The 60,948-nt window shown below is 36.5% G+C and overlaps 5 protein-coding genes, 1 non-coding gene and 3 pseudogenes across 6 annotated transcripts; 5 read left to right on the top strand and 4 right to left on the bottom strand.

Moving 5' to 3' along the window:
* Window positions 1-226: 226 nt before the first annotated feature.
* On the top strand, window positions 227-9,889 carry LOC110731386. Its single transcript, XM_021911244.1, has 3 exons — window positions 227-1,156; window positions 2,135-2,476; window positions 9,078-9,889. Exons 1-3 carry the CDS (start codon window positions 679-681, stop codon window positions 9,599-9,601), a joined length of 1,344 nt encoding a protein of 447 aa, XP_021766936.1. The 5' UTR covers window positions 227-678; the 3' UTR covers window positions 9,602-9,889.
* Window positions 9,890-16,945: 7,056 nt separating this feature from the next.
* Window positions 16,946-21,437, bottom strand: LOC110731384 (annotated as a pseudogene).
* A 37-nt stretch (window positions 21,438-21,474) lies between these two features.
* On the bottom strand, window positions 21,475-25,894 carry LOC110731385 (cysteine-rich PDZ-binding protein-like). The gene is made up of 4 exons (XM_021911242.1): window positions 25,687-25,894; window positions 25,392-25,509; window positions 21,893-21,984; window positions 21,475-21,750 (listed from the first exon to the last, which is right to left on the bottom strand). The coding sequence occupies exons 1-4, from the start codon at window positions 25,700-25,702 to the stop codon at window positions 21,686-21,688; spliced, it is 291 nt and encodes a 96-aa protein (XP_021766934.1). The 5' UTR covers window positions 25,703-25,894; the 3' UTR covers window positions 21,475-21,685.
* A 6,739-nt stretch (window positions 25,895-32,633) lies between these two features.
* Window positions 32,634-34,585, bottom strand: LOC110731383 (probable xyloglucan endotransglucosylase/hydrolase protein 8). The gene is made up of 4 exons (XM_021911241.1): window positions 34,269-34,585; window positions 33,994-34,094; window positions 33,665-33,867; window positions 32,634-33,199 (listed from the first exon to the last, which is right to left on the bottom strand). The coding sequence occupies exons 1-4, from the start codon at window positions 34,462-34,464 to the stop codon at window positions 32,797-32,799; spliced, it is 903 nt and encodes a 300-aa protein (XP_021766933.1). The 5' UTR covers window positions 34,465-34,585; the 3' UTR covers window positions 32,634-32,796.
* A 3,282-nt stretch (window positions 34,586-37,867) lies between these two features.
* On the top strand, window positions 37,868-37,947 carry TRNAL-UAG. Its single transcript has one exon. It is a non-coding gene; the product is annotated as a tRNA-Leu (tRNA).
* Window positions 37,948-39,464: 1,517 nt separating this feature from the next.
* LOC110731167 (pentatricopeptide repeat-containing protein At4g21170-like) lies at window positions 39,465-40,784 on the top strand. The gene has a single exon (XM_021910998.1). It carries the CDS (start codon window positions 39,465-39,467, stop codon window positions 40,782-40,784), a length of 1,320 nt encoding a protein of 439 aa, XP_021766690.1.
* Window positions 40,785-46,504: 5,720 nt separating this feature from the next.
* LOC110731381 (probable dolichyl-diphosphooligosaccharide--protein glycosyltransferase subunit 3B) lies at window positions 46,505-47,781 on the bottom strand. The gene has a single exon (XM_021911240.1). It carries the CDS (start codon window positions 47,664-47,666, stop codon window positions 46,644-46,646), a length of 1,023 nt encoding a protein of 340 aa, XP_021766932.1. The 5' UTR covers window positions 47,667-47,781; the 3' UTR covers window positions 46,505-46,643.
* A 10,009-nt stretch (window positions 47,782-57,790) lies between these two features.
* Window positions 57,791-58,863, top strand: LOC110731380 (annotated as a pseudogene).
* A 1,078-nt stretch (window positions 58,864-59,941) lies between these two features.
* Window positions 59,942-60,948, top strand: part of LOC110731116 — a 1,599-nt pseudogene continuing 592 nt past the window's right edge.

Below are 60,948 nucleotides of genomic sequence, written 5' to 3'. Positions count from 1 at the left end.
AAATATTTGATTCATTTCTCTTTGACACGCATGTAGATACTAATATTTTATCACTAATATCTTTAATTATCAATAAGTATAAATTCTAACAATTGAAAATTAATAATCTATTCATTGAGATGATTACAACAAGTACCCAAAAAAATATATTTTTTCTTATGTATAAAAATCACAAACATTAGTCAAAGTAGGACAAATAAATAGTGTAAAAAATTGAAATGGAGCAAGTATTTGAAAACGGAGGAAGTATTAGGCAAAATTGATATAAACCACTTTTTTTATCCAACGTTTTATTTTTTCATGTTTTTTTATTTACTAAACTACCTTTTAATAAGTACCTAAATTCTTGATTGCACCACCCTTATTTAAAATTTTGACGAAAAATATGTTAGAAAGAGTGAAATGGAGTTAATTTTGGATTACTCAAGTTCAATGTATCTCAAAATCAAATTGAATTGATAAATCCGTTACTTGTTATACAGTACTTATGTCTTCGGTCTTCTAATAAAAGTCCATTGTGGGATCCATCCACTACAATAAAATTATTCATGTAAATGAAAGTAAGGAACATTAATTTACTACGTACGAAGTATTTCTTTTGGTCGTCAATCCAACCTCTTATTTTTTTTAATCCATTTTTTAGTAATTCTTCTTCAACTGGAAACTTAGCTTCCAAGTATGGATCACCCACCAACTTCATTTTCCGGCCGCAGGCGCTCTTCCGTGATCGACCCCAACGCTCCTCTGCCGATAACATCGTCAGCTTCACCAACACCTCGGAGATCCTCCGCATGGGGTACTACTCCGACTCAATCTATCGCTCCTATGGCTTCCGACATCTCCAGCAGGAGAGCGTCAGAAGCCACTGAAGCTTCTTCTAATACAGCGTCGGGATATCCCGACGCTGCAAACATTGCAGGCCGAAAGGCTTCGGCCTGGGATGATGAAGATAGTACCGCTTCTATGAGCGGTACTACTCGAGGTTCGGTATCGGATATTGCTGGCCGCAGAGCTACGGCTTTGGATCGGCCACCTTGGGATGTGTTTTCCGGGGTTCCGCCGGGAAATGAGGGGTCCACCTGGGGTTGGATGTCTGAGATTTTTGCCATGACTTCTAGTACAGGAATACCTCTTAGTGGTGTCGGTCCTACTTCAGGTAACCAGTATTATTACTTAAATACGTATTATATTCTTTTATACTTCTTCTGTTTCTTTTATCACGCTTGTCAATGTAAAACTTTAACGATCAATAACTTAAATTTTTCATAAGTAAAAATTATAAAAGTTATATATTATGATAGTTCTTATTGAGACGAATCCAAAAAGATCATACAGGAATATATTTTTTCCTACATATTATTCACAAAAGATGGTCAAAGGAGAGATGGTGAATAATGTAAAAGTCAAAGCGGGTCAAGTAATAAAGAACAGATGAAGTATGTTTTATTGTTTTTCTTTTATTTCTTTTTATTTTTTTATGATAAAATGCGGAGAGGGTCCCCACTAGGAGGGGACGGATGATGATTAAACCCTATCACTTGGAGGGAGATAGAAGGACTTATCCCTCCATCCAACTCCTAATAATAAAGTAAATCAAAATGAGTCTGAATAATAAATCCAGTACCTTGCTTCAAATAAAAAAAAAATTAAAAAATATATTTATTTTTTTTTCCGAAAAATTGTAGTTGTGGCATGATAGGGAGTCAACAACATATTATGAGTTTTGATTCGTAGAGTGGTGGTATAAAGTTTTGGGACAGAAGTTTAAGTTTTTGGTTGAAATGTTTCTTTAACAATTTAAAAATTTAATAATGAATCATGAATATATAGGCTTTAGACTTTGTACGACTCAAATTAGCCCAAAATATGATGGGTTTAAACCATTCTTAACTCCTTACCTCATACCTAGATCTCGTGAACTAAATAATATCTTTGAAGGTTTGATAAACTGATCGTTTAGATGAACTATAACAATTAAATTTTAGAGATATATAGCTTAGACTTATAAAACATTGTGGGGAAATCCTACCTCTTAATAAGCTTAGACATTCATAGCATAGTAAAGAAAAGTTATCCATGTTTGATTTGCCACTCAACTCTCAGCTCATTCCTATTGTGTTCTCATCTTCTGCAGAGAGAATTCCAGTATATTATACTGGCAACATCAACTACATCTTCGAAACCCACAACGAGCAGAGTCTAGCTATTGCTAATGTTGAGGCTATAATGTACGCCTATGGAATTGATAAGGCCTGTGCTAAAGACATCTTGAGCAAAATTGACCCCCGTAAAAGTGGGATATTCAACGTTAACTCTCAAACCAAGCAAATTCTAGTCGCCTCAACCATCAACTTCACTCTGCCAAAGGAGCCACTTGGTAATCTTAGGCAAGCTAGCAAGTGCTTTCGCGAAAACTTGCTCTCACCACTCCATTTTGCTGCCTACATTTTCGACGTCTTGAAAGGAAGATATATAGGTGAGAAATACTACTACTTTCTGTCACGACTCACATATTCCCACCCCTCACTAGGGCCACTAGGCAGCAAGTTATAATCGTGGCCAGGGGGAATGCCCTTGGTGCATGGCTAGCATGGCCAGAACACCTTTCCCCCTATAGAGCTTTATTTAGCACCCTGCCATTTACTCTAGTGAACACGCCCATGACAGTAACACAATAATGGGCCATGGGCCGGGCTTAATGGACTCCAAATGAGCCCAAACTTGATGGCCCACCGTTTTTGGGCCCAATAAAGATGATGGTGCAGCCAGAATTCGAAGAAGAGGCCTAGAACTTTCCAGAATGCACGAAGAGGTTCGTGGAGCATCCGGAGGTCTCTAGAAGCCTCTAGGGACAACTTGTACATACTTAAGATGCTAGAACTTTGTAGATGGTTCTAGAACATTGTACATAAGCCTATGTAATCAGAAAGTGTATAGAGTTCTCTAGGACCTTCCATTTGAGGAGGTTAGGAAGCATCTAGATTAGAACACTCTAGAAAGGGATGGTGCCTATAAATAGGAAACCTCCCACCCATTCTTAGTAGGCACAAACACTTGTATTCTCTCAAGCATTTATAAACAACCTTCTTCCTTAAAGCTTTCTCATATATTCTCACTTGTGCTTTCCAAGCAACCCACACTTAACTAACAACATCAATATTTAGCTTTGCTAAGTAATTGGGAGCCTTGACTAGTAGTCTAACGGGTGGTGACTCTAGTAGGCCGCGTGCAAAAGACTAAGGGAAATAGTCAGCGCGTGACACGTGGTATCAGAGCAACGTCGATCGTAGGGGCGGTCTGTTGCGTTTGTGTGCTAGTTGTTGTTAGAAGATAAGTGCGGAAGTCAGGAGTATGGCACAAAAGGACGATGCCCATGCATCCGTTGTGGAAGAGGGAAACACCAGTAAGAAAGCTAGCCGTACCACCTTACTTGAGGAAAAGATGGTTAGTATGGTCCAGGCCATCTCGGAACAACGAGATAGCATTAATGACCTCAACGAACAGTACGATGATGTTGAGGCTAGGGTCAAGGGTCTTGAGTCGGGAACTGAAGAGGCGAAGGTAGAAACTCAATCCTTGGTCAGTCAAGTTGCTGGAGATATTAGGGCAGAGATGGCCCAACTGAAGGATCTCCTCATGTCCACCATTGATTCAGTGGAAAAGAGGATCGGCTCGATGGAAGAGAAGATCGAGTCCTTACACGCCGACGTGGTGTTGTGCAAGTCGGCAATGGCCGGGAGTGCCGCTGTTCGGGATGGACCTAGGTTGAAGGTCCCCGAACCGCCAAAGTACAACGGAAGGCGCGATGCTAAGGAGCTTGAGAACTTCCTGTGGAGCATCGAGAAGTACTTTGGCGCGATGCATTTGGACGACGATGCATCAAAAATCAACACCGCTACCATGTACTTGGGGGACGATGCCATCCTTTGGTGGAGAAGGCGCGAGACCGACATCAAGAAGGGTGTTGTCCAACTCAACACCTGGGACGAGTTCAAGAGCGACCTCAAGAAGCAATTCTATCCAGAAAACTCGGAAGAGGTAGCCATAAAGAAGCTGCGTGGGTTGACGCATACGGGGTCAGTCAAGGAGTACATCAAACAGTTCACTTCACTCATGCTAGAGGTGACCGAGATGCCGGAGAAGACTCAACTTCTCTATTTTATGGATGGTCTACAACGATGGGCTGAGCAAGAGTTGAAGCGCCGAAACGTCCAAACTCTCGCTGATGCCATCGCTGCTGCCGAGTCCTTGTACGAGTTCAAGCAAGAACCAAGGAAGGAGAGAGGCAACAAGAGCAGCGGCAACAAGGGGAAAGGTGGGGGAGCCAAGCCCACCGAACGAAGCCACAACGGTAGCAAATCGTCTGAGAAGAAGGACAAGGAGAAGTTCCACTCAGACCGAAAGTCAAAGCGCTTAGATTGCTTCCTATGCGGGGGTGATCACTGGGCTAGGGAGTGCCCACAAAAGAAGAAGCTCAATGCTATCATGGCTACATCACCTGGGGAATCGTCAGGGGACGAGGCACACATGGGGACGTTGCGCCTGTGCAACAGTGTGAAGGCCACGGTGGAGGAGCCCAAGGAGGACAAGGACCTGGCCAAGGTATGTACGCTACCCCGGGACAAAAAGCCATATCTTATGTTTGTTGAAGCCATAGTTGGGGGAAAGGCCTCAAAAGCATTAGTCGACACTGGTGCTACCCACAACTTTGTGACGCTCAAAGAAGCCACAAGGTTGGGCCTTAAGTTCACCAAGAAGAAGGGTTCTTTGAAAACGGTGAACACTATTCCAGCACCCATCCACGGTGTGGCTCGTGGGTCCCACTTCAGTTGAGTGAATGGGAGGGGGCAGTAGATTTCACAGTCGTCGACATGGATGATTTCAACTTGGTGCTAGGATTGGAGTTTATGGACTCAGTAAGGCCTTTCACATTCGAAGAAGATGGCTCGCTGACCATCAAGAGAGGACAAGGAACATGGTCAGTCCCCGTTGCTCGAGAGGGAGCCGAAGCCAAGATGTTGTCCGCAATACAACTCGACAGGGGCATCAAGAGGAAGCAGACAACCTTTTTGGCAACAATGGTTGAGGAGAAACCTGAGGTGCAACAAGAGATCCCCGTGGAGATTGTCAGGGTTCTCAAGGAGTTTGAAGATGTCATGCCGCCCGAGCTACCCAAGAAGCTTCCCCCTAGAAGGGAAGTAGATCATGAGATCAAGCTGGAGCCTGGGGCAAGGCCTCCAGCCATGGCACCTTACAGGATGGCCCCACCGGAGCTTGAGGAGCTACGGAAGCAGTTGAAGGAATTGCTCGATGCTGGTTTTATCCAACCATCTAAGGCACCATACGGGGCACCTGTTTTGTTCCAGCGCAAACATGATGGAAGCCTGCGCATGTGTATAGACTACCGGGCGTTGAACAAGATCACCGTGAAGAACAAATACCCTATTCCCCTTGTGGCAGATTTGTTCGATCGATTGGGGAACGCCAGGTACTTTTCTAAACTTGATCTGAGGTCGGGGTACTGGCAAGTACGCATCGCCGAAGGGGATGAGCAAAAAACGGCATGCGTAACTCGCTATGGGTCCTTTGAGTTCTTGGTAATGCCCTTCGGCCTTACCAACGCCCCGGCAACCTTTTGCACTTTGATGAATAAGATCTTCCAGCCTTTCTTGGATAAGTTTGTGGTCGTCTATTTAGACGACATTGTGGTGTACAGTAACACTTTGCAGGAACATGAGCAGCATCTGGCGCAAGTGTTCAAGGTTCTACGGGAGAACGAGCTATATGTCAAAAAGGAGAAATGCTCGTTTGCCCAAGATGAGGTGTCTTTTTTAGGACACCATATCAAGGCTGGCAAGATTATGATGGAGCATGACAAGGTGCGCTCCATTCAAGAATGGGGTGAGCCAAGGAATGTGTCCGAGCTACGGTCCTTCCTTGGCCTTGCCAACTACTATCGGCGGTTCATTCGAAGCTACTCGGCCAAGGCAGCACCTTTGACCGATTTGCTCAAGAAGAGGGCACAGTGGTGTTGGGACGAGAAGTGTCAAAGGGCATTCGATGGGTTGAAGAAGGCAGTCACGGAAGAACCCGTCCTAGCCTTGCCTGATTACTCAAAGCCATTCGAGCTGCATACGGATGCCTCCGATTATGCCATAGGTGGGGTCCTTATGCAAGAGGGGCATCCCATTGCCTACGAATCTCGCAAGCTAAACGATACGGAGAGGAGATATCCTGTCCATGACAAGGAGATGACGGCCATAATTCATTGCTTGCGGATATGGAGGCACTACCTGCTCGGGAGTCGGTTCACCATCTACACCGACAACGTTGCGACAAGCTACTTCCAAAATCAGAAGAAATTAAGCCCCAAGCAAGCTCGTTGGCAAGACTTCCTGGCCGAATTTGACTATGTCATGGTGTATAAGCCAGGCAAAGTAAACTTTGTCGCCGATGCTCTAAGCCGCAAGGCCACCTTTGCAGCTATTAGTCGCGCCACAAGCACCATCTTGGACAGAATCAAGGATGGTCTTACTCAAGATCCTATGGCTAAGGGGCTCCTGAACCTAGTCAAGGAACGCAAAACCCGAAGGTTTTGGATAGAGGATGGGATCCTCTATACTGCTGGGCGGCGACTATTCGTGCCTAAGTGGGATAATCTTAGGCGAGATATCATGAAAGAGTGCCATGACTCTAAGTGGGCTGGTCATCCTGGCGTCTTACGCACGTTAGCACTCTTGAAGGTGAATTACTATTGGCCATACATGGAGCAAGATGTGGAGGCCTATGTAAAGACTTGTCTTGTGTGCCAACAAGACAAGGTCGAACAACGCGTGCCGGCTGGGTTACTTGAGCCACTTCCTATACCTGAAGGGCCATGGGAGAGCGTATCAATGGATTTCATTTCAGCCCTACCCAAGTCAGATGGGTATGGCTCGATCATGGTGGTTGTCGATCGCTTTTCCAAATATGGCACGTTCATACCGGCACCAAGGGATTGCACAGCCGAGCAAGCAGCCCATCTATTCTTCAAGAACGTGGTAAAATATTGGGGCTTGCCTCGGAACATCATCAGTGATCGAGACCCAAGGTTCACAGCAAAATTTTGGATAGAATTGTTCAAGTTGCTTGGGTCCGGACTCCACTTCTCAACAAGCTTTCACCCCCAGACGGATGGGCAAACCGAAAGGGTGAATGCCTTGCTGGAGCTATATCTCAGGCACTATGTGAGTGCCAACCAGCGAGATTGGGCTAAGTACATGGATGTTGCCCAATTCTCCTTCAACCTGCAAAGATCCGAGGCTACGGGCAAAAGTGCCTTCGAAATAGTCATGGGACAGCAACCCTTGACTCCACAAGGGATCGCCTCGGGGTATACAGGGAGCAGCCCAGCTGCTTACAAGCTTGCACGAGGGTGGCACGAACAACTCGATTTATCCAAGGCTTACTTGGACAAGGCGGCCAAAAAGATGAAGAAGTGGGCTGACAAGCATAGGCGCCCAATGGAGTTCCAAGTAGGAGATTTGGTGATGGTGAAGCTGCTACCCCAACAATTCAAGGTCTTCCGACAAGTGCACAAGGGTCTTGTGCGAAAGTATGAGGGACCATTCCCCGTACTAAGGAAGGTTGGGAAAACATCATATAAGCTTGAGTTACCCCCAAGGTTGAAGATTCATCCGGTGTTCCACGTGAGCATGCTCAAGCCCTATCAAGCTGACCATGAAGATCCAACAAGGGGCGAGTCACAAAGGGCGCCCACGGCTGTGGTGGCATCCTTCGAGAGGGACATCGAGACAATTGAGGCCAAGAGGCTCATAAGGAAGAGAGGGGTTCCAAGCTACAACGAGTATCTTGTTCGTTGGAAGGGTCTCCCGGATAGTGAGGCAACGTGGGAAAAAGAAGGAGACCTATGGCAATTCCAAGACAAGATAGCTAAGTTCGAAGGGCGGCCTTGACGGGGACGTCAAGACTTGGGTGGGGGAGCATGTCACGACTCACATATTCCCACCCCTCACTAGGGCCACTAGGCAGCAAGTTATAATCGTGGCCAGGGGGAATGCCCTTGGTGCATGGCTAGCATGGCCAGAACACCTTTCCCCCTATAGAGCTTTATTTAGCACCCTGCCATTTACTCTAGTGAACACGCCCATGACAGTAACACAATAATGGGCCATGGGCCGGGCTTAATGGACTCCAAATGAGCCCAAACTTGATGGCCCACCGTTTTTGGGCCCAATAAAGATGATGGTGCAGCCAGAATTCGAAGAAGAGGCCTAGAACTTTCCAGAATGCACGAAGAGGTTCGTGGAGCATCCGGAGGTCTCTAGAAGCCTCTAGGGACAACTTGTACATACTTAAGATGCTAGAACTTTGTAGATGGTTCTAGAACATTGTACATAAGCCTATGTAATCAGAAAGTGTATAGAGTTCTCTAGGACCTTCCATTTGAGGAGGTTAGGAAGCATCTAGATTAGAACACTCTAGAAAGGGATGGTGCCTATAAATAGGAAACCTCCCACCCATTCTTAGTAGGCACAAACACTTGTATTCTCTCAAGCATTTATAAACAACCTTCTTCCTTAAAGCTTTCTCATATATTCTCACTTGTGCTTTCCAAGCAACCCACACTTAACTAACAACATCAATATTTAGCTTTGCTAAGTAATTGGGAGCCTTGACTAGTAGTCTAACGGGTGGTGACTCTAGTAGGCCGCGTGCAAAAGACTAAGGGAAATAGTCAGCGCGTGACATTTCGCTTCAAATTTCATTACACATTGAATATGTTATACTTGTATGTGAAACAAAGATATGACTAGTGAAGTTGCCTAGATACACTAGGCAAAAATAAATTACCTCATTTTGAGCAATTATAGTTTGTGAATGAGAATATATATAACGAGTTGTTTGGATCAAGTTTGTATCAAGTAACTTTGCATAAACTTTATGTTACCTTGAAGATAATTTTTCTTCACAAAATTTAACATTAACAAATGATTAGCTTTTTCTTTGGTCTTAGTTACTAGTTAGGCCAAGACTCATTAGGCTTGAATGACTAATTAGCGAAGCTATTATCACAGGAAATGATCCCCAATTCATGATCCTGGGAATATATAGCATATTTGGAGTTTTGGAGGGTTCGACGAAGCGTGAACTTACCACCAAAGATGTGGAGAAGTTTACAAGATTGTGGAAAGTAAATAATTCAGAAGAAGTACAAGACCTTATGAATATGATCAAAGATGATCGTAATGGCTCTATTTCTTGTTGGGACTTTTACAATTTATTGTGCCGTCGAAACATGTTTGGAAAGCAACGAATCGAAATGTTTGATACTCAAGGGCAGCAAAACACATCAATGTTCTTCCCTCTAATGGACAAAGACGAAGATGGATTCCTCTCCTCTATGGATCTGCGTAGTTTTGCCGCCATCTTTGGCCGATACCCATCAGATGAAGCGATTGACCGTGTGATTCGCAAGCTTGATATCGATGGTGATGGTAAGATCAGCTTGCAGGATTTTCGTGGGACAATGGGGCCTATATTAGATGGGATGGCATGGGAATTTTGGTTGGTTGCTATCTTGCTTACTTTTCAGCTGTAATTACTTTCTTTCACATGGGATGAAAGTTGAGAATAAGTTCTTTTCCCCAATATTGCATTTGTTAATAGGTTAATCGATCATGTGTTCGATATTAATCTTCTTGGAGAAGAAAAAACAGAGGATAAGACACATTTTATGGATTCCGATAATACTACCTTTGTTAATGATTATCTGCAACTTTAGGGTTTATTTGCGAGATATAAAAAAATTTCAAAGTTGTAGATAATCATTAACAGAAGTAGTATAATGATAAGTGTCATTTATGTCGCTATTTTTAAGAGTTTTCTAGTTATTTTTTCATAGTTTTTATATCTTTTTACTTGATTTTAATAACATTTTATTACATTTGTCATGATTGAGTGTGAAATGTCGTTATTGCTCAATTTTGGCTTTTCTTGCATATTTTAGTTGCTTATGGCATTAGATTAAACTTTATTGGTTTATTCTTATGTTTAGGAACACTTGGATAAGTTCATTGCTCAAGATTGAAGAAATATAAAACATAAAAGAACAAGTAATGAAGAAATGTGCACTTGATTTTCAATGATCGAACTTCAAACGCCTATATCTTTTGATCTACAAAACATTTTGGGGCAATTCCAATTGTAGATGAAAGCTTATCTTGAGAGCTTTCCAAAGACAGGTCATATGCCCAATTCCGTCGTAAAACGTGGGAGATATGCTCATTTGAAGCTGAGCGGTTTGCCCAGTCCGATAGGAGCGGGCGCGCATCCTATGTGGAGCGCCCGCTCTAAACTTTCTGGAACGATTCTGCCATATTTTGCTGCAGCTAGGAGCGCCCGTGCATGAAATTGGAGCGCCCGCTCCTCTGCACGCTGCTCGACTTTTTGCGGAGCTTCCTAGGCAATTTAGTAAGGGGTATAAATAGATTTTTTGCTCATTTTAAAAAAAAATCATATTTTCAGTAGTTTTAGGTTTTTAGAGAGAGAAACTCTCAAATTTTGGAGAGAGAAAGTGAGAGAAACAATGGTTTTCATGGATTTTGGATAATCAAAGGAGGAATTTGATGATTTGAAGATCTCCATTTTATATCAATGAGCATTTCTTACTCTCTTCTCTCTTTATGCTTTATTAATTGCTTTGTTAATCATGTTTGAGTAGATTTCCTTCTACTAGGTGTTGAGTGAAGCTTTGTTATGGTTAATTGAGTTATTTGAGATAAATTGATGATAATTGTGTGATTAAATTGATTGAATTGATGATGGCATGTTGTTTGTTTTAGATTGGATTGATCTCCCAAGATAGCAAACTTAATTGCATGTTAGTTCTAGTTTGACAAGGGATTGTGAATTAGAATTTATATATTTGATTGCATTTTGGGTAAATTTCTTCTATGCACCTAGTCAATGAGGGATCTAGGCTAGGAATTTGAGAGATTGCTCTTGATGGTAATTAATTCCCATTTTAATTCTTTCTTTGCATGATTGATTATCAAATCGATTCCCATTAACTTGTTAATTGTTCAAAGTGGATCTTTGCCCCTAGTAGACTTTGTAATATCTTGATCTTTATATGTGTGTTAGTGTAGTTGTAGTGTCCACTATCCATAAACCGACTTCGGCGTAGCTTAAGCATTAGATCGAGAACAATCCAACATTACCGTTCCTTGTGGTTCGACTCCGAACTTACCACTAGACTTGTTTAGGGGTTAGTTTTAGGATTTATAAATTTATTTGATTGAGTGTGGAATGTGCGACCGTTCTAACGCCCGTCAAAATGGCGCCGTTGCCGGGGAACGGTGTCAATGCTTGATTGTTTTTGATTGCTTGAGTCTAGGTCTTTGTGTATACTTTTCTTTTTATTTTATTTTTTTAATTTTTGCTTGTTTTTGTAAAAAAAAATGGCAAGTAACTCGTTTCCTCAATATGACAATGAGCCTTTTTGTGAATATTTCAATAGACTTGTGGGATATTTGGATTTTGATTGTTGTAGTCTTTGGGAGGCTTGTGAGATTTGTTATTTTGGTTTGAATGAGCAAACTAGGGATGAAGTTGAATGCATGCATAATGGTGAATTTAGAGCATTATCAATTGATGATGCTTGGGATTTTTATGTTTGGTTTGCTTGGGATGTCTATAATAAGGGTAATCATGATTCTATTATTGATATGAAATGTGTTGATACTTCTAATATTAGCATGAATTCCCATGATTTGTTACATGATCCATTAAGTGAACCTAAAACACATGATTTCAACTCTATTTCCTCTTTTGTTCATGATGATGAGGTACATGCTCAAGTTGATGCTAATGGTGTGTTTCAATATTCTTCATTATTTACCATGCCTTCTTGTGATGTGCTTCGTTCCCTTAATGATGAATCTCATGTGTTTGATTGTTCCCCCACTCCCCAATGTGATGTATATGCTCATGATCTTAATGTTGATTTTTCCAATCTTGGTTGTACTTCTTCTTCTCTTGTTGAGCCTCAACCTTCAACACCTTTTGAATCCCGTATTGCTACTTTTGAATCTCAAATTAGGTGCATTGAGATTGATAATGAGCTTGAGCCTAGTAAGGAAATGATTCTTAATTCTATGAGAGGTCAATTAGAGATAATGAAAAAGAATGAGGAGCGTCTTGAGGAGGGAAGGAGAAGAAAAGAAGAGTTAGAAAGCCAATTGTCACCCTTGATGCTTGTTTGTGAAAAATCCCAATTTAATGTGTGTGTTGAGGATGATGATGATGATTTTGAGCAACCAAGAGAGTGTGAGGATCCCATTGGTGAGCATATGAGTGATGGTGAAGGAGTTGAGAATGAAGAGAGTGTTGATTTTGAAAATCCTAACCCTCTTTCCCATCTTGATGAGTCTCAAGTGCATGATTGTGATCCTTTTATCCATGAGTATTTGGATTCATTTGAGGTTATGTCTAATGTGTTTATTGAGTGTCAAATGAAAACCCATAGCCTTTTGAGTGAGTTCATTAAGAATGCTTCATGGGAGAGAGATGATTTTGAAATGAATTTGCATCCATTCATGCATGGCTTTGAGATTTTAGGCTTTAAGGAAGTTGAGGGAGTTGTTGTTCATGATTGTAGTGAAGGGGATTATTTAGTTCCTCTTGGAAATTGGATGTTTGAGGGAGATCATGATCATGAGTGTTCTTCTTTTGAGGATTCTATGATTGATTTTCATGCTCAAATTGGTGATTTGAGGGATGGTGGTGAAGAAGAGACCATTTGTGAGACCATTGCTCCTATCCCCTTCTCTCATGTCCCTTTTTCTAGGAATTTCAACCATATCCCCTACACTCCTATATCCCTTCCTTCCTTTGTTAATGAGCCTATTGGGGAACCCCTTGCCTATGATGATTTTCATGTCCCTCATTCGTCTTCTATTGAGGAAAAGGGTGATTTTGCCACCCAAAAAGATTTTTGTGAAGAGAGTTTGCCTTTCTATTCTTCTTCTTATTTTCTTGAATTTTCTTTTGATTATTCTTCTTCTTGGCAACTCCCTCTTCACTTTCTTTTGCGTGCCCTAATCTTGGTGCATGCCCTTTTTATATCATTTACCTACTTGTTATCTTATGAGATGTGTAGTAGTGCATTTGACAAGCTCTTGCGATCGTTGCAATATTATTTACTAGAGCGGTCAAGCTTGGACCTTAAGCAAGCCTTTCTCGGGAAGTAACCCGTGTTTTATTGCTTTCATTTTTTTTTCTTTTTAGAATAGATTTTCTCTCATGGAAATGTTTGTGTGCCTTTTTCTAGGTACATAACTTGGTATACTTTGGTGCATTGGTTTGGATCAAGGATCAAGGAAGTTTGGCACCACAATTGCTAGCATATGGAAAACAAGATTCAATTCTTGAGAAAAGTGGCTTTGAAAAGTTCAATTGGGTCATTTGCGGGTATATACACCCACCTAAAATCCGGTAATATCTTTCCTTGCTCTTTCTCCATTAGTTGATACCTAAAGGGGCTTTGAAACAGGACATATGTTGGGTTGTTGGATTGATCTCCTTGTTTTCCCCTTCCATGGATTATTTGATTTATGATTGAGTGTAGTGTTTCATTCAAGCTTCGGGGAGTGTATTCCATCATGTTTGGTGGGATGTTGATTCATATATGCCATGCACATTTGTATATGTATTTTCATGTTCTTTATCTTGAAAATCACAAAAATATTTTTGTTTCTATCAAGGCAAATTTGCAATGTGTTTTCTTTTGTTCTTGCTTTGGACATAATACTTATGGACTTGTATTCTTGAATGTCTTTCTTCCTAAATTTTAGAGGTGTGCACAGTTTGAGAATGTGTTAGGTTGACTCTAGGATATGGTATGCTAAGGTAGTTGGCTAAGAAATTTGGGACCATGAATCTCTAGTTCACTTGCTTGTGGTAAGATGGAGTTTCTCTCTATAGTGGATATGAAATTAAGAGTTAGTTATTGCTATCCCTAGTGAGGTATAATTGTTCAAGCCTTCATCATATTTTGTTGAGCGGCATTTTTGGATCCTTGGCTATTGCATTCTCATATCTAGAACTTGACTTTTAGCTCCCAAGATCACAACCGAGCCACTTTAGGGGATGACAAAGACATTTATCTTTTTATAGGATTAATTTTCAATTTTTGGATTTGGTTTGCATTTGCCCCTCTTGCTAGTCCCTTTGACCCATATACATTCTTTTCTCTAGCCACATACAAGCCTTCAAGCGTTGGTTTCACTTTAATTTCTACCTTTAGTTTTGTGAAGCAATTTTGTTTTCGACCTTGTTTTATTGTTTATGGTGGAAGTTTAGAATTATGAGTTCATTTGCAAAGCAAGTATGTGTTGTATATAATTTTGTGCATAAAACCAAATGCATTTTGAGAAAAAGCCGTCCAAAGTTAAAAGAGGCAAGGACATTTAAAAAAAAAAACAAAAGCTTGGAAAAAGGAAATATTGAAAAAAAAAAAGTAAAGAAGAATGTAAAGCACAAAAAAAAAGGGTTTTGTTATTGTTGTTCTCCCTGTTTTTGTTATTTTGTATTAAATAAGCTTGGGGGAAAGTTATTTAATAAGCATACTTGGCACTTTTGTTTTGGAATCGTTTGGATCTTGTGGAAGAAGTTCCACCCGTGCTTCACATAGGTTTACCACCAATTTCAAGAGTTCTCCACACCTTTACTCTCCTAGTTTATATGTTAATACCTTGAAAGTCCTTTTGATCCTAGAGGGTTAAGTCATTCAATGATGGCGGGAAATAGGAATCAAGCCTATAGAGCGAGTTTGCATAGCCAAGATGTCGGGTAACCTTCTCAATGTTTTTAATTTCTTATTTATTTTCCGGTTCCTTCGTGGAATCATGAGAAGCTAACTTGAAAGTGGATTTGAAACTAGTAGAGAGAACGTGGTTTGATTGGTTGAAACAAAAGGTGGAATGTGTTTCCTTTAGTTCTCTATGTTTAGCATTTGTTATGTTTCAATCAACCTTGGACATCTTAGAACGTGCATACCTTTATTATTTTAGAAAGATTGACATTCATTAGTGTTTGTTCCATCATAAAAGTCCACTCTAGAACGCTTGTAACTTTTTTCTTACTTCGATTTATTTTATTTTATTTATTTATTGCCTTGCCTTGATTTTTGTCAAGAGTTATGGGTTAAACTCTTAGGACACCCTTACGAGAGCTTACTCGTCCTCTAGAGCAATCTAAGGGGTTTAAAGTGCTTGATGCATACGCTAAATGTATTCGTGATTCCTACGAAAGTGAGTTAGTGTATATTCTTCCCCTTCTAGTTTTCTTTGTTTGTATAAAATGCATCACATTCCCTTGTGTTTCTTTTGTTTTGCTCGAGGGCGAGCAAAAGTTAAGCTTGGGGGAATTTGATAAGTGTCATTTATGTCGCTATTTTTAAGAGTTTTCTAGTTATTTTTTCATAGTTTTTATATCTTTTTACTTGATTTTAATAACATTTTATTACATTTGTCATGATTGCGTGTGAAATGTCGTTATTGCTCAATTTTGGCTTTTCTTGCATATTTTAGTTGCTTATGGCATTAGATTAAACTTTATTGGTTTATTCTTATGTTTAGGAACACTTGGATAAGTTCATTGCTCAAGATTGAAGAAATATAAAACATAAAAGAACAAGTAATGAAGAAATGTGCACTTGATTTTCAATGATCGAACTTCAAACGCCTATATCTTTTGATCTACAAAACATTTTGGGGCAATTCCAATTGGAGATGAAAGCTTATCTTGAGAGCTTTCCAAAGACAGGTCATATGCCCAATTCCGTCGTAAAACGTGGGAGATATGCTCATTTGAAGCTGAGCGGTTTGCCCAGTCCGATAGGAGCGGGCGCGCATCCTATGAGGAGCGCCCGCTCTAAACTTTCTGGAACGATTCTGCCATATTTTGCTGCAGCTAGGAGCGCCCGTGCACGAAATTGGAGCGCCCGCTCCTCTGCACGCTGCTCGACTTTTTGCGGAGCTTCCTAGGCAATTTAGTAAGGGGTATAAATAGATTTTTTGCTCATTTTAAAAAAAAAATCATATTTTCAGTAGTTTTAGGTTTTTAGAGAGAGAAACTCTCAAATTTTGGAGAGAGAAAGTGAGAGAAACAATGGTTTTCATGGATTTTGGATAATCAAAGGAGGAATTTGATGATTTGAAGATCTCCATTTTATATCAATGAGCATTTCTTACTCTCTTCTCTCTTTATGCTTTATTAATTGCTTTGTTAATCATGTTTGAGTAGATTTCCTTCTACTAGGTGTTGAGTGAAGCTTTGTTATGGTTAATTGAGTTATTTGAGATAAATTGATGATAATTGTGTGATTAAATTGATTGAATTGATGATAGCATGTTGTTTGTTTTAGATTGGATTGATCTCCCAAGATAGCAAACTTAATTGCATGTTAGTTCTAGTTTGACAAGGGATTGTGAATTAGAATTTATATATTTGATTGCATTTTGGGTAAATTTCTTCTATGCACCTAGTCAATGAGGGATCTAGGCTAGGAATTTGAGAGATTGCTCTTGATGGTAATTAATTCCCATTTTAATTCTTTCTTTGCATGATTGATTATCAAATCGATTCCCATTAACTTGTTAATTGTTCAAAGTGGATCTTTGCCCCTAGTAGACTTTGTAATATCTTGATCTTTATATGTGTGTTAGTGTAGTTGTAGTGTCCACTATCCATAAACCGACTTCGGCGTAGCTTAAGCATTAGATCGAGAACAATCCAACATTACCGTTCCTTGTGGTTCGACTCCGAACTTACCACTAGACTTGTTTAGGGGTTAGTTTTAGGATTTATAAATTTATTTGATTGAGTGTGGAATGTGCGACCGTTCTAACGCCCGTCATATAAATGTTCTAAGAATTGAATATGTAAAATAGTTGAATCCTTTTACTCAATTGGAATAGTACATTGTATTGCTTTAAATCTAAAGCTTAGTATCCACTATCTAGCACATGTTTGTCACACATTGCACATAATACCAGCCCTGTATGATGAAATCAATGACATTTTTTTTTTTTTGACAAAGAGAACTAACAAACTAAAACTGAAAACAAAGAAAATCTCTACGTCTTGTTGCCCCAGCTAGATTATGAGCATCTTCAACTGAAGCCCTAGAAACCTTCCGAATGTGACACACCTCAAAGGAAGAAATTAAGGATTGTTTGGATGGAAAGACCTCTCGGAAATCGAACACGTACAGAAGCTTCTAGACTTGGCTTGGCCTGGTGACCTGACTGCAGGACTTCTTGCATAACAGTGTGACCTGAAGCAACTTGTGATTGATGTTTCATTGTAGGAGCCTAAATGGCTCGGTAGCACAAACTTAGGTTCACAAGTTCGATCAAAATTCAAGATCCTGTACTTTGTAGCGATCTAACCCGCCAAGAACTGAATGAAGGTGTGGCAGAGGGTTCAGGATCTACTATAAATGAGGCTGCTTGGTTCCAAGAAAAAGAGTTGCGAGTATATTTCAGTATGTGATCCATAGATGATTCAGGAATCAGGATCGTAAAAGGGATATCAATTCTGCGGGATTTTGAATCTACTTGTCCATGGGGTGAAATCTTGTTCTGCGACGAAAGTTTAAACAGCTTTGGTTTACAGGACTGGAATATGGACTGAGATTCGTATGTTGAGCAATATATGTCCACCAAAAGAGGGAATTGTTGGAAGGCAAAGAGCAGAACAGGTACTGAGGCGATCAGAGCAACAGGAATAGGAGCCCATCTAAATCCTTGTAGGAAATTCATGAAGAATGTAGCAGTAAAGGCCACAATCATAGTTGCCATTGAGATTAGAAGCAAGATGAGCCCCCACATGAGCTTCAACGGCAATGATGCAAGGAAATCTCTCTCTGCATACCGAGAAGTGAGGATTGACAAGAACATCAATATTGAAGCAGTAGAGGTGAACAACGATACTGCATTAGCCATAGCAAAAACCACAAAGTATGGCCTTTTCACTAAGACAGGGCTTCCTGGTCGTCATTAATGCCTCCTGGCAGTTGGAAGGCTGCTGAGAAGACCACAGTAGCTATTAGAGTTGCAACAAAAGCACATGATTCGGCTGTCTTTTTCATCCATTGTTCCCCGTTCATCCTTAATCCCTCATGCTCTTCACTAAATAAGGCTTGAGGTGTTTTATGGTCCTTATTTTCAGCTTCAGTGTACTCTGGCCTTACTATCTTTTTCACTGCCTGTGCATTATGTCAACAATCAGCAAAAAGATGCGCCGAAAATCAAAAACAAACAATGAGGGCTCCCGGCATTAACAATTATATTTGCAAAGTATATTGTATTCAATTGTAGTTGCAACTAGCAAATTAAATACCTCAGTCTATGATAGTTACCTCAATCCATAGTAACTCACGTTGCATCTGCAAAGCTGCTCCTGATACACAATTAAGCCGGTTAGGAGGTGCCAACTTGCTTGCCAAATGCAGCATGCTATTTCCATGGTCATCTTTGTAAGTAGCTATTAAATCCTTGATCGCTCCAATCTCATGTATTAGCTTGAAGATTTCTTCATGGCGATAAATGACAGCAATGTGAAAAATGCTGTATCTATTTTCATCCACTTTCCAAAGTATATCAGGATAAGATTTGATGAGGACCATAAGAAATTCAACTTTTCCCAACTGTGCTGCAACAAATAATAACCGCCAGGGGAAACCAATCAATTTAGATACATCCCCATGCTTAAGTTTTACGATTTCATCCCAAAGTGTTTGTGCTAGTTCAAGCACCACCGCTGGCTCTACCTGATTTATGCTACAACCTGTATTCAAACTTACTAATTAACCATAAAAGTATTGTATCATATAATGAGACAATTATGTACACATTTCTATCAATCAAAGAACCCGCATATATAGTGTCACCTTCTATACCCCTGCAATCCTAAAGAAGACACACTCACATAGTAAAAAAAAAAACCAACCTTGCATTTTAAACCTCTGCCACATGCTTAGCTGATATCTATCGAACCTTGGAGGCTTTCGAGCCAATGCATGCAAAGCGGTCTCCTTCTTTCTACCCCGAATGGTAGCCAAGTTTCTATTGTTGCGTAGAATATGCAAAGCTACTTCTGCAGTACATAAAAACTTTTTGTTATGTGAACTAGTTATTAGATCCAAGTGTACATAAAATGATTTGTTACCTAGTATATATACAAACAGAAAATACAAGTTTCTCTCAGTGATAAACTAAAACTGTATCCAAACAGTTTTTGTTAATCACTGAGAGAGACTTGTATTTTCTGGTAGAATTTCAGAGTACTTAGATTGTATGGAATGGAAGAGTAGAAAAAATTACCGAACAAATCAGTATCAATCGCACCAGTGAGTAACTCCATGCCATCTTCAACTGTCAGCAAGTTATAATCAGTCACTGACATGAGGTACCACACCATATCCTGGTGACCCAGCAACACAGCCATTAAAAGAGGAGTCATATCCTGACTGCCTCTAATATTTGGCAATGTTCTGCTTTTGTCTACCATTAATTTCGCAATCTCAACAACCCCTGAAACAGCAGCAAAACAAAGCGCGGTGTTCCCAACTCTGTTAGTCAAAGCCAGAGAATCATCATTCATAACATTAACTAGCTCCTTAACAAGATGCAGATGCTTGGCTGCTGCTGCTATGTGAAGGACTGTATCGTCTCCCTTCGTAATCCTTGTGTTGATCCAAGCATTATCTGATCTCCAGATACTTTCCACAGTTTCCCAATCACCAGTCAGTGCAGCTTGGTATAGCCTTATAGTTATGCTTGAATGATTGAATTCATCATCACCTATTACATCTACCAAATTGAAACAATGAAAGTTTTATCAGAAATATTGCAACTGAAATAAACAGAGGAAGTACTTCACAGGAGCTTTCATCTTACCAAACTCATCTTCTGAAGTTTGCACCTCAGATGGTAGTGATGGTTGGAGTAAAGGCGGATACACAAAACGATCACCTTCGTGTGAGTAAGTATCAAAACTGAACTCCCGGTAGATAGTTTCACCAGACATTTTTTTTTTTTTTTGTGTAACAGGAATTGTATTTCAGTATTTGTCATGGTTGTGATTGGTCTAAATCTATATTATTATTAAGTTCAACTGTTTGACGAAGACAGTATAGACTAATAACATCAATGTAAACGCAAAAGTGAGTCAATCTGCCAACTGATAGAAACAAATGATGCTGCCACGAAACTTAATCATAACAACCTCCAAATTATCAAAGGATCTTATATACTCCCTCTTAAAATTTGTCTCATATCTCAAGTTACAAAAAATGTAGGGACTAAGGAGTAGTTCAAAACAGTTTAATTCAGCGGCCATCAATCTTTTGTCTTACGGAGTACCAAAATTTATTGGTACGTAATACGTAGGTATGAACACGGTATTCTGTGTATTTTGACCTACCATAATAGGTCACATTATCTTTTTAAGTAGATTTTTCTTTTGAGGAAGCAATTCTTTAGATTTTAATTGATAAATTTAGTTTTTCTAATCTTTTACAAATTGCCATCTATACTTCCAGAAGGCCAAAAGTCACGGTCCAAGTGAATACTTCCCCTCAACAATTTGTTCAATCCTGCTCATTATAAATCATCAAAACAAGCAAGAATGATCAATGAGCATGCAACACCGTTGAATACAACTAACACGGATCACAGATACTACCGAATGCAGCTATCGCTTAACGGGATTACTTAAAATCAATACTCGTACATTGGTTAACCGGAAAGGCGGAAATATATACACTACTTTCGTAACTTTTTAGTTGCAATAAATGAATATTTTATTTCTCATAAATAATGAGTATCCCTATGTTGCAAAAAAAAACGGAGATTGTACAAGATTACCACGGAGATATAAAAAATTTACTGATAATAGAAAGAGGAAACTAAGAAAGCAAATGTCACGAAATTTCTAATGTACTCCTGTCCTACAACCCTACGTAAATACAAGGTGCTGAATTTATTTGATGGTTAGGCATCGGACAAGAACTTTTAAGAAATAATTAGAAGAGTTACAGTCAACACAACACTATTGAGATATGACATTGGTTACTTAACAAGGAAGGAACACAGCACAAACAAACAAAAAGAATCCAAAATTGACATGATTTCACCAACTAAAACTACATCATAACTTATTTTAACTTATTTCATACAGATTATAGACAAATGAAATACATATAAATAAACTAAAGTTTCAAAAATATAGGTAGAAGTATATGTTAACAAATTTAGATTAAGAAAAAAAAATTAGAGAAGTGAAGTCTGAAGATAACACGACCTTAATGCACATGTTAAATGTTTTAAACATGGATCAAATTAACAGAAATACGGAAGGTAAAAAAAAAAAAAAAAAAGAGCCAAAAAAATTATAGTCAGATTATTGACTTTTCAAGAGTTAGCTATTTAAGAAATTGCAAGTTAAATTCAATTAGCAAAATACATTGTTTTTTTTTCCAGATTTGATATCAAATCTTTAATCACCTCCCCTATTTAATGGAAAATTAGTTGATAGTACATATACACAAAAGCATTTTTCTGCAACAATGATGGAAAGAGCTCAGAATATCACCCCGAGATGAGTCCAATAAGCATCATACATTACTTTGCTTGTAATGCTTGGTATCCAGCACTTGTTTACCACACATAGCACATACACCTAGAAAAGCACAATGCATTTTAGAAAAATCATCGTGATAATAAACCATAATCGTTGCTAGAAAAAAAGTCTTACAAATAGAGTGAATTTTTTTTTTTTTTTTCTTGTAGATAAACAAAGTCAGAACAACACTGCGGAATACCTTTACTATAAGCACAAGTATGACAATACTTGCCATTCTGGTGTACTTGCTGCTTGCAAATGATGCATTTAGTGTTTCCATAAGGAGTCCATCTGCAAAGTAATCAAGTAGACATAATTGTGAGAAACCATCAAGGGAATAAGGAGTCCATTACTGCACAGAAACAATCAAGGGAATATGGAAGAGGGGGCAAACCAGACCACTATAAACAATCTACCAGCATACACGAGCAAGCATACAACTGTGTAAGCAGTAAATCACAGCTTACTGCAATGTATACATTTTGTGATTCTGTGAATGTCACATGTATATCAAGCTATCAACATACATGTATGTCCATCAACAACATTACAGCTCCCACCTTAGGGAAGTTTTTAAGGACGTCAAGTATACATAACTGATAACTTTACTACTATGTAGTTAAAAAGTCATTTCAATTAGACCCTTGATCCAATGCTATTTGTTACCCCTATATTGAGGGGTATATATTACCCCCATACAATTCAATCTCCAATTTAAGCAATTCAAAACATCAATTTTTTCCTCACTTTACTTTTCCTCCTCTATTACTAGCTATACAGGCAGGCAGGCATGCCCTTAAATGACTTTGTAAGGGAATACAGGAGCAAAAAACATGCAAGAGTACATGAAATCAGCAGGATTTAAAGTAATTCAATAGTCCTAGTGAAAGAAAGCACAGCTAATGATGGCATTTCAATGCTACAGACTTCCGGAGCAATCATTGCTTCCACCTGAAACAAAACCCCTGTCTTTTCACTCCTTCAACCCAATAAGCTTTTACCAGAACCAGATCCACATCTAAATAACCTGACAAAGAAAACTCAACAACTAGGGGTAATATGGTATGTTCTAAGGTAGTCCATCCTACTGATCATCCCCTATGGGATATACGCACAGCAGGTTTAAAAACTTTGCAATCTGCAACAAATGCTAATTCCTCGACAACATGTTGCAAGTAGAGGACACTGCAAGGCTATCTAAATTTACTAAAAATACCAGCTGCTTGAAAATATTGCAAGGGATCAACCCAAGCCTGGCATCCGTTTCACTTAGGCAAGAAGGCCCAAGAATACTAACAATTGATGAGAGGGGAGTTGTTAAGAAATCAGTTTTGGGGAGAGGGTAAAGTAGTAATTCAGGAATAAGTTAGTTACTGAGTTTGTTATTTTGATCCTTTTGCTAGCTGCTTCTAGAGTTTGTTGGCTTGCTTCATTTTTGGGTATTAATAGGAGTTTGGGGTCAAGGGGAAGGCATCAAAGAAATTAATTGAAAAGTTTGTTTTGGGAGAGCACCTTCCTCTCGAATGAAGGCCCTGTATTATTGAATACTCTGTTTGATAATACAATCTATCCCTTGGCTACCATTTTCTATCTCTTTCTAACTTGTAATCTTACTGTTTTCATACTAATCTCTAGCAAATATATAGGGTTTCGTGCTTAAAGATAAACCCTAGCACTTATCATGCCACAAGGAAAACACGCACCACTTCTTCCCCCACTAGGTGCATTACACCAAAGAGAGAGAGAAGGGGGGAAAAAAGGTTTGGAAACATAGCCAATCCTTCATAGCTTTGCACCAAAACTTTGAGAGTATATATAGTAGGGAGTCCACAGTCGAGCTATAAATAAGTCGCAAATACCAGTATATCACACTGCTAAGAAGCGTAAAAGAAATAATAATTTCCAGCACAGAAGCTGCAATCTAGAAATCTCCAAAACCACTAATCAGCATTGTGTGTGTGTGTGTGTGTGTAGTGGTGTCTGATTATTAAGTCCATTTTTAAGCATTCCACAATAGATGCATATTAGATCTCAAAGCCAAAACAGATTTTTCTTGGTAAAGCAAATGTCGCCTAAACTATAATGAAGACTGAGACTTAACTTATTATAAATAACAAAACAAAGAAACAGCGAGAGAGAACAACAGAGGACTTGAAAGGACAGCCAACAAGTTCTTAGTTCATTACACTAGACTTTTGTATAGCTAATATAACAGGTGCAACTCAGCTTATGAGTTATTACATTGTTCCCTTGCAACTAATCTACAGATTGGACATAGTTGAACTTATGTCCATTCCCAATGGAGCCTATATATTCCTAACTTTTTACTTATGGTTTGTGCAAGTCTGAATAATGATAGCAGTATAGCACTCTTTAGTACTTATAATTTTCTCCAATAGTGAAGAGGTGATCAGGTTTTATACAAAGGAACTTCAAGTAATGGCAAAGGGTTATCTCAAAAAAGGGGGTCAGGCCGGTCAGCTACATAAACCAAGATTTTATCTCATGTATTCGCCAACCACAAACCACTCTTTCTAATTCTTTATGTCCAACAATGGAAAGAGATTCCCATATCATGCTAAGAATATCTAGGAATTCCACGGGTGAAAAACTTTGATGAGAGATCAAAGGGATTGTCTAAATCTTAATGCTCAATGTGAAGCATATAATAGAAGCAAAAAGGATGGAAAGAGAGAGGAGGTGGTTTGGGGTGGGACTTAAATTTTTTAGATGATACTCACTCTTTCCCTTGAGGACTTAAGTCTTTTAGATAATACTAACTCTTTCCCTTTTTGTTCAAAAAGGTAAACAAGTCTATCAACCATTGCTCACATGTCATACAGAAGGGTGAGTTCTTTTTAAACATTATTGTTAAAACATCTTATTTTGAAGAAGAGAACTAATTCAGTAGTAATTTTAAACTTTTAAGAAAAATCTTACATAAAAATTGTCTTCCTAAGTAGGTTGTGACGTTGCGTGCACACAACCCCATTACAGAGGAACCCTACGATCGAGAGAGCCTCTTTAGTCTTTAGATGTCTACGTATATAATTAAAGTTGATGTTAGTACACTTTTTGCCTAAAAACAAAATCTATCGATCTAATAGAGTGATGCTAACACCAAAATGGTACTTTAACATATAATTCCCCTACACATTACCAGGCGATAGTACGATACAATATGTTCAAGTAAGTGTCTCATTCTAAAAATAATTAGAGCTTATCCGAGTTCTTAGACATCAAGTGGCACAACAACCTATATGAGCGGCAATAAACAAATTCATCAACAAATATGATACTACAATTTCAGCCCCCGATTATAAAGTAACCAATCAAACTATTCACAAATCTTCCATCTGTGTAATATGAAAGACACCAAATGCTTCCATACCAGGAAAGATGAATTCTTCAACATAATATGACTACTAAGATCTCAGCCCTCAATTATAAATTAACCAAACAAACACCCCACTTAATCACCAGCTTCTTCTTTAACCAATCAATTCAATATAGTAGGTGATTATTAGCTCAATTCATTACCAACCCATCAACAATACGAATTAATTTTAAAAACCCCAATTTGCCAAATTCAAATTACTATCAAATATCATAATTGCAGCATTTAATTCATCAAAATACATTTTTTCTAACAAAATACAAACAATTACAAACTATTAGGATTTTAAAAAAAAAAATACCTGGTTTTCTTGGAGAGGAGCTTGTTTTCATTGATCTTGCGGCCACCGCTTTCGTTGGTGTTGCTGGCGCCTGCTTTCCATTTATCTGGAACTATCACCTTCGCTAACTTCTTTTCACCTGCAAATTGAAAATAAAAAACCCACCAATTATTCACAACTTTAAACCACAAATATTTAAGAAATTGATCAACAAACAGTTCAATTTGAATAAGCATAAAGTTATGTTCTTTATTCTTAATCGAAGATCTAACACAATGTAATTATATCTAAAGGAGAAAGAGAGAGAATTACTTACACTTTTCGCACACCATTGTTTAGCGGAATTATAAATTTGGTTTGTATTTGTTGTTGTAGTTGTTAAGTGCTTTGCTTGTTTCTCTCGTTTATGCTCGAAATTGAAATTAGACGGAGCCCTAGATTTCTAAATAACTCAACTGCGTAATTTAATCAGACGGAGTTTTTCTTCACTCGGTTAGTCGGTTGAGACTTGGGGGAATAGGGAGAGAAAAGAAAATTTTGGGTAAAATCATATCACTAATACAACCTCCACGGTAAATATTATATACAATTTTAGAGTACTTTATATTTCACAAATAATAGCTCAAAAAAAAGTAAAAAATACACATAACATTTGACGGAGGTAGTATATAATACCGGTCTTGCAGCCAGATCACGAGATAGGCGATAAATAAGATGCTAAATAATTGAATTTGGATAGATTTTTAAACAAGTGGGGCCCATTTGCCAGAGTGTTGCCGAAAAGTTAAAATGAGTAGTGTTAAGTTTTTGAATTTAGAGGATAGTTTTTTTATAAAAGTTTTTAGCGAGTAGTTGTTCACAAATATTCTTGTTATGTGTGTAGTTCCTGACAATTTTTCCTATTTATAGGGATATTTCACTCACAAATGCAATTCCTAAAAACAATATTTAAGAAACAACATTGTAGTTTCTCAAAACAGGACAAATTGTGAGAGCATCGCCATCAAAAGTGTTATTATATGTTATTTTACGCAAGATCTTGTTACAAAATTATAATGATAGCTACAATATGTTTTCATGAGGAATACATTGATTATACATACATAAAACTTACTGTAAATGGTAAGACCAACCTAAATAGGTAAAGTAATTCAAATTTCAAATTACAATCCCACAGTGTTTTTGGTGAGTGCTAGTGTACCACCATAAACCTTACAACAATTGAATGATGAGACCAACCTGAAAAGGGAAAATAATTCAAATGGTACAAGAGAAGGATAACACTGGCAAGACACAATAGTACATGACTACATCATCTTCTATCATGATGAAACCAACTCCATCCCAACCAATTCATACTTCTGCAGTTCCGCCAGTCATCCACCATTCTATTTGTTCCAATAAGACTAACAGCTTGTTTGGTAGCCGAATAGCCGGTTATAAACTGTAGTAATGAAAATAAGGGTAAATTAGGAAGAAAACCAACATTATAACCCCATTGCAATGCAATTTAAGGTAAGCTAACATTACCTTGAGAATGACTTTATTTTCCTTGCAAATTTACCTACAAATTCATTCTCATTACCATCTTTGCGGCCATAGTCTTCTTTATTTCACTCACCCATTCTTTATTTGGATACTAATAAGTACAGCACCTTACAAAAAAAAAAAAAAACAATCTAATCTAGCCATTTTAAAAAAAAAAAAAAACTTACACTTTTGAGGGAGTAGCAGAGACAAAAGTAGGGTATTATAACCCTAGGTGGTATCAAGCCATAGAAAGCTTCATTTCTCTTCTTCCAATTTCTTTCTCATAGTATGAATAGTCTTCTTGTTTGTGTCCCAACAACACAATAAATAGCACATCCCTTGGTGATGCATATATAAATGTGCACATATAGAATACATGACACTAATTTCATTCAAACTACTTAAAACCTCACTCTGATTCATAATGTTATAGCACTTAAACTGTAAATCTTCACCAATGTATAAAAATGATAGTCAAGCCTTGTGCGTAATCTCATAAGATCATCCAAATGTGTAAATTCAGTGTATTTGTTTAATCTAAGACATTAATGTTCACTTATGTGCTTCGCAGCCATGAAAAAGAATATGGGTAAAACATTTTAAAAACAAAGGATCATGCAAAGTTTAAAAAAAATTGGAGCTTTTAGTTCTTATTTGCTGCCTAAAATTAATTTTACTATGATAATTTAGAAGGTTTGAGCTGTAATATAACTTACTAAGCACTGGCTACGGTAGCTATAACACCTTCAGAGTCACCCATCGTACAAATGCTTTGTTTGGAACCCACACTTCAAGGAGATAAATAAGTACACAATGGTAGAACCGCAGACTCCATGCAATGCAGAAAGCTTGACTTAAGTAGAGGCGGCTCCCTGACCAACTGCCAATCATGCCCATCACAATCAAGTTGGGTTCAAACTTATTGTTAATTTGCATGCAACTTAGATCAGCGGGAAGTTCACAATAAGACACTTGTCTGGTTAGTCAGTGACTGTTTAGTTAAGCCAGTTCAACCAAAGTCAACAATCACTGACCAAGCAATGTAATACTAGTATTATGAACTCCCTACTAATTCTGAAACTGCTCGCAAATTACCATTCTTAAATTTGACCAGAAATTTTAACATTGATTGGGTGATTTTGTTGGTCATGAGCATCCTCTACTAGAAGCACACCTTCTCATTACAAGCACGGGGTCTGTTGTTCTACTACCATGGACTTATTTATGCATTCTTCATCCTCCACCATTTTCCCTTCCACCTTATTCTTAAAGGTTCTTGAAGACACACTTTTGACTTGATTCCTGGTTCCTACAAAGGTATGCATTATAGAAATTCAATTAAAAAAAAAAATACTACACAACTGTATACAGAGTAAAAGCGTAAACTGTAACACAACAAATCAGTTCTTTCACAGAATTTAGATAAGTTTTTAACTTGCTAAAGTATTAAATTTATTGACTACATGAGCAATAATGTTAATACAGAATTCCTGATTCCTAGAGAAACACCAAAAGCAAACTTTTCGAACACTTTAATAAAAAAATTCTTAATCCCATCATAATCTAGCAGGGAAATGCTGAAAAATCAAGAACAGCTAAACATATATCTACAAAAGCTCTTGAAAGCTATGTTATCACCTAATAACAGCAGAGAGTGAAATGGAACAAAGCTAAAAAGCCAAAAACTTAAACTCTTTCAACTATTTTCCCTCACTTGCAATACCTAAATTACAATATCATACATGAGAAAGAGTACAAAGGAAAGGAGAAGACAATCTTGGTTCATGGGCAATGTTTGCAAAAGCATAAGGCGATACAAGGCCCTAAATCCTAAATGCAAGGCAAGAGGACAAAGCGTGTGACTTGCTAAATTAAGGAGCTACTTTCCAAACCAATTTTAATTGTGACACAATTTCAAATCTAAAGCTTAGACATTGTTTACATAAAATCAATTTTCAATGGAAACGAAACAATCACCATTCTTTGACTTACATTATACGGAATATGCAATAAACATTGAATCATATGCTCTTGTTCTTATAGTCAATTACTAGATCATCATGTACTTCAAATCAAGGGATTGCAGGATACAACCTTTCTTATTGTATAAGCATTGAGGATTTAAAGTAATGTTGGGTAATAGTAGATCAATCGGATATCATAATAACCCATCTAATTGCTATGCTAAAGGTGGAATCTTTATCGATGAACATCCACTAATTACAAGAGCTAAAGTAATTTCTCAACTAAAATTCACATTTTTACACATGCAAAATCTCAAATCATATCACAAACTAACTAATTACACTTGTATTTGAATTTCTAAAGAAACCCATATGAATTATGCAAGTATCACTCACAAATTCATATTGGAAACACTCAAAAATACCATATTCACAATAGATGATGATAACTGCAGTATAATTGGATATTAGAACTTTCATTCCTTCTCAACTTTCCAATTCAAAACTACAGTATAGCAAAATTATCTTGCAAGAATAAAAATTGAATAGAGAAAGATGATAACTTACATTGATAGTTACATTTCTTGGCTACTAGAGAGAGTTTTGGGTTGTGCCCTTAAATCAGACAGAAACCTATAACTAAAATGTTTTTGGAGCAGCTTTTATATATGGAACCAATTGAGGATCCGGCATGATAGGAAATGGGTAGGGTTTGATTTAAATAGTTCAAATTAAGTTTGAATCTGTACTCTATAGTTTAGAGGCCCATGGATCAATATCTTTATGTGCTTAGCCATTCGATTATGAATCACAACTCCAATTATATTATTTTTAGACATGATCTATGTCTTGTTTTTTCAACTTATTTCAGATACTTATTACTTACTTCGTATTTTTAATAAATTCATATCAGACCAGATCAAAACTTTTGATTATTATTTACTTACCGTTAAATATCGTTGATTGCGTATTAAATTTTTTTATAAAAATTACATATTTAATAAGTTCATGATGAGACGAATCTAACCAGATCCATTTTGATAATGTTTTTCTTTACATATTAGTATTAAAATGCGGTGAAAGTATAATCAAATTATTAAATCAGACCAGACCAGAAAAATTTAGATCAGACCAGATCAAATCAGGAAAAATTCATACCAAATCTATTTGTTTTAGGTGAAAAGAACAAGTCCGGTTTCGGCCAGGTTTCGTAGAGTCTAAGATACTTTACAAACTTAATAAAGCATTTTAATGTTTAATTTTGTCATATCCATTATTATAATTCTTAGTGAATCATCAACTCTAAAATTGAGAGGTTAAAAAATAGAGAGAAAAACATAATTTATTTCATTGAATATGAAAAATCTGATTAGAGCTAAATAGAAAAAAGAGTTATTTGTATTTGGTTATATCCAAAAAAAATGGTTTAATTATTATTTGGGAAACTTGTTATAACATTAAAACAAAATCTTGTCAATTCATCATTTTAATTAACAAGTTAGCAATTGAGGGTGAAGTGGATATTTTCATTCACCCAATCAATCCAAAACTAAAGGTCACAATATCAACTCTTTTGATTAAATTTAAGAAAATTTTCCAATTAAAATTGGACATAAGGGTGTCTCATAGTTATAAAAGTTGATTTGTAATTACAATAAACATACTAGTTGATATATAAAGTCTTGCAAATGATATTAATTCAATTTTTTTTGCGATTTTGAATACTTATTACCTACCAACATAGGTACAGTTATACATGAACGAATTGGTTAAGAAATATATGAAAATGCATAGCAAATACATGTTTTTATGGTTTTTCAAAATAATTTTAGAGAAAATTTACAAAATAATTTTTGATAAAAAGAAAAAAAAACAAATTAATTTTTGATAAACATTGATCCTCTTTAAAGTGGAAGACAAAATCACAAAACTTGCTTACCCAATCGCTAAAACATCTTGAAAAGTGATGGTTTTTAGCGTTGTTAAAGTTATTGAGTGCACAATTGTAATGACGTAAATTTAAGATGTAGAGATTTTGATATAAAAATAAGAAGATAAATAATAAAGGGAAATACAATTCCAATATTTAATTAAAAAAAATATTTAATATATTAAGGCAAAAAAAACCAACAAATTACAAGCATTTGAACTAATCTCAATATGAAAGTAGGAGATCGAGTACAAGAAACTTGGGTGAATACTAAGTACAAAGGTAATAGTGGAATCGTAGATATAATATACGAGGGGGTATGACTTCTTGTGCGGGAAGACTTGTGTATAGGTATGGCTTTTTGCGTATCTATTCCTCGATTAAATGTCCATCACCAATTTTTATAGTTAAAGATGGAGCTAGTTTGGAAGAAATTCCTATAATATTCTAGAACTTCCTTCATAATTCTTGCAACCCTAATGTTTTGAAATTTTCACAAACCATATTTCTAGTTGTTTTCAATGTCAAGATTTCTCTACAAGGTTAAACTAGATAATTCTAGCGAAATTATGAGCAAGTACTAACATTGTTTGATTTTTCCAAAAGTTTCTAGAATATGCACAAATACTCCACTAAAACAATGGCCAATTAAATTTGGGTCATACCAAATAAGCCTTCAACTAAAGAGATTAAGCTAAATAATCAACAAATAAATGTCCCTCCTCTTGACAAATCATCATCGTCAACACATTTTCCATTGCAATGCATAAATAAAAAAAAAAAAGGGGGCGCCCCAGTTTCTCTTCTTGATAAACAAGAAGTATTTCTCTAGTGGCAAATGTGTAATAAAAACGCCTAGAGAATTGTAAACAAATGGTTTTTAAAGCTGAATAAATGCTGACTGTGACTTCCATTGAAGCAAGTCACGTGGACTACTGAAGAGGACGTTAGACTGTAACGTTAGCGGCGTTCCAATACAGCTTTGTCTTCACCTCACAAGCACCTCCACCTCCACCGACAACAAGCACCTCCACCTCCACCATCACCTCCCTCTTTCGTCTCCACCGACACCATCATCTTCCTCTTTCGTCTACACCGGGGACAACCACCATTATCGGTGGCAAACATAGGCGGCTTCGCCGCCAAAATCAAACGAAAAACCCAATAAGAAAGGGTAAAATTTATGGCATGGTCAACCCCAATGGGTAAGGGTGACCGTCCTCCATTGAAGCTATCATTGAGCTTGAATTCCTCCATTGAAGCCGTCATCGAGTTCGAATTACTCCTTTTAAACTCAATTTCCTCCATTGAAGCTTACTCCTACTGTTGGCCGTTCTTTTAATTGATCGACACCTCTAATTGGTCTAGCTCGCGCTTTCGACGATTTATCGCCGGAGGTGGGAACTAGATTCTGGGTACTTGGTCACGATAGAGGTGAATTGCAAAAGGGGGTAAGTTGAAAAGGGGGTAACGTTAGGTTCACTCCGTCAATTAATAATTCCAAATTTACCCTTATGAAAAACGCTTTTTGTTTATCAAGAAGAGAAATTTGGAATTACCCAAAAAAAAAAAATTACAAGATGGTCTATCATTTAATTGAATATGGATATAACATGTCCAATGAAGTTGATTTGTCCAATCATTTTCCTATACTAGGAATTATAGACAACTTGTTAAGTTGATCACACTTCTAATGGATACTTCCACTTGATGTAGGGTATAAATAATTAGTTCATTTAAATGAAAATTAGCTATGCCACAAAAGATTAGATATTTTGGCTTTATGAATATCATAATTAAGATCTACATTACACTCTACTCCAATTATATCAATGTGCAAGCCAAATTCATGAAGTAATTTTTGTTATAAATAATAAATAAAAATTACACAATTGATAGCCCAATAAAAAGCTCAAAATTGATACATAAGAAGATTGAAGAATTACTATAAGCCAAGACAATAATTTTGCTAGAAAAAATTTGCTTGTACTTTCATGTAAAATTATTTCCAAGGATTCAAAGAGCACTCTTCCATAGGAGTAGTATATCTCTCAGTATCCTCGCAATAATCATAAGTAACAAGGTTCCTCTTCACCCAAGCATAGTCCTCTTTTTGAGAATCACTTAATTCCCAAGAAGGGGCTTGATCCCACCAATGCTTGGTTGTGGTCGATACACAAGCAGGGTAAGGGTCTTCCCATCGGCACCCATCGACGCTGAAGTCCTTGTAGGCGGACACGAAAGGTGCCTTCTTCCAATCGGTTTTCTCAAGACCACCTCGTGTAGCCCAATCATCCGCGTTCCATATGCTTGAGAACAAGTACATTGGCTTCTCATCGGGGAAGAAGTTGTTGGGTTTGCCATTGTTCTTGTATACTCTTATTGGTACTCGATCAACAAAAAATCTGTTCACGTTAAGAATATATTTTAAAGATTGATCATAAATTTATTCATATCCATAAAAAAAATAAGAAATAATAGATGGCAACGCAAATAGAAATAGCTAAGCATTACTCAAATATTTTCATAGGATTTTATTAAGTTTACACATTTAATTTCAATGACATTGTTTATCACTACCTATCAAACACACCGCGATTATTTATGTTTAAGCATAACACGTGATAAGTACCCGAGATTGAATCTCAAATGGGTGACAATCAATTTAATAGCCTTGTTCTAAGTAACGTACAAGATAGCTACCAACTATGCTACCCTTCAACATCAATCTGTTTAAACTAGTTAATACTATTAATAAGACCATTGGAAATAACAATTTGTGATCAAGTATCAAATTGTCGGAGTTTTAGAAAACCTTGATTATACTCTTAACAATTAAATAAAAAACAAGAAATGAAATTGAAACTTACACAATTTGGTGGGAGTTCCAAAGAACTGAATAGGTGTGATAATCTTCAGTAGGATCAAACCATAAAACATGCCTCATTTCTCTTCCTCCTGTTCCATTTTTATACACATTTGTTTGAATTATATATGGTTCTCCTGTTCTATTCCCTAAGAACTCAAAATCTAGCTCATCTCTTGTTGGTGATGCATCAACATCTGTGCACATCTGCAATAAAACACAAATTATTATCTCAGCTCGGATTTAGCTGTCACATTACTAGTTCAAATTACACCATCTACGTGTAAATACTGATTCTAATAAAAGTCTAAAATGGTAATGAAAAGAACTTACATAGTAAGCGGTGACAACACCAGCAGAATCACCACCCACCAATTTAAGCTTCATACTAAACCACCCAAATCTGTACTTCTGTTTTGTTTGAAACCCACATCCTGAAACCAAAAAGCAATGATAACTTGAGTTCAAAGAAAGCTAATGACGGTCTTTTCGTCTCTAAAAATTCTTCCTGTTCAGACTGTGATTGTCTTACAGAAAAGTGTCAGAACAGAAAAAACTTTTAAAGACGGAGTTAGAGTGTGATATAAGCAAGAACAAATTATAATTACCACTTGTTTTGTCTAAGGAGAGGTACCAGATCTGCCCATCTTCAGAAGTCTTGAAATTACTCTCAGAAAACATGATGTCAAAGTTATCATCAAAGGATCCTTTTGTCAATGAAACAGCTGAAGATGATGAAAGAAGGGTAGCCATTAAAGCTGCAAAGAACAGAGGAATTGCCATTTGAAATACTCTGTTCTCCATTTTTGATGGGATTTTGAGTTTTCTCTCTCTTCCCTTCACTTGAGCTCTGAGGAAGAACAGAGTAATCAATGCTCTGTTTTTAAATTGACTCTGCTTTGTATAGTGAAGTTAGGGTGTGAAAGAGGTATTTTTTTTTTTTTTTGTTTTGTTTTTTTTTTAATATAAAAAAATAACTAATTGGGTTTACTATTAAAAAAAATAAATTATAATAATGTTGTTATATATTTAATTATTTTTTAAAAAAATCCCAATTGCACAATTTGTTTTTGGGGTGGGGTAATTATATTACTTATGCCACTAATCAAGCAATTTTTATTTGTAAATGGTAATGGCATGATGCTTTAAGTTGGAGTATATATTACAATGTACTTTTTGTGTGTGAAAATGTGTGTTTATTGAAAAATTGTCATGTGAACGATAAGAAAAAGGTTGGTATGTGTCTTTCGCTTTAAGTTGTTTAATTTTGATGTAGAAATTTACGCATTATATAATTAGATTTGATGTAATAATTAGGATGAAAGGCGGTCTTTTATTTCAAGATTAACTTGTCAAAGTTTCAAAAGAGAAAGACAAAAACACAAGATAAATTTGAAGTAGCTAACTGTTTTTTTGGGTTTAATAAATGTACAAGAAGTACAAGCTCTACAGCTGATATGATCAAAACAATTTGTGATTTTTATTGGCATATCGCCAAACAATCCATATACACAATTAAGAGATGCTCGTAATATCCAATATATGAGATTAAATTACGTGTACGATGTATTATCTTAAAAAAAATCATAATAATTCATCCTATTGAAGATTAAATCGTCAGAATTCACATGCATATATTCCAAGATTTACAACCCATTACAGAATAAACGAATTACCACTCAATTTAATAAAAATCTTATTTATAAAATTATTGAGATTGGTAGAAAATTAAACTCACTGCCCAATAATGAATAGTATGCTTGTAATAGGACTAATAGCAAGTAGAGACAGAGTATAAGTGACATAGAATATATGGATGGATTATTGTCTTATTGAGAATTGAAAAATGAGAAAATCCAGGCTGCCCATGAAAAGGCACCATCTCTTGTCGTAAAAATACCATATAAAATGGGCCCAATTGTTTGTATAAACACTATGTAATAACGTGATCTAGGAAGTAGACTTTCATTGGTTTAATAATAATAATAATAATAAATTATTGTTATTATTAATTTAATAATTTAAACTAAACTTTCCCACCATCACCTTGCCAACTGGAATGAATGTGTCGGTTTTGATCTCTGATCTAGTTCTATGTTAAGAACTTTGGTTATTGCTACATGGTACAAGTCTAATAGTCTACTTGTATTAGACTATTACTCTATCCATTTTATAATTAGTGTAATTGTGTAATTAATAATACTCCTTAATTGAATTTTGACACTATTTTATAACAATTTTTTTAAACTAATTATCAATGAAATTTTATTATATTTATGAGGATTTTTTTTTGTATTATTATTAACTTTGATATCTTCTTATAATTACTGATAATCGAAGATAATGATAGTCAAAGTTTTGCGTTAAGACTTAAGATATATAAGTTATTCCAAATGTTATAATAATAAATGAAGGAGGGAAGTATATGTCAAATAATAAACTCAAACAAAATCTAAGCTAATAATGATTGAAGCTTAACCTATAATAGATTTTATATTCTATTACATAGTTCCTCACATAATAGTCCTCTGTGTTTGAAATGTGAAAAGAATGAATCTTCTCATATCCAACGCTTAAACTTCCACTTTGATCTAATGAAATTTATTTGGACCTGTAACATTCTTGTCACACTAGATTTGATACTATGTTAATGGATCAACAAATTAAATAAACCAAAAATCTAAATTGCCTAATGATGTATAAGTTTAGGAGAATATTGAACATAAAAGTGAAATTTCATTTAAGTTGTTAATTAACATAGAAAACATAGAATCTTGATTAATGTTGAGTTCATCCACTATGAGAAAGGATTGAAAACAATGTACGGAGTCCTAATTACATGTGTTAAAGCGATTTAATCAAAATTAAAGAATCCAATTAAGTTTGTAACCCAAAAGATTTTGTCTTTTGGCTGTCTCAAGGACAATGCAAGTTACCAATAAGAGACAGGTGAAAGTATAGCTGGAATAATAACTTTGGATAACAAATGACCAACATGCTCATCGGTTACATGCATATATAATAAGGACCAATAAAGATAGAGCTATGAAGCTGCTTTTTATTTAATCCAATATAATTACATGGTTTCTTTAATTGCTTTAATTTGCCAAACATAAGCTAAGTCTTGCCAGTTCAGTTTCCATGTGATTAGCAAAGCCTATGCTAAGTTCTAATCATGATTATTGTTCCATTATTGGTTGGCATGGTTGCTTACTTGCTAATAGTTACATTGTCATTTTTTTGCGAGACAAACAAAACAATACTCCCTTTAACTGTATGTAAACATTATTTTTAGTTTTCCATAATCTCAAAAGGCCGTTAACCTTTAGTTGTAACGTATATATTGAACAAAGTAAAATTATTGAAACTTATATAGTGACAATATATTATTTCGATTTATAAGCTACATACGGAGTATTAATAACATCATAGTGAGTACAATCTTCACCTTCTAGGGTGGTTAGGCTTAGGCTAGGCAAATTGACAATACACCTAATATCAAGATCTCCTTAATGAACAATACTCCGGCCAATTAATACATACATGCATGATCAATCAAAACTCCAAACAATAAACACCCCATTTATTATAGTTAGAGTTTTTATGATAAAGTGATAACATATCATAACTTTATAAACCAAAGGAACAATCTACACACCCATACCAACATACATGATACGAATGAAGTATTACCCTAAATCCGATTGCTAAAGTACAATGAAGTAATCTGCCATTATTATATGATAGTCATTTCCTACTATTTTTTTTTTCAATGTATACAACGCAATTTCATGTATGATACTTCAATTCGTTTTGTTGAAAACTTATCAATAGCATTCTAATCCTTTTTTTTTTTTTAAAAAAAAAAAAACTAATAAGGAAGTCAAAGGATTTAAGAAATAACAAGTTCAATCAAATATAATGCAAGTAACATGTGATATGCCTTACATTGACATTTCAACTCCCATTATCCCATGTGACGGTGCTGAAGGTGTTAATTAGAATAATGCGAATTGTATAAGTGATTAAGCTAAGTTTAGTTATGCTTTAATTTAATGATGATAAATTGATAATTATGATCCACTACTGTACTTTATGAAAGATTAGTGCAGTGCAGTAATATACTATACTAGTATATGTGACCAAAATAAAATATTGGTCACAAGACTTGTATTTATACATTTAGCAACAAGAAAATAAACATTAAGACGGTTTGGCCGAGTGGTCTAAGGCGCCAGATTTAGGCTCTGGTCCGAAAGGGCGTGGGTTCAAATCCCACAGCCGTCATATTTTTTCTTTATTCAATCATTTTATAAATTGGCAACCTTGCTCTTTTTTCTTTTTCTTTTTCTTTTTCTTTAGGAGTTTAGGCACAATTAGCTTTTAAAAATAAGTAAAAAAACAAAGGTTTAACAGATAACTAGCTAAGACTATTAAAAAAAAAAAAGATAACTAGCGAAGAACTAATAATTTTTTATTTTTAATTTTTTAATTCCTTTCTTTCATAGGACTCTTTGAATATATGATGAAAAAAAGGCATGGACTTTTCTCTATACTTTGATTTGGCTCAAATTTTACTTTTGGACTTGTTCTTTTCAACTTAATTTCAGTTCAATTTAGTAAATCAAAACAAGCCCTAAGACTTACCATGTTTTCCCCTAAATAAGATAATACTCCGTATATGATAGCAACTTAGCAAGGGACTCAAATTAATCTAAAATCAATGTTGACTAAATTAGACAATAGTATTATATCAATTGAATGCACATAGTCATATTTTCCCATCAACTTGTAACATGACCTTTCATGACAAATCACCGAAGTATATACAATGTATTTAAGATTGCAGTGAATAATTAACACACCTTGGTTAGCATTAATCAATAAGTAAAATTGTTAAAGACTTGATCAGTCATTGTTTTGCATTGATTCTTTTGGGTTGGGAGGGGCTAAGTTCTAGTTTGCGCTTTGATTAAGGATAGTAAGTAGTGTTGGAAAAAAAAACTCACTTAAATTTCTTGATTCATGCTATATAAAGCGTTTAGTACAACGATTTATTTTTGAGAGTTTCTCTTGGTGTTACATATTTTAAGAAATATACTATATTACTATGCAATGTTGTTGTAGCGACTAATTGCAATACACTCAAAATAAGGGGCATTATAATATTTCTATGTTGTCTTGATTTATATACTTCTACATTGATACTTGCACTCTCGTAAAAACCACACTAATTACAAAAAATAAATAAATAGATTGCATATCCACTCTTGAAAATGTAAACCTAATTTGTCAATGGAAAATATGACTTCACCTTTATTAAACTCAATTGTAGTATCTCTAACCCCAAGCTTCACTCACATGAATGAAGAACACAAATGTCCCTCACAAAAACACTCCATTGTTACCATTTCATCAAGACATTCTCTGCAAAATCATCACCAATCTCTTCACCAACTTCATCTACTTGGAGAATCCAAGCCCAAGAACGCCAACTTATCTCACAAATATCCTCCATTCTTCTTCAAAGAAATAATTGGCAATCTCTTCTCAAAACCCTTTATCTCTCTTCTAAATTAACCCCACCAATCTTCCTTCAAATCCTTCATAAAACCCAGGAAAACCCCCTAATTTCCCTCAATTTCTTCAATTGGGCAAAAACTAATCTTGTTGGGTTTCAACCAGACCTCAAAATCCATTGCAAGATCTTCCAGATTTTAATCGGGTCGGGTCAAACCCACCCAGTTAAACCCATTTTGGATTCGTTCATTGGGGTGAACCCACCAACCCAAGTTGTGTGTTCTATGATTCAAGCTTGTAAAGGTACAAACTTGCAACCTCTTGCTTTTAGTTCAATCATAGAGTGTTATGCTCAAAAGGGTTTCTATTTTGATGGCTTAAAAGTTTATAGAGAAATTATATCATATGGTTATTTGCCTAAAACTAGTTGTATGAATGTTGTGCTTGATGTTTTAGACCATGCTAGTGAGTATAAATTAGCTTATTGTTTGTATGGTTCAATGATTCGAAATGGGATTGTGTCAAATGTGAGTACTTGGACTGTTATTGCTAGGATTCTTTGTAACAATGGGAAATTTGAGAGTGTTGTTAGGCTATTGGATTCAGGTGTTTGTAATTCGGCTGTTTTCGATTTAGTGATTGATGGTTATAGCAGAATTGGTAACTTTGGAGCTGCAATTGATCAAGTAGATGAGATGTGTAAAAGGAATCTTGAGCCGGGTTTTTGCACCTATAGCTCTATTCTTGATGGAGCTTGTAAATTTAGGGATACAAATGTTATAGACACGGTTTTGTGCGCTATGAGAGAGAGGGCGTTGCTTCCTGAGTATCTGTCGTCGAAGTATGATGATGTTATAAGGAAATTTTGTGAAGTGGGAAACTTATATGCTGCTGAATTTTTGTTCTATAAAGCACGGGATGAGGGAGTTGGACTGGAAAATGCAACATTTGAGTGTATGCTTAGAGCATTTTGCAAAGGAGGGAGAGTAGATGAATTACTAGGGTTGTATCAGATAATTTCAAAGGAGAAAGTTGTGATGCATAAGAGTTGTTATGAAGAATTGGTTGAAAGTCTTTGCCGGGGAACTCCATCAGACAAGTTGAACCAATTGCTGATACGTTTAATCGTGAAAGGGTTTAGCCCTTCTGTATCAGGAACTTCCAAGTTTATGATGAAGCTGGGCGGGGAAGACAATTGGAAAGATGCAGAAGCCCTACTGAATGTAATGTTACAAGCAGATATATTACCTGATTCTGTTTGTTGTCACTTATTGGTAAAGCAATATTGTTCCTCAGGTCAGATTGATTCGGCACTGTTGTTGCATAATAAGCTGGAAAAATCTGAGATATTATGGGATGTCACAACTTATAATATACTTCTTCGTAAACTGCTTACAGAAGAGAGGGTTGACGAAGCCCTCAAAATATTTGAATGCATGAGAAGTAATAATGTGGTGAACAAAGCAAGCTTTTTAGTTATGATTAGTGGATTGTCACAAGTAAAGGAAATGAGAAAGGCCATGCAAGTTCATGATGAAATGTTGAAAATGGGGCTCAAGCCAAGCTCAAAAACATACAAAAGCTTGATATCTGTTTTTAGATAATGATTTGAACTTGCTACATCTTGGTTGAACTTGTCTATCTTGCCAAAAGTCTATACTTCCTAATGATATGCCGTGAGATATTCACATGAATTTATTGTGTAGCATTGCTGCAATGAGTAGGACCATTACTCTGAATTCCATCGTCTTGACTGTCCTGACTGATTATTACTTAACACCTAGGATTTGCTTGAAAGTGTTTTATACAAGTGTTTCAATCACTAGTCTCGCAAGCAGAGTCCCAAAAGTTTATATCAATTGATGATGTGATATGCAGAGCTAAGAGTTTGATTGGTGATGGAGCCTCTGAATATAACCTCAATATTATTGAATGCTTAGATCGAGGAGATATACAGCATCCGGGAATCCTTGGTGATCGAATTTTTTAACTTTTGGAGGGCTATGTATGACTAAAGTGCTACACATGCTGGCAGTGGGCTAAGGTTAATCCTAGCCAGTAATGAAATGGGGATGGGATAAGTATTTCATGCCACAGCTTGTAATTATGGTCAAAAAACATCATAGATAGGCAATTATTTATCAATCAATCATCTACCTGAGTGATGAACTTCAGCATAAACAGAATTACTGAACTCTTGGAAGCATCATGTATTTCTTTGCTGACTTCCTCTGCCTTCTCTGCATTATACTAACATGTCTCAGGTTTAGGCGATAGTCAGAAAGTTGCTAGCATTGTGACCAAAGTAATATCTCAGTCTGAATATGCTTCTCATGTGATTGCTTAATCAACAACCAGCAGAAGTCAAAGAACAAGAGAATGGAGGAGAATGAAGAATTACTTTCCTCTGCATTTCACATTCAAGGTTGCGACGAGGATTTTTATAATCTATCCCTGTAGTTCTGCCTTAACCTCTGGTGGATTATTCTCTGTATTATATTCCAAGTTATGAATAAGTTGATAAATGCTCTATAATGGGAAGGGCGTGGCACGCTTTTATCCTTGCTACAGTGAAGAATGGGATCTTTTATGGCCATTTCATTCAGATGACTTCATGTGATGAAATGAGTGTGCATGTTGGACTTGTTGGAATTCTGAGTGGCAAATACTACTTGTACAACACTACAAATGCTTTTGGCTGAACCAAATATGGACATTTTCTGGCTAGTATTGACCACAAAGTATTGGGGTTTGGGAGCTTAAGATTTAAGAATTACGGAGTATGGCATTGGTGAATGGTCATTGAAGCAAATGATTTGTCTGTGCAATTTGGTTTCAGATGTACTTCGTATTTCATTAATTCGTGGAAGATATTAAGCAAGCAATGGGATGTCAAATTTTATTCATGCACCCAAATGATGCTGACACTGTGTTGTTGAGTCTGTGTGCGCAAATACTTGAATTCAGTTTGCAGTGGCCTTCGCCACTTCTGTCTGTATAGCATTCCTAAAATTAAGATCTGTTATGGTCTTTTTTTTTTTTTTTGCCTTCACCACTTCTGTCTGTATAAATGTAATGGATATTGAAAAGAAACTATGATGTTTTCTGAAGTTCTCTGCTATATCAATTTGGTTTTCTGAACAAAGAAGTCTATTCTTTACATTCAAAACCTCGATTATGAATGGCTGTGATGATTTTGAAACTACATCGAATTAATCAAATCGTTTAGCCATGGTTTCTTAAATACTTGCAGTTATGTGTTATCTCATAATAATTCAAATCAAACTATTTGGATGGAGGGGAAGTTTGTGGTGTTAACAGATAAAACAAATTGAGGAGTAATTTTTTTGGGCATTACATGTAGTCTTAACAAATTCAGGGTTGCAAAAAATGCTGCAGCGATCTGATTATACGCAGCTGCCCATGACCAATTGTACATGATTTTTTACATGTGCAGTCTTTGGCAAGGTCACACCAAGCAATAGTTTCAGCTGCCAACATTAACTCATAATGAACGCCATTGCTTGGTTTTACTCGTGACTGTTAAGCCCCCGTTTTCTTCAATCTAAGGTTTAAATTTACAGTTGTTTTCGGCAGACAATGGCCTACAAAAAAACCTTTACATGGACCATGGAACATCATTCTATCCTAGGAAAGAAATGTCTTTGAAGTTTCGGTTCCTGATAGTAAATTTTCATGACTTATAGACATGTTTCCAGTGCCATTTTGATCCATTCTGTATTTGAGGTCGTCTACAAAGTTTGATTATCAATTATTTGCAACTATTTCAAGCAACAAAGGATGTGCAACCTAATCACCTAAATAACCGGCCTAACCACCTAAATGCATTTTACTGTACTGGGCTTTGGCAGTCAGCTGTTATTTACCGGGATTAGGCACACTTTTATTTTCCTTCAGAAAGTGTCCTGTCCGTGAGATGCCAAGCCAAAATGCAGATTTTATGGCCGGCCGCCTGACCCTGATCCCCTGACCATGATCAGCCAGGAGATGTGCCATTTTTATCCCTCTTTCGCCGTGTAAACAGAAACAGCAATAAATCAAATCAAGAAGTTACGTTTCTGGTGTCCAAAATGAATTGTAATACATTAAAGAGTTGGATGCCGTAACTAGTGAAGAAAGCATACATTTCTTTCACACCTCTAAATTTATGACCAACTGAACGTTACACTTACTTCACACCTTTAAATTTATGACCAACTGAACGTTACACTTACCTAGCATACTAGCATCACTCCACACAATCTTATACTACGCATAAAGAAAACCTCCCACACTATATACAGGCCCTTCCATATTATATTTTTTTCCCAAGCAAAACACTTCACGGCACAAGGTAAAGAAAAATGGTGGTTAGAACAATGTCGCAGTTGTTCCTAGCCATCAGCTTGGCCATTGTGGTGCTTTCACACCTTACTGTAGGAACTATTCTAGAGTTTGACATTGCCCCCGACAACAGCTTGGCACCTGACTCCGACATCATTTATGTCCCAGAGCCTACCTCTGACCCAGCATTTTGGGTTTGTGCATCCAAAGTAACCTTAGATTGTGCTGTTGAGATAATGGGCAATGATTTCTTTAGTATTCATTTCGAGGCAAGATGTTGTAAGCAGATGATTTGGATGGGGAAGGATTGTAACGATTTGCTCGTGGATGACGTGCTTGGTGGAATCGATAAAAAGAGGTCTACCCATATGCATAACAGGAGTGACCATCTATGGAACAAATGCCTTCAGGTTTTGGACTAGGATTTACATATATACCATAGTAGCTCATCTAAAATGCATTACTGAAAAAATGTTGGTCAGGAATTTGTGATGAAAAGTAGGAATGGCTTATTGTTTTTTAATTAAGTTCTATGAAAAGTAACCATACTTGGTTTTTTCTCTTAGCAATGGTTTATAATGCAATCCAAGGATTATATAGTCAAGACAGCATCAGAATTTTAAAGAGTAAGTAAATTAAAGAGGCAAATCAATGGCAACCTGTGCCCTGTTGAGACGTCTTTCAGCTTTGCAATCAGCTAAGCCTGGGAGTGAAGTAGGGGAATAATAAAATTCCCTCTGATGCTTAAGTTATTACTATTAAGCTATAAAAGAAGTGGTAAACTCCTTACACTCTGACAGGCTTGAAAGGGTGCAAGGCAGACTGCAATTGAACCTGAAGACTGCTCAATAACAAAGCCATAAGAATGAACCTGACGACTGCTCAATAACAAAGCCATAATGAACCTGACGACTGCTCAACAACAAAGCCATAAAAACTGCTTCTCCAACAAAACTATTTGAGAAGAAAATTAATTGCCTCAAACTACCTAATATTAAAGAGAGCTGTTCACGCAGAATATTCACAGAACCAACCTAAGTAGTGCATGTTCAAACTGGTAAGAAAAAAACAGAAGACATGTATGATGTATTTAGAAGTAATCCTTTAATTAGCTCATGAAAACAATTGTGAGTTTCGGACCTATGCATCTATAAAATAATTTGCTTATCTTAGCAAAAGAGAAAACTTTCTGCAATCTCCCCCTGATAACAGCTGATAAAACATGAAAACCTGGTAAAAATATAAACTGCAAACAGAGTTGCAAAGTTGGGTATCAGACAGCTATTGATGCATCCAGCTAGTTCTATCCAGAGATGGTTTATTAATGAAATTATGGATAACACCACAAACCAGCTAAGGAGCAACAAAAGTTATACAAGATGCGTAAAAAAATTGAATAGTGTCTGCTGATGCTACAAGTCCTACAACATCTCTTTGCAGATGCAACTCCCTATGTTGCATAAATATGGAAACATGAGCAGAAGGTAAAATACGAAACACTTGGACATAGAAAAATGCACAAATATGGCAATAAAAAACATAAGGTAATTTTTCAGTAGGAATTGAAGGTTTACTGAGATCTTAATAGCTAAACTTAATCTTTCTTCACGACTTTGTGCATTATTCTCTGAAAATAGTCAAGATTTAGATAGAAGATGTGCCATAGTTGTGTACATCGCATTAACCTCTCATATAGGCTGGCAAATTCTTTAGGTCCTTTCCTATTTCGGAGGATGATTTAATTTTTCTGTCATTCTTGGTTACATAATGAGCTTGTGGAAAGACAGGGGAGGAACATCTATTACCTTGCTTACAAGGCATGAACCTCATATCTGTCTTCCTTTTAAAAGATAGGTATAAATTAAAGGTGGGATTATGGGTATCTAAAGGTCTGAAAGACAAGAACCTACAGGTATAGATCAGTAATCTAAAAAGAGGCGTGCCTGAGTGCCCCCAGAATTCCTGATACAATGTGTTTCCGAACTGTGGAAACATGATCTTCATATGTTTTTTGCAGCAAAAGTAATGCCTAACAAACTCTTATTATAGATAACATCCTAATTTCTAAAACCTTCCGACCATTAATTCACACAACTAAACCAACAAAAGAACAGTCTTTCAAAACTAGAAACTCTTGATCAATTTCCACAATGTTGGATAAATAAAATGTGCTTCGATGAAAACTTTTGTCTTTCAAATTGAAAGGATACTACTGGACAAGAGCTACAGATCAAGGGATATCAGTGAATTACAATTCGAAGGATTTCATCTCTATCCTACTTTGAGATACATGAAGAAAAAATGCTGACAAAGGGATCTCAAGTTGCCAATTCTAATGGACCCCTTACTTTGTTTGGGTGTGCAATCTTTTGCCAAGGAAACCATAAAAATAACAACAATGATCAAACTATGGTACATTATTCACCAGGAATTCAGGTATATTATCCTATCAAGTGTACTAGTCTGACCATATGAACTGATTCATTACTATAAGAACGAACAAGTCCCAAAACCTAGAAGATTCCCTCCATAATCCAATCCACTCCAAGTTCAATAAAGGGAACATGCTTCAAGTTATAGATAAGAACCTATTGTGCAGATTATATATGCCTAAACTCACTTAATATCTATTATTCCATCAATCAATGGAACCCTACATTGTGTAGTTGTGTGTTGTTTGAACATCACATGCACACAGACACACAATCTTTGATACACTAAATTCCTCTCACTCTTTTAGCTAGCACACTGCTAATCATAATTCCATTGATTGATGAAATCACCACACTAGGTAGGTAGTGCATTATCAATCATAACACAAGAATAATGCCATACACCAATTCCATCTATGAACCCAATGATTTAAACATAGTAAAGTAAATGTATAGACTAATGATATGGCATCCATAAAACATGAATAAGCTCAAAAAAATATAGCATAAGCCATAAACCAAACAAAATCAATCAAAAGAGGCACAGCTCATGAAACTATAGCTAGAAATTTTCATTCCATGTATATGTCCTGAGCAATAACAAAAATTGTCATGGTTACAATCTAAAATAGTGTTCTTAGCAACCAACATTTCCTCAACACTAAAAATCAATTATCATCACCTCGATTACCAGCTCGAAGGCCAGTAAGCATGAATGCCGTAACCAGTCTTCCAATTATCAAGATACACAACCTTCTTCACAGCCCAGAACGAGACGATCAAAGCCACCGCCATTGCAAACCGCTGAAAGGTGACACTCCTAACCTTAACAAGTCCATGGGTAACAAACCCAAGAAGCAAACCAACAACAGTATACAAAGACCCAACAGCAAAACCCTCAGCACCCAATTGCATCCCAGAACCTTGGTAAAAGAACACCATCTTTGTAGGATCATTTCTATCAGTTATAAACATTGGCATCTTCCTAATAATGTTATGCATAGTCCCAGAAACACTAACAAAGTACACAAATATAGCACTAAACAACCATAGCTTATAATCATGCAACAATGTCTGACCTGCTATAATCTTCTTCACAGCAAAAGGTGCCCAAATCATCAAAACGATTAAGAAGAAGGTAATCTGCTTACCAGAGAACATGGGTGGGCGTTGAAGTGGGCCAATAGTGAGTTTCGTCTTTGACTCGACGAACTCAGACATTGATTCAGCGAGTCTCGAGAAGTCACCCTGATCCATATGATCCGAGTTCTTGAGATTTTCGACATGGGGTGAAACGAGGCGAATGTGGGGAAGTGAATTAACCCCAAATAAGCTGAAAGATCGTTGAGAATCCTTGAATTCGATGTCACAGAAGAAGAGTTTCTGGGAATCTGGGGAGTCTTTGTTGTTATGGAGGAATGATTTAGAGAGAATGGAGAATTCAGATTTGAGGGTTGGAAGTTGGAGTTCAGATTTGTCGTGGAGTTGGGTTGCGTCGAAGAAGATGAGGAGAGAGAAAGGGCGAGGACGAGGGAGGGAGAGGATGCGGCCGAGGAGGTGGTCGGTGAGGCGGAGGACGCCGTTGGGTGCACCGGATTGGAGGTGTTGGAGCTCGGAGATGAGGTCGTTGGTGGGTGTTGAGGTGGTGAAGGAGAGAGAGAGGAGGAGAGGGAGGAGGAAGATGGTGGTGGTGAGATGGGGTGGCGCCATTGTTGGAGGAAAGTGGAGGATTTGGGAGGGATGGATCGCAGAGAAATTGGGAGTGAGGTTAGGGATGGTGGGTGGACTGAGGATGGGGGTTTTACAAGTCAAGATGGTGAGTTGACTCACTGATGAGGAGACGAGTTAAGTTGGCACGTACGAAAAGGGTCACCTCGGCACGCTAGTGGGTCATGGGTTGTGCATTGACGTCGGTTTTAAAAGTTGGCATGAGTTTGACCCGCTTAATTTTGACCGGTTTGCCAAATATAATAATTACGGAGTATTACACATTGGTAATTTGGTATGCTAGCTCTGGCTTGAATGCTTGTTATATACATTCGGATGTACCATACATGCATGGGTATTTTAATCTCATTTTGATGATTTTTTTTTTTGTATTTTATTATCAAATGAAGAGCAAAACTAACCTTGGGTTAGTTGGGTGTACGTAGAGTTGTCAAAAGTTGACCCGACTCGAAATACCGACTCAAACCCGATTATTAACCGATTCATATGAACCCGAAAAAATGGTGACCCAAACCCGACCTGAAACCAACCCTAGACCCGAGTTGACCCGAGTATGTGAGATCCGAACCCGAACATGAACTGACCTGGAGATGACCCGACCCGAATGTCACCCGTAAATTAATGACCTGAACCGAACCCGACTAGAACCGAAATTGACCCAAACCCGTTTTAACCCGTCAAAACCTGATTTTACCCGACTTGTTTCTAACCTGACCTAAATTCAACCCGACCCGTTCCTAACTCGACCCAAATTTAACCCTACCTGTTACAAACTGGAACCGAAATCAACCCGGCTTGTTATTAACTTGATCCAAATTCATCCCGAGTTGTTATTGACCCGAGCCGAATTTTACCAGACCTAATACTAACCTGACCCAAAAATTCAACCCAATCTTTTACTAACCCGACTCGTAATCAACACGACTTGTTATTCACCCGACCTAAATTCAACCTAAATTATTCCTGACCCGATTTCAATTTAGAACACCTTATTATTGTTGATCAAAGCATTTTGTCTAGGGAGACCAGGTCGGTCCAGGCCAGCAAAATAAAGGAGCATCATCCTCAAATTTAAGAGTTGAATATAGTATATATTTGTTGTATGGTCAAAGGAGATAATTATCTTCCTAAATTATAAAATGTAGTTCCCTAGAATATTGCCATATATATTATAGTCAAAGGAAATAATTAGCTTGATAAAAATGATAATTATCTATTTGTAATTATTTAAACCTGAATATGACCTGACTTAGAAATGACCCAACCTGATTGTAACCTGCAAATTATTAACTTGAACATAACCCGACTTGATTCCGAGAATGACCCGACGTGGAAATAACCCCACCTGATTATATATAACCCGCAAATTATTGACTTGAACCGAACCCGACTTGAACCCCAGAATGACCCGACTTGAAAATGACCTGACCTGACCTGATTATAACCCGCAAATTATTGACTTGAAATGAACCCGACTTAAACCCGAAAATGACCCGACCTGATTCTAACCTGCAAATTGTTAACTTGAACCGAACCCGACTTAAACCCGAAAATGACCCTAACCCGTTTTAACCCGTGAAAACCCGAATTAAATCTGACCTATTGTTTACCCGACCCAAATATAACCCGGCCAGTTATTAACCCGACCCAAACCAGATAAGAAGTATGACCCGACGTGAACCGACTCAAGCATGACCTAACCCAAACCCGACCCACATAGGCTATGGAATTAATCTGAATTGACCGAACCCGAGTTGACCCAACCCATTCTTACCGACCCAAACCCAACCCGTGTACCTGAATTGACAGCTCTACCCGAAACCTCTGAAATTTCTCAAAAGCGTGGATATTAGCCTTCAATTTTGGAATTTTATGACGTTTATTCACCCGGAAATAAAAATTGTCGAAATGTTTACCATGGTCCCTAATACCCTCCGGGGGTCCAATTGGCTGAGTGGAACCATCCAATTTGTCTTTACGACCAATTTATTACTAGTTTACAACTTGCACCGATTTCATTTACTCAAGCTTACTACGAACATTTATGACAACATATAATGATCATATATGGATCAAAACAGCATTATATGACCCGAGATGTATCCCCTAAAATCTCAATGCTTTTCGACACCGGGCCCCAAAACATTCGAAATTTCTCAGAAAGCGTGGATATAAGCCTTTAATTTTGGAATTTTTTGACTTATTTTTCGCCCGGATATAAAAATTGCCGAAATGTTTACCCTGGTCCCAAATATCCTTCGGGAGTCCAATTGGGTGGGTGGAACCATCCAATTTGCCTTTAAACGACCAATTTACCGGTTTACAACTTACATCGATTTCATTAATTCAAGCCTACTACGAACATTTATGACAACAAATAGTGATGATCATATATGGTTCCAAACGACATTATATGTCCACGATATGTATTACCTAGAATTTCAAGACTTTTCGACATCGGGCCCCGAATACTCCAAAAATTCTCAAAAAGCGTGGATATAGGCTTCAATTTTTTAATTTTTTGACTTTTTTTCGCCCGGAAATAAAAATTGCCGAAATGTTTACCATGGTCTCTATTACCCTCCGGGAGTCCAATTGGGTGGGTGGAACCATCAAATTTGCCTTTAAACGACCAATTTACCGGTTTATATTACAACTTGCGCCGATTTCATGAACTCAAGCCTACCACGAACATTTATGACTACATACAATGATCATTTATGGTTCCAAACGACATTATATGAATCCGAAATGTATCCCCTAAAATCTCAAGAATTTTCGACACCGGGGCTCGATACCTCCAAAATTTCTCAAAAAGCTTGGATATTAGCCTTAAATTTTGAATTTTTTTTTTTACTTTTTTTCGCCTGTAAAAAAAATTGTCGAAATTTTTACCATGGTCCCTAATACCCTCATGGAATCCAATTATGTGGGTGGAACCATCTAATTTGCCTTTAAAAGGTGAATTTCCAGGTTTACAACTTGCATCGATTTCATTAACTTAAGCCTACCACAAACATTTATGACAACATATAATGATTATTTATGGTTTAAAACAGTATTTTATGACCCCAAGATGTATCCCCTAAAATCTCAAAACTTTTCGACACCAGGCCTCCAAACATAAAAAATTTCTCAAAAAGCGTAAGCATTCAATTTTGGAATTTTTTTAACTTTTTTTCGCCCGAAAATAAAAATTGACGAAATGTTACCATGGTTCCTAAAACCCTCCGTTAGTCCAATTAGGTGGGTGGAACCATCTAATTTGCATTTGAATGACCAATTTACCAGTTTACAACTTGCACTTATTTCATTAATTCAAGCCTACCAAGAACATTTATCACAACATTAATGGCCATTTATAGTTTCGAACGTCATTATATGACCTCGAGATGTATCTAATAAAATCACATTTCTTTTTGACACCTGACCCCGAAATTTTCGAAATTTCTCAAAAAAACGTGGATATTATTAGCCTTCAATTTAGGAATTTTTTGACTTTTTTTTCGCCCAGAACTAAAAATTGTCGAAATGTTTACCATGGTCCCTAATACAATCTGGGATTCCAATTAGGTGGGTGGAACCATCCAATTTTCCTTTAGTGACGAATTTACCGGTTTACAACTTGCACCGATTTTATTAACTCAAGCCTACCACGAACATTTAAGACAACATATAATGATCATTTATGGTTTAAAACAGTTTTATATGACCCCAAGATGTATCCCCTAAAATTTCAAAGCTTTTCGACACCGGACCCCGAAACCTCAAAAATTTCTCAAAAAACGTGGATAAGCCTTCAATTTTGGAATTTTTGACTTTATTTTTGCCCGAAAATAAAAATTGCCGAAATGTTTACAATTGCTCCTAATACCCTCCGATAATCCAATTAGGTGGGTGGAACCATCCAATTTGCATTTAAAAGACCAATTTACCGGTTTATAACTTGCACTTATTTCATTAACTCAACCCTACCACGAACATTTATGACAACAAATAATGGTCACTTATGGTTTCGAACGTCATTATATGACCCAAAGATGTATCTAATAAAATCTCACTTCTTTTCGACACCTGGCCCCGAAACCATCAAAATTTCTAAAAAATGTGGATATTAGCCTTCAATTTTGGAATTTTTTTACTTTTTTTCGCCCGAAAATAAAAATTGCCGAAATGTTTACCATGGTCCCTAATATCCTCTGGGGGTCCAATTAGGTGGGTGGAACCATCCAATTTGCCTTTAAACGACCAATTTACCGGTTTACAACTTGCACCGATTTCATTAACTCAAGCCTACAACCACAACGAACATTTATGACAACATATAATGATCATATATGGTTCTAAACGGCATTATATGACTCGAGATGTATTCCCTAGAATTTCAATACTTTTCGACACCGGCCCGAAAACCTCCAAAATTTCGCAAAATGCGTGGATACTTCAATTTTGGAATTTTTTTTACTTTTATTCGCCCGAAAATAAAAATTGTCGTAATGTTTACAATTATGGTCCCCTAATACCCTTTGGCAATACACCTGACTGGGTGGAACCATCCAATTTGCCTTTAAACAGCCTATTTACTGGTTTACAACTTGCACCGATTTCGTTCACTCAATCCTACCACGTACATTTATGACAACAAATAATGATTATATATGGTTCCAAACAAAATTATATGACCCCGAAATGTATTCCCTAAAATTTCAAGAATTTTCGACACCGGACCCTGAAGTCTCCAAAATTTCTCAAAAAGCGTGGATATTGGAATTCAATTTTGAAATTTTTAAACTTATTTTCGCTCGAAAATAAAAATTGCCGAAATGTTTACCATGGTCACTAATACGCTTCGGGAGTCCAATTGGAAGGTGAAACCATCCAATTTGCCATTAAACGGTCAATTTACCGATTACAACTTGTAGTGATTTCATTAAATCAAGCCTACCACGAACATTTATGACAACATATAATGATCATTTATGGTTCCAAACGGCATTATATGACCCCGAGATGTATTCCCTACCATCTCAAGGTTTTTCGACACCGTGCCCAACCTCAAAAATTTCTTAAAAAGCGTGGATACAAGCTTTCAATTTTGGAATTTTTTTTTGACTTTTTTCGCCTGGAAATAAAAATTACTGAAATTTTTACCATGGTCCCTAATACCTTCCAGGAGTCCAATTGGGTGGGTTTATCCATCCTGTTTGCCTTTAAACGACCAATTTACCGGTTTACAACTTACACCGATTTCATTAAATCAAGCCTACCACGAACATTATGACAACAAATAATGATTATATATGGTTCCAAATGGCATAATATGAACCCAAGATGTATCCCATAGAATTTCAAGAATTTTCGACTCCGGATCCCGAAACCTTCAAAATTTCTCAAAAAGCGTGGATATTAGTCTTCAACTTTGGAATTTTTTGACTTTTTTGGCCCAAAACTAAAAATTGCCGAAATGTTTACCATGGTCCCTATTATCCTTCAGGAGTCCAATTGGGTGGGTGGAACCATCCAATTTGCCTTTAAACGACCAATTTACAGATTTACAACTTGCAACGATTTCAGTAACTCAAGCCTACCACTAACATCTATGACAACATATAATGATCATATATGGTTCCAAATGGCATTATATGAACCCCAGATGTATTCCCTAAATTCTCAAGACTTTGCGACATCGGGCCCCGAAACCTCCAAAATTTCTAAAAAAGTGTGGACATTAGCCTTCAGTTTTGGAAATTTTTGATTTTTTTTTGCAAGAAAATTAAAATTGCCGAAATGTTTACCATGGTCCTTAATATCCTTCGGTAGTCCAATTGGGTGGGAGGAACCATCCAATTTGCCTTTAAACGGTGAATTTACCAGTTTACAACTTGCACTGATTTCATTAACTTAAGCCTACCACGAACATTTATGACAAGAAATAGTGATCATATATGGTTCCAAACGACCTTATATGACCCCGAGATGTATTCCCTAGAATCTCAAAGCTTTTCGATGCCGGGCCCCGAAACCTCCAAAATTTCTCAAAAAGCGTGGATATTAGGTTTCAATTTTGAAAAATTTGACCTTTTTTTCCACCCGGAAATAAAAATTGCCGAAATGTTTACCATGGTCCCTAATACCTTCCGGGAGTCCCATTGGGTGGGTGGAACCACCAATTTGCCTATAAGCGACCAATTAACGGTTTACAACTTATACCGATTTCATTAACTCAAGCATACCACGAACATTTATGGCAACAAATAATGATCATATATGGTTCCAAACAACATTATATCACCCCGAAATGTATCCCCTAAAATTTCAAGACTTTTCGACACTGAACCCCGAAACCTCCAAACTTTCCCAAAAAGCGTGGATAATTAATCTTCAATTTTGAAATTTTTTGACTTTTTTTCGCCCGGAAATAAAAATTTCCGAACTGTTTACCATGGTCCCTAATACCTTCCGGGAGTCCAATTGGGTTGGTTGAACCATCCAATTTGCGTTTAAACGGCCAATTTAATTACCGGTTTACAACTTGCACGAGTTTCATTAACTCAAGCCTACTACAAACATTTATGACAACATATAATGATCATATATGGTTCCAAACGGATTTTATATGACCCCGAGATGTATCCCCTAAAATATTAATACTTTTCTACACCGGGACCCGAAACCTCCAAAATTTCTCAAAAAAGCGTGGATAATCCTTTAATTTTGAAATTTTTTCTTTTTGTTTTCGCCCACAAATAAAAATTACCGAAATGTTTACCATGATCCTCAATACCCTCCGGGAGTCCAATTGGGTGGGTGGAACCATCCCATTTGCCTTTAAACGACCAATTTACCGGTTTACAACTTGCACCGATTTCATTAATTCAAGCTTACCACGAACATTTATGACAACAAATAATGATAATATATGGTTCCAAACGGCATTATATGACCCCGAGATTTATCCCATATAATTTCAAGATTTTTCGACACCGGGCCTCGAAACCTTCAAAATTTATTAAAAAGCGTGGATATTAAGCCTTCAATTTTTGAATTTTTTACTTTTTTTAGCCCAGAAATAAAAATTGCCGAAATGTTTACCATGATCCCTAATACCCTCCGGGATTCCAATTGGGTGTGTGGAACCATTCAATTTGCTTTTAAACGACCAATTTACCGGTTTACAGCTTGTACCAATTTACCGGTTTACAACGACCAATTTAATTAACTTGCACCGAACCCGACTTAAACCGAAATTGACCCAAACCCGTTTTAACCTGTCAAAACCCGAATTTAACCCGACTTGTTACCAACTTGACCTGAATTTAACCCGACCCGAATTTAACCCAACCTGTTACAAACCCGACCCAAAAATCAACTCGACTTGTTATTGACCTGACCCAAATTCAACCCGACTTGTTATTGATCCGACCCGAATTTTACCATACCTATTACTTACCGAACTCAAAACCCGATCTGTTACTAACCCGACTCGAAATTAACACGACTTGTTGTTGACCTGACCTAATAAATTCAACCCAATTGTTCCTGACCCGATTTCAAATTACCTTAAATGCAATTTAGACCACCTTATTATTGTTGATCAAAGGATTTTTGTCTTGGGAGACCAAGTCGGTCCAGGCCAGCTAAAGAAAGGAGCATTATCCTCAAAATTTTAGAGTTAAATATAGTATTTGTTGTATGATTAAAGGAGATAATTATCTTCCTAAATTATAGAATATATTTCCCTAGTATATTGCCGTATATAGTATAGTAAAAGGAAATAATTAGTTTGATAAAAATGATAATTATCTATTTATAGTTAGTTGAACCCGAATATGACCTTACTTGGAAATGACCCGACCTGATTGTAACGTGCAAATTATTGACTTGAACATAACCCGACTTGAATCTGAGAATGACCCGACTTGGAAATGACCCAACCTGATTATAACCCGCAAATTATTGACTTGAACCGAACTCGACTTGAACCCAAGAATGACCTGACTTAAAAATGACCCGAGCTGATTATAATCCGCAAATTATGACTTGAACCGAACCCGACTCAAACCCGAGAATGACCCGACCTGATTCTAACCCGCAAATTATTGTTGAACCGAACCTGACTCGAACCCGAGTTTTACCCTAATCCGTTTTAACTCGGATTAAACCTGACCTATTGTTCACCCGATCCGAATGTAACCCGACCTGTTATTAACCCGACCCAAACCCGATAAGAAGTACGACCCGACTCAAGCATGACCCAACCCAAACCCGACCCGCATTGGTTATGAAATTAATCTAAATTGACTCGACCCGAGTTGACCTGACCCACTTTTACCCTACCCAAACCCGACCTGTTTACCCGAATTGACAGCTCTAGGTGTACGTTTACCCGGATGTATATAACAAATTCTACTTTGGCTTGGCTTGATAAACACATTGTTTTTAAATAATCGGCGTGTCACAACTCTTTCTTAGCTTGGTTCATTCCAAACACACCCTTCTTGAGAAGGAGACATTAAAATAAAAAATAAGTAGTTAGAATTCGGTGGACTTTTCAGCACCGGAAATCATCTATGTCATTTACCGCATCGAACCCCAAAGTTCAAAGTTCGTGTTGTTCATTACTCTATTTAAAGTTCGTACTGATAAGCGCAGCCAAGTAGGAGTAATAGTTTGTGTTGTTCTAGCTAATTAATTTTGCCCATAAAGAAAAAGATAAAACATTAATAATACACAATATATGGGTTCTAGAACTCTTCAATAGCAAGAGGATGGAACTAATTGTAAACATAAAATAGGTTTCAGCAAAGGAAAAGCTAATGCATAATGCAAAAAAGGATGCTCTTTGCCTCTTTCCCTTTATCAGATCTGTACCTTTGCGTAGAACCACAGCAGACAATTCTCGTCCAACTTTAAAGCACAATTCCATGAATGCCCTCTACTAAAAAGAAAAATCATCTTAGTTATACAATTTAATAGTATTTATAGCTACATTCAATTGGTAAATTGGTACTCCGTATTGTAAAAGAATTACCATTATTAATAGACTATTAAAAGAACTTTTTATATTGTATTGATATTAGTAAATGAAATATATATACTTCTTCCGTGTTTTAACAAGTGTTATATTTTGACCTTTTCACTATTCATATATTGGGTTTGACTTGATTAATCAACTAATATATAATAAATAAATGTTATTATGTACTTCGTAATACATTATTGGATTTTTTTGTAATGTATCCTAAGCGATCATAATATCAATTTTCTTATGATTTTACTAACATATAATTAAATAAATTAATTGTCAAAATTGTGTCACGACATGAGTGTTTGGTCGAAGTATAACGCTTGTTAAAATACAGGGGAAATAGTCAATGTTACATTGGTTATTTCGAAAAAACTACCTCTTTCTAGCAAAGGAAATTCTTAGACCGACTTATATTCTAGAGTGGTGCGACTCGATGGAGTGCAATAACAAACTCATAACCCATTAATAGTTCAAGGGGGCTACAATGTAAAATTGGATGTTTGTTGAAAATAAACTCTAATGTCACCACATGTAAGTGTCCACATTGTTGAAAGAAGAATTAAATACTTTATAAGCTAATACTCCTCCTATTCCATATTTTTGGTACTCTTGGACTTGTGAAGTGGACTCTCTTCTTAATTTGCGGTGGGCCAGATCGCGTTTGACATGTATCAGAGCAGTCCACGGTATGGACCTCTAATGGTTTGAGTATATTGTCAGGCCAAAGTTTGGGACCTTTAATGACATTAAGTATTCTGGGTCAATTGAATTGGATCAAGTGATCCTTGAGTTAAAGACCTTACATGTGAAGTGTTGAAGAATAAACTCTCAAGTGTCACCACATGTAAGTGTCCCACATTGGTTGAAGAAGAGAGAATTAAACACTTTATAAGGCTAAGGGGCTACTCCTCCTATTGCCATATGGTTTCTTGAAGCATTTTTATATGCACATTAGACACATTTTATGCTTTGCTTAAGCTTTATAGAAATATTCTTTCAAAAAAGAGAATAAAAAATAAAAAATTATGCTAAAGTTATGTTATTCCCTCTATATATTAGTATCCCCTAAGAATATAGTTCAAAGAGAAAGAAATTTTAACCAACTAGAAAAATAAAAATGGAAGATTATGAAGGGTTAGGAACATCATTTGTAGTTCATTACTACAATTTGTTTGATAATGAACGACCTTCTCTTAAATCTCTTTATCAACCAACTTCTTTGCTCACTTTTGAAGGACAAAAGTTTCAAGGTGTAGAGGAAATCTCTAACAAGATCAATAGTTTGCCATTCAATCAATGCCGCCATTCGATTAGCACCATTGATACTCAACCTTCTTCGATCAATGGAGGTATAATCGTCTTTGTTAGTGGCAGTTTGCAGTTGGCTGGAGAAGAACATCAGCTACGATTTAGCTAGGTAATAACTCAAGTTTTTTGCTTGTTAATGTTAAATGTTGTCCTAAAATATTAAAAGTTAAAATCATCATAATACTTAACCCTTATATCAAAGCACTAGTGTCCACCATATCAAATCATTAGTTTTTTTTTTTAGAGAGTCACAAGGGCGGGGTGAGAATCGATCCCAAGATTTCCTAAAATTGATTTTGAGAGTTGATAGACTATTTTTGCAGGATTTTTATGTAAAGATTTTATTATACAACAGTTGTACCATATATTCTCTTACAACCCCCGTAATGTATAGGGGTATATGGAAAATAAAGAAAGAGAAGATCCATATTTTACTAATTTCTCGTTGGTTGAAAGTGTAATTGTTACACCATGCTAGCTTAGCCTAATCGGTTGCATGCACTAGTTTAATTGCAGTTAAGTGTTACTAATATTGTGATTTGTATGTTGATTGATGTATTTTGATGCAGATGTTTCATTTGATTCCAACAACGCAAGGTAGCTACTTTGTGCAAAATGATATATTCCGTCTTAATTACTGTTGATTTGTTCATGGCTTTAGCCACGAATAAATCTTGGTTGTAATTGCAAACAATATGTATGTGTGGATCAGAATTTATGTTCTTCATTTGGTATTGGTAATTTAGTTTTTATTTGCTAGAAAGTTATTGTATTTTTATGAACAAACAAGCTGATCAATATGATCAAATCATTGATTAGAAGACCCATTTTGGGTTAGTGGTATTCCCTCTGTTCAAAAAGTTGGCTTGATATAATATAATTCCTCCGTTATATTAATATTGCAACAAGGATGAAATTATGCGTTTCAAATCACATTTTTTATGCTAAATATCTATAATTGTATAAGAGTAAAAATTATAAAAAGTTGATATTGTGAAAGTATTTTATGAGACGAATCCAACAAGATCCCAATATTGGTCAAACAACAGTGATAAATACTGAATAGTGCAAAAAGTCCATTGCAATATTAATAGAACGGAGGAAAAATATGACACCACCTCTTGGGTCAAACTTTTTTAGATCATCAAATACGGAGTATATAAAATCCTTATTTTGCATAGATGGAAGAATAATTAATGATTTAAGACGAGTTTTAAAACCGTGAAAAAGGAAATAGGACAATAAATATTGAGGCATTAAACTCCCTAGTCATTGAGACATCAAACTTTCAAAAACTCAGTGCAAATCACTCTATAAATATTCAACTTTTGTCATTGTATACTTGTTATGATAGTTGAATGCTTCATAATGCATGTTTATAAAAATCACAATTAGCTTTTCAATATGAGAAGTTATAGGTAAAATTGTACTTAAATTTGCAAACTTATTGGTCCAACTTAAGGGAGCATCTCTATATTAGACCAATAATAGAAGCTAGTTTTAAACCATACTACTATTAATTAGAATATTGATAGAAAATTAGTAAATTAATTGAAGAAAGGTCAACTAACTCAAAATGAAGGGGTATGCTCCTTCGATTATATCACTTCATAATTTTAATTAAGAAGCCTAATTAAGGAATGTATAATTTTAAACCACCCTTTTTTTTTCCTTGGGATGAATTTTGTATGGACCTAAACACCTATGAACTACAACCATCAATAGTTTTTACCTTCTTCTTCCCCCAAAACCCCAAAAAGAAGCAAACAAAATAACAAACTTTCTTCCATTTTTTAACTTTGGTGATTAATTTTTCTTTATACAACTTTTTTTTTTCTCTTCATATGGTGAAGAGGCTAATTGTACCTAAAATTTTTCAGATAAGATTTTGTCTTCACCATATTCAATCACTAGGAATGAAGAAGAAAATAAATATTGTTTGAATTCTAACAAAAGAGTTGTAACATATTAGTGTTGGCTAGGATAACATATTAGTATTAACTAGGATATATAAGCGAAAATGAATGACCTATTTTCAAACTCGTTTAAGAAGCACTCGGAATTTGACCAACAAGGTTTCAAATACGATGTGGAATCCGCCACAGGAGGGATGAATCTTGACAAGTTCTTCGACGATGTGGAGAGGGTAAAGGAAGACATGAAGGAGGTAGAAAGGCTTTACAAGAGGCTCCAAGACTCGAACGAAGAAAGTAGGGTTGTCCACAATGCCAAGACCATGAAGGAGCTACGTGCTCGAATAGACTCGGATGTGGCTTTAGTACTTAAAAAGGTGAAGATCGTCAAGGGTAAACTTGAAGCCCTAGACAAATCGAATGCACAAGCTCGTAACGTGCCTGGTTGTGGACCGGGGTCCTCGGCTGATAGGACCCGTACATCGGTGGTAAGCGGCCTAGGGAAGAAGCTTAAGGACATGATGGACAACTTCCAAGCCCTAAGAGGAAAAATGCAATCCGAGTACAAAGAAAACTATGGAGAGAAGGTACAAGTAGTAAACTAAAAATTAAACTAACATCTTATAAAATGCACGAACTTGTAATTATTAAATATTTCATATATTAATAAAAGCATATGGTCAAATTTAGTATATGAATATTAAAAAAAACTAAATGTTAGCCAATCATCTTATAAAATGCATGAAATTGTAACTATATTAGTAAAAGCATGTGATCAAATTTAGAATATGAATATTAAAAAAATAAAAATAAAAAGTAAAACAACAATATTAAGGAAACAGAGAAAGTAAAACTTTAATGTATTTATATTCTTCTAGGTACTTTACTATAACCGGAGAGAAGGCAGATGAGACGATGATTGAGAACCTAATCGAGAGTGGAGAGAGTGAAAACTTCCTCCAAAAGGCGATACAAGATCAAGGAAGAGGGCAGATACTAGACACAATATCGGAGC

This window comes from Chenopodium quinoa, unplaced genomic scaffold (genome assembly GCF_001683475.1).
Source record: "Chenopodium quinoa cultivar QQ74 unplaced genomic scaffold, ASM168347v1, whole genome shotgun sequence".
Taxonomy (NCBI): Eukaryota; Viridiplantae; Streptophyta; class Magnoliopsida; order Caryophyllales; family Amaranthaceae; genus Chenopodium; species Chenopodium quinoa.
Note: the sequence above shows the minus strand (reverse complement) of the source record. Positions and strands in the feature narration are given on the sequence as shown.

What these genes read in the sequence shown, in the direction of transcription:
- LOC110731386 (XM_021911244.1), top strand. Translation starts at nt 679, where the DNA reads ATGGATCACCCACCAACTTCATTTTCCGGCCGCAGGCGCTCTTCCGTG. An exon ending in TGGTGTCGGTCCTACTTCAG is followed by an intron (nt 1,157 to 2,134) that starts GTAACCAGTATT and finishes CATCTTCTGCAG; the next exon opens with AGAGAATTCCAGTATATTAT. An exon ending in CTTGAAAGGAAGATATATAG is followed by an intron (nt 2,477 to 9,077) that starts GTGAGAAATACT and finishes CTATTATCACAG; the next exon opens with GAAATGATCCCCAATTCATG.
- LOC110731385 (XM_021911242.1), bottom strand. An exon ending in CTCCTCTCCAAGAAAACCAG is followed by an intron (nt 21,985 to 25,391) that starts GTATTTTTTTTT and finishes ATTACTTTGCAG; the next exon opens with ATGGACTCCTTATGGAAACA. An exon ending in TACTTGTGCTTATAGTAAAG is followed by an intron (nt 21,751 to 21,892) that starts GTATTCCGCAGT and finishes GTGCTTTTCTAG; the next exon opens with GTGTATGTGCTATGTGTGGT.
- LOC110731383 (XM_021911241.1), bottom strand. Translation starts at nt 34,464, where the DNA reads ATGGAGAACAGAGTATTTCAAATGGCAATTCCTCTGTTCTTTGCAGCT. An exon ending in CTCCTTAGACAAAACAAGTG is followed by an intron (nt 34,095 to 34,268) that starts GTAATTATAATT and finishes TTTTGGTTTCAG; the next exon opens with GATGTGGGTTTCAAACAAAA. An exon ending in GTGTTGTCACCGCTTACTAT is followed by an intron (nt 33,868 to 33,993) that starts GTAAGTTCTTTT and finishes GTTTTATTGCAG; the next exon opens with ATGTGCACAGATGTTGATGC.
- LOC110731167 (XM_021910998.1), top strand. Translation starts at nt 39,465, where the DNA reads ATGATTCAAGCTTGTAAAGGTACAAACTTGCAACCTCTTGCTTTTAGT.
- LOC110731381 (XM_021911240.1), bottom strand. Translation starts at nt 47,666, where the DNA reads ATGGCGCCACCCCATCTCACCACCACCATCTTCCTCCTCCCTCTCCTC.